Source organism: Ranitomeya variabilis, chromosome 5 (assembly GCF_051348905.1).
Source record: "Ranitomeya variabilis isolate aRanVar5 chromosome 5, aRanVar5.hap1, whole genome shotgun sequence".
Lineage (NCBI taxonomy): Eukaryota > Metazoa > Chordata > Amphibia > Anura > Dendrobatidae > Ranitomeya > Ranitomeya variabilis.
Genome location: NC_135236.1, coordinates 681577552 through 681649640, shown reverse-complemented (window position 1 = coordinate 681649640; position 72089 = coordinate 681577552). Strand labels below are relative to the sequence as shown.

The 72089-nt window shown below is 44.8% G+C and overlaps 4 protein-coding genes across 8 annotated transcripts; 3 read left to right on the top strand and 1 right to left on the bottom strand.

Moving 5' to 3' along the window:
- Positions 1-24782: 24782 nt before the first annotated feature.
- On the top strand, positions 24783-25562 carry LOC143774104 (histone H1.5-like). Its single transcript, XM_077261405.1, has one exon. The coding sequence runs from the start codon at positions 24862-24864 to the stop codon at positions 25510-25512; it is 651 nt and encodes a 216-aa protein (XP_077117520.1). The 5' UTR covers positions 24783-24861; the 3' UTR covers positions 25513-25562.
- Positions 25563-29043: 3481 nt separating this feature from the next.
- On the bottom strand, positions 29044-29454 carry LOC143775179 (histone H3). Its single transcript, XM_077263021.1, has one exon. The coding sequence runs from the start codon at positions 29452-29454 to the stop codon at positions 29044-29046; it is 411 nt and encodes a 136-aa protein (XP_077119136.1).
- Positions 29455-34540: 5086 nt separating this feature from the next.
- BORCS5 (BLOC-1 related complex subunit 5) lies at positions 34541-61409 on the top strand. Of its 5 annotated transcripts, none has more exons than XM_077267136.1 (6): positions 34541-34640; positions 53098-53251; positions 57279-57362; positions 57463-57606; positions 60841-60998; positions 61079-61409. In XM_077267136.1, the coding sequence occupies exons 3-6, from the start codon at positions 57305-57307 to the stop codon at positions 61295-61297; spliced, it is 579 nt and encodes a 192-aa protein (XP_077123251.1). In that variant the 5' UTR covers positions 34541-34640; positions 53098-53251; positions 57279-57304; the 3' UTR covers positions 61298-61409. The 5 variants fall into 5 exon arrangements, with proteins under 5 accessions (XP_077123251.1, XP_077123250.1, XP_077123252.1 ...); XM_077267135.1 differs by having other exon boundaries at positions 34545-34668; XM_077267137.1 differs by lacking the exons at positions 34541-34640; positions 53098-53251 and adding an exon at positions 34645-34668.
- On the top strand, positions 53258-54840 carry B3GALT6 (beta-1,3-galactosyltransferase 6). The gene has a single exon (XM_077267132.1). It carries the CDS (start codon positions 53293-53295, stop codon positions 54298-54300), a length of 1008 nt encoding a protein of 335 aa, XP_077123247.1. The 5' UTR covers positions 53258-53292; the 3' UTR covers positions 54301-54840.
- Positions 61410-72089: the final 10680 nt, after the last annotated feature.

The window sequence follows — 72089 nt, the reverse complement described above, 5'->3', positions numbered from 1 at the left end:
ACATCCAGAGCCACCGTGCACAGGCGTGTGCAGGAAATGGGCTACAGGTGCCGCATTCCCCAGGTAAACAGCGGCAGAAGCGCCTGACCTGGGCTACAGAGAAGCAGCACTGGACTGTTGCTAAGTGGTCCCAAGTACTTTTTTCTGATGAAAGCAAATTTTGCATGTCATTCGGAAATCAAGGTGCCAGAGTCTGGAGGAAGACTGGGGAGAAGGAAATGCCAAAATGCCTGAAGTCCAGTGTCAAGTACCCACAGTCAGTGATGGTGTGGGGTGCCATGTCAGCTGCTGGTGTTGGTCCACTGTGTTTCATCAAGGGCAGGGTCAATGCAGCTAGCTATCAGGAGATTTTGGAGCACTTCATGCTTCCATCGGCTGAAATGCTTTATGGAGATGAAGATTTCATTTTTCAGCACGACCTGGCACCTGCTCACAGTGCCAAAACCACTGGTAAATGGTTTACTGACCATGGTATTACTGTGCTCAATTGGCCTGCCAACTCTCCTGACCTGAACCCCATAGAGAATCTGTGGGATATTGTGAAGAGAAAGTTGAGAGACGCAAGACCCAACACTCTGGATGAGCTTAAGGCCGCTATTGAAGCATCCTGGGCCTCCATAACATCTCAGCAGTGTCACAGGCTGATTGCCTCCATGCCACGCCGCATTGAAGCAGTCATTTCTGCCAAAGGATTCCCGACCAAGTATTGAGTGCATAACTGAACATTATTATTTGATGGTTTTTTTGTTTGGTATTAAAAAACACTTTTATTTGATTGGACGGGTGAAATATGCTAATTTATTGAGACAGGTTTTTTGGGTTATCAGGAGTTGTATGCCAAAATCATCAGTATTAAAACAATAAAAGACCTGACAAATTTCAGTTGGTGGATAATGAATCTATAATATATGAAAGTTTAATTGTAATCATTACATTATGGTAAATAATGACATTTAACACTATATGCTAATTTTTTGAGAAGGACCTGTAGATCCAATCCATGGATCACTCCATTCCTCTTTCCACTCAGTTTGCTGCAAAGATCTGGGAACTGATGAGCGCACTGAACACTGCTTTCATAGGCGATAACACTTTGTGAATGTTTTTCCCAGCAATATGCGCTCCTGAAGGATGAGGATGGAACTCGATATTCTGATTCAAAGATGATTTTTATTTCGAACTAAGTTCTTAGTTCGAAATAAAAATCATCTTTGAATCAGAATATCGAGTTCCATCCTCATCCTTCAGGAGCGCATATTGCTGGGAAAAACATTCACAAAGTACTATATACAGATGTGATGCTGTGCACTATATATACTATATACAGATGTGATGTTGTGCACTATATATACTATATACAGATGTGATGCTGTGCACTATATATACTATATACAGATGTGATGTTGTGCACTATATATACTATATACAGATGTGGTGATGTGCACTATATATACTATATACAGATGTGATGTTGTGCACTATATATACTATACACAGATGTGATGTTGTGCACTATATATACTATATACAGGTGTGATGCTGTGCACTATATATACTATATACAGATGTGATGTTGTGCACTATATATACTATATACAGATGTGGTGATGTGCACTATATATACTATATACAGGTGTGATGTTGTGCACTATATATACTATATACAGATGTGATGCTGTGCACTATATATACTATATACAGATGTGATGTTGTGCACTATATATACTATATACAGATGTGGTGATGTGCACTATATATACTATATACAGGTGTGATGTTGTGCACTATATATACTATATACAGATGTGATGTTGTGCACTATATATACTATATACAGATGTGGTGATGTGCACTATATATACTATATACAGATGTGCTGCTGTGCACTATATATACTATATACAGATGTGATGTTGTGCACTATATATACTATATACAGATGTGATGTTGTGCACTATATATACTATATACAGGTGTGATGTTGTGCACTATATATACTATATATACAGATGTGATGTTGTGCACTATATATACTATATACAGATGTGATGTTGTGCACTATATATACTATATACAGATGTGATGTTGTGCACTATATATACTATATATACAGATGTGATGTTGTGCACTATATATACTATATACAGATGTGATGTTGTGCACTATATATACTATATACAGATGTGATGTTGTGCACTATATATACTATATATACAGATGTGATGTTGTGCACTATATATACTATATACAGGTGTGATGTTGTGCACTATATATACTATATACAGATGTGACGTTGTGCACTATATATACTATATACAGATGTGACGTTGTGCACTATATATACTATATACAGATGTGATGCTGTGCACTATATATACTATATACAGATGTGATGTGCACTATATATACTATATACAGATGTGATGTTCTGCACTATATATACTATATATACAGATGTGATATTGTGCACTATATATACTATATACAGATGTGATGCTGTGCACTATATATACTATATACAGATGTGATGTTGTGCACTATATATACTATATACAGATGTGATGTTGTGCACTATATATACTATATACAGATGTGATGTTGTGCACTATATATACTATATACAGATGTGATGTGCACTATATATACTATATACAGATGTGATGATGTGCACTATATATACTATATACAGATGTGATGTTGTGCACTATATATACTATATACAGATGTGATGTTGTGCACTATATATACTATATACAGATGTGATGTTGTGCACTATATATACTATATACAGATGTGATGCTGTGCACTATATATACTATATACAGATGTGGTGATGTGCACTATATATACTATATACAGATGTGACGCTGTGCACTATATATACTATATACAGATGTGATGTGCACTATATATACTATATACAGATGTGATGTTGTGCACTATATATACTATATACAGATGTGATGTTGTGCACTATATATACTATACACAGATGTGATGTTGTGCACTATATATACTATACACAGATGTGACGTTGTGCACTATATATACTATATACAGATGTGATGTTGTGCACTATATATACTATATACAGATGTGATGTTGTGCACTATATACTATATACAGATGTGATGTTGTGCACTATATATACTATATACAGATGTGATGTTGTGCACTATATATACTATATACAGATGTGATGCTGTGCACTATATATACTATATACAGATGTGATGTTGTGCACTATATATACTATATACAGATGTGATGCTGTGCACTATATATACTATATACAGATGTGATGTTGTGCACTATATATACTATATACAGATGTGGTGATGTGCACTATATATACTATATACAGATGTGATGTTGTGCACTATATATACTATACACAGATGTGATGTTGTGCACTATATATACTATATACAGGTGTGATGCTGTGCACTATATATACTATATACAGATGTGATGTTGTGCACTATATATACTATATACAGATGTGGTGATGTGCACTATATATACTATATACAGGTGTGATGTTGTGCACTATATATACTATATACAGATGTGATGCTGTGCACTATATATACTATATACAGATGTGATGTTGTGCACTATATATACTATATACAGATGTGGTGATGTGCACTATATATACTATATACAGGTGTGATGTTGTGCACTATATATACTATATACAGATGTGATGTTGTGCACTATATATACTATATACAGATGTGGTGATGTGCACTATATATACTATATACAGATGTGCTGCTGTGCACTATATATACTATATACAGATGTGATGTTGTGCACTATATATACTATATACAGATGTGATGTTGTGCACTATATATACTATATACAGGTGTGATGTTGTGCACTATATATACTATATATACAGATGTGATGTTGTGCACTATATATACTATATACAGATGTGATGTTGTGCACTATATATACTATATACAGATGTGATGTTGTGCACTATATATACTATATATACAGATGTGATGTTGTGCACTATATATACTATATACAGATGTGATGTTGTGCACTATATATACTATATACAGATGTGATGTTGTGCACTATATATACTATATATACAGATGTGATGTTGTGCACTATATATACTATATACAGGTGTGATGTTGTGCACTATATATACTATATACAGATGTGACGTTGTGCACTATATATACTATATACAGATGTGACGTTGTGCACTATATATACTATATACAGATGTGATGCTGTGCACTATATATACTATATACAGATGTGATGTGCACTATATATACTATATACAGATGTGATGTTCTGCACTATATATACTATATATACAGATGTGATATTGTGCACTATATATACTATATACAGATGTGATGCTGTGCACTATATATACTATATACAGATGTGATGTTGTGCACTATATATACTATATACAGATGTGATGTTGTGCACTATATATACTATATACAGATGTGATGTTGTGCACTATATATACTATATACAGATGTGATGTGCACTATATATACTATATACAGATGTGATGATGTGCACTATATATACTATATACAGATGTGATGTTGTGCACTATATATACTATATACAGATGTGATGTTGTGCACTATATATACTATATACAGATGTGATGTTGTGCACTATATATACTATATACAGATGTGATGCTGTGCACTATATATACTATATACAGATGTGGTGATGTGCACTATATATACTATATACAGATGTGACGCTGTGCACTATATATACTATATACAGATGTGATGTGCACTATATATACTATATACAGATGTGATGTTGTGCACTATATATACTATATACAGATGTGATGTTGTGCACTATATATACTATACACAGATGTGATGTTGTGCACTATATATACTATACACAGATGTGACGTTGTGCACTATATATACTATATACAGATGTGACGCTGTGCACTATATATACTATATACAGATGTGATGCTGTGCACTATATATACTATATACAGATGTGATGTTGTGCACTATATATACTATATACAGATGTGATGTTGTGCACTATATATACTATACACAGATGTGATGTTGTGCACTATATATACTATACACAGATGTGACGTTGTGCACTATATATACTATATACAGATGTGACGCTGTGCACTATATATACTATATACAGATGTGATGCTGTGCACTATATATACTATATACAGATGTGACGTTGTGCACTATATATACTATATACAGATGTGATGCTGTGCACTATATATACTATATACAGATGTGACGCTGTGCACTATATATACTATATACAGATGTGATGCTGTGCACTATATATACTATATATACAGATGTGATGTTGTGCACTATATATACTATATACAGATGTGATGTTGTGCACTATATATACTATATACAGATGTGATGTTGTGCACTATATATACTATATACAGATGTGATGTTGTGCACTATATATACTATATACAGATGTGATGTTGTGCACTATATATACTATATACAGATGTGATGTTGTGCACTATATATACTATATACAGATGTGACGTTGTGCACTATATATACTATATACAGATGTGATGTTGTGCACTATATATACTATATACAGATGTGGTGATGTGCACTATATATACTATATACAGGTGTGATGTTGTGCACTATATATACTATATACAGATGTGATGTTGTGCACTATATATACTATATACAGATGTGGTGATGTGCACTATATATACTATATACAGATGTGCTGCTGTGCACTATATATACTATATACAGATGTGATGTTGTGCACTATATATACTATATACAGATGTGATGTTGTGCACTATATATACTATATACAGGTGTGATGTTGTGCACTATATATACTATATATACAGATGTGATGTTGTGCACTATATATACTATATACAGATGTGATGTTGTGCACTATATATACTATATACAGATGTGATGTTGTGCACTATATATACTATATATACAGATGTGATGTTGTGCACTATATATACTATATACAGATGTGATGTTGTGCACTATATATACTATATACAGATGTGATGTTGTGCACTATATATACTATATATACAGATGTGATGTTGTGCACTATATATACTATATACAGGTGTGATGTTGTGCACTATATATACTATATACAGATGTGACGTTGTGCACTATATATACTATATACAGATGTGACGTTGTGCACTATATATACTATATACAGATGTGATGCTGTGCACTATATATACTATATACAGATGTGATGTGCACTATATATACTATATACAGATGTGATGTTCTGCACTATATATACTATATATACAGATGTGATATTGTGCACTATATATACTATATACAGATGTGATGCTGTGCACTATATATACTATATACAGATGTGATGTTGTGCACTATATATACTATATACAGATGTGATGTTGTGCACTATATATACTATATACAGATGTGGTGATGTGCACTATATATACTATATACAGATGTGCTGCTGTGCACTATATATACTATATACAGATGTGATGTTGTGCACTATATATACTATATACAGATGTGATGTTGTGCACTATATATACTATATACAGGTGTGATGTTGTGCACTATATATACTATATACAGATGTGATGTTGTGCACTATATATACTATATACAGATGTGGTGATGTGCACTATATATACTATATACAGATGTGCTGCTGTGCACTATATATACTATATACAGATGTGATGTTGTGCACTATATATACTATATACAGATGTGATGTTGTGCACTATATATACTATATACAGGTGTGATGTTGTGCACTATATATACTATATATACAGATGTGATGTTGTGCACTATATATACTATATACAGATGTGATGTTGTGCACTATATATACTATATACAGATGTGATGTTGTGCACTATATATACTATATACAGATGTGATGTTGTGCACTATATATACTATATACAGATGTGGTGATGTGCACTATATATACTATATACAGGTGTGATGTTGTGCACTATATATACTATATACAGATGTGATGTTGTGCACTATATATACTATATACAGATGTGGTGATGTGCACTATATATACTATATACAGATGTGCTGCTGTGCACTATATATACTATATACAGATGTGATGTTGTGCACTATATATACTATATACAGATGTGATGTTGTGCACTATATATACTATATACAGGTGTGATGTTGTGCACTATATATACTATATATACAGATGTGATGTTGTGCACTATATATACTATATACAGATGTGATGTTGTGCACTATATATACTATATACAGATGTGATGTTGTGCACTATATATACTATATATACAGATGTGATGTTGTGCACTATATATACTATATACAGATGTGATGTTGTGCACTATATATACTATATACAGATGTGATGTTGTGCACTATATATACTATATATACAGATGTGATGTTGTGCACTATATATACTATATACAGGTGTGATGTTGTGCACTATATATACTATATACAGATGTGACGTTGTGCACTATATATACTATATACAGATGTGACGTTGTGCACTATATATACTATATACAGATGTGATGCTGTGCACTATATATACTATATACAGATGTGATGTGCACTATATATACTATATACAGATGTGATGTTCTGCACTATATATACTATATATACAGATGTGATATTGTGCACTATATATACTATATACAGATGTGATGCTGTGCACTATATATACTATATACAGATGTGATGTTGTGCACTATATATACTATATACAGATGTGATGTTGTGCACTATATATACTATATACAGATGTGGTGATGTGCACTATATATACTATATACAGATGTGCTGCTGTGCACTATATATACTATATACAGATGTGATGTTGTGCACTATATATACTATATACAGATGTGCTGCTGTGCACTATATATACTATATACAGATGTGATGTTGTGCACTATATATACTATATACAGATGTGATGTTGTGCACTATATATACTATATACAGATGTGGTGATGTGCACTATATATACTATATACAGATGTGCTGCTGTGCACTATATATACTATATACAGATGTGATGTTGTGCACTATATATACTATATACAGATGTGATGTTGTGCACTATATATACTATATACAGGTGTGATGTTGTGCACTATATATACTATATATACAGATGTGATGTTGTGCACTATATATACTATATACAGATGTGATGTTGTGCACTATATATACTATATACAGATGTGATGTTGTGCACTATATATACTATATATACAGATGTGATGTTGTGCACTATATATACTATATACAGATGTGATGTTGTGCACTATATATACTATATACAGATGTGATGTTGTGCACTATATATACTATATATACAGATGTGATGTTGTGCACTATATATACTATATACAGGTGTGATGTTGTGCACTATATATACTATATACAGATGTGACGTTGTGCACTATATATACTATATACAGATGTGACGTTGTGCACTATATATACTATATACAGATGTGATGCTGTGCACTATATATACTATATACAGATGTGATGTGCACTATATATACTATATACAGATGTGATGTTCTGCACTATATATACTATATATACAGATGTGATATTGTGCACTATATATACTATATACAGATGTGATGCTGTGCACTATATATACTATATACAGATGTGATGTTGTGCACTATATATACTATATACAGATGTGATGTTGTGCACTATATATACTATATACAGATGTGATGTTGTGCACTATATATACTATATACAGATGTGATGTGCACTATATATACTATATACAGATGTGATGATGTGCACTATATATACTATATACAGATGTGATGTTGTGCACTATATATACTATATACAGATGTGATGTTGTGCACTATATATACTATATACAGATGTGATGTTGTGCACTATATATACTATATACAGATGTGATGCTGTGCACTATATATACTATATACAGATGTGGTGATGTGCACTATATATACTATATACAGATGTGACGCTGTGCACTATATATACTATATACAGATGTGATGTGCACTATATATACTATATACAGATGTGATGTTGTGCACTATATATACTATATACAGATGTGATGTTGTGCACTATATATACTATACACAGATGTGATGTTGTGCACTATATATACTATACACAGATGTGACGTTGTGCACTATATATACTATATACAGATGTGACGCTGTGCACTATATATACTATATACAGATGTGATGCTGTGCACTATATATACTATATACAGATGTGATGTTGTGCACTATATATACTATATACAGATGTGATGTTGTGCACTATATATACTATACACAGATGTGATGTTGTGCACTATATATACTATACACAGATGTGACGTTGTGCACTATATATACTATATACAGATGTGACGCTGTGCACTATATATACTATATACAGATGTGATGCTGTGCACTATATATACTATATACAGATGTGACGTTGTGCACTATATATACTATATACAGATGTGATGCTGTGCACTATATATACTATATACAGATGTGATGTTGTGCACTATATATACTATATACAGATGTGACGTTGTGCACTATATATACTATATACAGATGTGATGATGTGCACTATATATACTATATACAGATGTGATGTTGTGCACTATATATACTATATACAGATGTGATGTTGTGCACTATATATACTATATACAGGTGTGATGTTGTGCACTATATATACTATATACAGATGTGATGTTGTGCACTATATATACTATACACAGATGTGATGTGCATTATATATACTATATACAGATGTGATGATGTGCACTATATATACTATATACAGATGTGATGTTGTGCACTATATATACTATATACAGATGTGATGTGCACTATATATACTATATATACAGATGTGATGTTGTGCACTATATATACTATATACAGGTGTGATGTTGTGCACTATATATACTATATACAGATGTGACGTTGTGCACTATATATACTATATACAGATGTGACGCTGTGCACTATATATACTATATACAGATGTGATGTTGTGCACTATATATACTATATACAGATGTGGTGATGTGCACTATATATACTATATACAGATGTGATGCTGTGCACTATATATACTATATACAGATGTGATGTTGTGCACTATATATACTATATACAGATGTGATGTTGTGCACTATATATACTATATACAGATGTGATGTTGTGCACTATATATACTATATACAGATGTGATGTGCACTATATATACTATATACAGGTGTGATGTTGTGCACTATATATACTATATACAGATGTGATGTTGTGCACTATATATACTATATACAGGTTTGATGTTGTGCACTATATATACTATATACAGATGTGATGTTGTGCACTATATATACTATACACAGATGTGATGTTGTGCACTATATACAGATGTGATGTTGTGCACTATATATACTATATACAGATGTGATGATGTGCACTATATATACTATATACAGATGTGATGTTGTGCACTATATATACTATATACAGATGTGATGTGCACTATATATACTATATATACAGATGTGATGTTGTGCACTATATATACTATATACAGGTGTGATGTTGTGCACTATATATACTATATACAGATGTGACGTTGTGCACTATATATACTATATACATGACCTTGGCAAGGTTGACTACCCGTGACTTCCCCCACCTTCTTGAATAACCACACCACATCAGTAATTTGGATAATAACGGCCACAGCAGCCAATTTATTATTGATATTATTAAAAAACGGACCCTTGGTGCGGCCCTCGAAGCTAACCCGCTCCTGGTCTGGCGATTATTCCGTCGGCACTGCCTCTTCCCTCTCAGCCTTACTTCCAGCTGCGTTTTTACCCAAGCTCAGAAGCATCCTGAGTTGAGGGAAGAGGTTGCCTCCATCCGTTAACCTGTACCCGACTTCCCTCGTCGGGTACCCACCCATCGGTACCGCGCACCCGACCTCCAACATCAGGGTGGCCCTCCGGGTCCCCCGATAGCGTGACCCCGACCTACCTCGTCGGGTATCACGCAAGTATCACCAGACCACGAACTAAGTAACTATCCATGGCAGTGGGTGGGGGGTCCCGCAGTGCAAGAATCCCCCCTCTACCGTACTTTTTTGCCAGCTTCGAGGACCCACCAACGCTCAAATCATCATCCGATGATGTAACAGAACCTCGCGCTCACAAAGAGCTATCCGCCACCAGTCAGGAGAGGAAAAACCCCCTGTGGGGGAAACCTCCAGGGAACCATGGTGATGGACTGCCCTTCCCCTGGGCTTAAAGGTAACTGCCAAATAAGTAATTCTTGTATCAGTCTCGCTCTTGTCCGCGTCCGAATGGTTCATCTGGCTACTGCGACCCGGTCTTCCTTCTTTTCGTCAGGGATGGGTGGGTGGGGCTTGATGTCCGGCCGTCCAGAGAGGGAAAGAGGGCTACGGCTCCTCCCTGCATCCTTTTTATCCCCCCGTGTCCCCCCCCCTCTCCCTCTGTCCTAGGTCACTTCCCCTATGTCACTTCCCCTATGTCACTTCCCCTTTAATTAGTCCCCTAATACTTCCTCCCCCCCCCCCCCCCGGCTTACCCCCTTGCCGTCCCCCTGCCTTCTCCCAATCCCCCATTCATACGTCACTTGCAACCTGCCCGGTCATGGCCCCCTCCTTACGGACCCTCCGTGCCTTATCCGGGGGTTACTTGCCCTTGGCAAGGTTGACTACCCGTGACTTCCCCCACCTTCTTGAATAACCACACCACATCAGTAATTTGGATAATAACGGCCACAGCAGCCAATTTATTATTGATATTATTAAAAAACGGACCCTTGGTGCGGCCCTCGAAGCTAACCCGCTCCTGGTCTGGCGATTATTCCGTCGGCACTGCCTCTTCCCTCTCAGCCTTACTTCCAGCTGCGTTTTTACCCAAGCTCAGAAGCATCCTGAGTTGAGGGAAGAGGTTGCCTCCATCCGTTAACCTGTACCCGACTTCCCTCGTCGGGTACCCACCCATCGGTACCGCGCACCCGACCTCCAACATCAGGGTGGCCCTCCGGGTCCCCCGATAGCGTGACCCCGACCTACCTCGTCGGGTATCACGCAAGTATCACCAGACCACGAACTAAGTAACTATCCATGGCAGTGGGTGGGGGGTCCCGCAGTGCAAGAATCCCCCCTCTACCGTACTTTTTTGCCAGCTTCGAGGACCCACCAACGCCACACCGAGAGCCCTTGACCTTCAAGTGCTCGAGACCCCACCAACCAACCCTGCTGCGGCCTTCCGCATCCCCCCAAGCAAGCCTTCAATCCACAAGTCAGTTCCCGCGGTGTTCAAATGTACCCCGTCCCCTAGCCAGTAATCTCCCTCTGTAGAGTCCAAGCCTGCATGACGTATCGTCACCCCTCCGTTCCGTGACACGAACTTAGATACCTCCTTGTTCACTGTTATCCGGGCTTTGTTAATTTTTTTCACTGACCGTGCCCCTCGCCAGTTTTTTCTAGGTACCATGTCTGACCACACCAGCCTCAAGTTTGGAAATGCTAATCCCAGCTGTCTTATATCCGTTCTAATTTTTGCACTCAGCCCTTTTCCCGAGATAGCCCCCAAGTCGTTCCCCCCTGCGTGTAAAACTAATATATCTGGGACCCCATAGAGGTTTACCGCCCTGAAAAACTCGTGCAGTACCCGGCCCCATGTTAAACCCCGGTATCCCAACCACCTAATCACCGCCCCATTCCTTGCCATACCTAACTGTCTCCCGCCCGTCCGTCTGTCAGCCCGCTGTGCTCCCCAGTAAACGTATGAATGTCCTAGAATCCAAATCACGATCGGGACTTGTCCTGTAACAAACAGAAAGAAATCAGTGTGATGCGTTAATTCCGGGGGGGATCGCTGCCTCATATCCTTGAGGTCGTACGTAAGACCTGTACCGCCGCGACTCCCACCGGCCAATTCGCTTTACTGTTTCCGGGCTCAGCCCCCCCACCGCGGCCTCCGTTGCCGCCCCGATCCGGAAGGAATGGCCTGTGTATCTCCCAGGGTTCCCACCTGCCCTTACCATACATATCCGGAATACTTTAATGAATTGATACCTGGACAAATATGACCCATCCTCGTGACATAGCAGCGGTCCGTCCTGCTTAGGCCTGGCTGCCGAGAATATCCCGAAACACTTACATGGACACATCATAGAACCGCTTACTCTTCCCAATAACACCCTTTTTCCTTTTCCCCTTTGGTCAGTCTTTGACCTCCTAATCCAAAATTCCAATCCCCTTTTTGTCTTTATCACGTCTTCGGCTAGAATGCCTCCTGCTATGGCCTTGCCTGGCGCTACCAGCTCCCCTATCCTCATTGCTCCAAAGAATGCGAGTGAAAAGGCCAACCTAAACAAGCCAACCTCAAATTGTGTCCTGCACACCCCTTCCAACTGCTCTCCTAATACTTCTAACATGCCGAAAGACACGGGCCGCCTGTTGTCTTTGTTAACCTTTCCCTTCCGGTAACCTTTTAAGGCCTGTCTGACTAAGAAACTCTTTGTCAAATCGGTTCTGTTTCTAAGTTTAAACCCAAATGCTAATCCTGCAATTAGCTGACTCATTTTTGCCGCCGACCAACTATCGTCTGCGGCCTGCCTAATTCCCATCAATAACACCCCAATCTGCTCCTCTTCCGACATGTCCTCGTCCCCCCGGCCTAGCCATTGTTCCCACTGGCCCCACGACCGTCCGTACGCCGCCCACGTTCTACTTGTTACGGATGCCTTGATCAGCGGTTCAGCCGCCCGGATGCCACGTTCCATAATCCGGGAGGGCAGGGTAGGCCCTCTTCTTCCGCCTCGGGGGCCAACGCCCGAAACCGCTGCCACTGAAAACGAGAAAGCGCATCAGCGACAGAGTTAAATTCTCCCGGGACATGAGATGCTGTCACATGAGCATTGATAACTAAGCATTCCAACACCAGCTGCCTCAACACTCTAATAACTGGCGGCGAAGACGCGGTGATGTTATTTATGGCCATGACCACTCCCATGTTATCGCACTTAAACCGAACTTTCCGGTTCCTCAGCCGATGCCCCCATAGTGTTACCGCCACCAGGATTGGGAAAATTTCCAGTAGTGCAATGTTTTTTATCAGCCCTGAACGCACCCACTCCTCTGGCCATGCTGCCGCGCACCACTGCCCCTGACAGTAAGCTCCAAAACCATGACTGCCCGCTGCGTCCGTGTACAATTCAATATCCGAATTACAACATCCCCCATCCATAACCAGGGACAGCCCGTTGTACTTTTCTAAGAATGTGTCCCAAACCGCCAGATCTGCTTTGTTATCTGCTGTCAATCGCACATAATGCTGCGGTGATTTTACTCCGGCCGTTGTCGCCGCCAATCTCCTCGTGAATATCCTGCCCATCGGCATGACTCGACATGCGAAATTCAAGCTCCCCAGCAAGGACTGTACCTCCCGCAGCTTCAGCTTTTTAGCTCTCCTAGCCCTGCCTATTTCCAATTTCAGGGCTGCCACCTTCTCTCCCGGGAGACGACACTCCCACTTTACTGTGTCGATCATGATCCCCAGAAAGGAGATACATGACGTCGGGCCGACCGTTTTTTCAGGAGCCAATGGTATCCCGAACTCTTTAGCCACCCCTTGCAGATTTTTTAACATGGTATCGCACACCCCTGATTGTGCAGGACCTACGCACCAAAAATCATCAAGGTAGTGGATCAATGATCCCAATCCCGTGATATCCTTCACTACCCATTCCAGGAATGTGCTAAAGGCTTCGAACAACGAACATGACAACGAGCATCCCATAGGTAAACACCTGTCTATGAAATACTCTCCCTCCCAATAGCACCCGAGCAACCGCTGACTGTCCGGGTGAACCGGCAATAACCGAAAGGCAGACTCCACATCCGTTTTCGCCATCAGCGCCCCCTTTCCGCATTTTCTTACCCATTCTAATGCCAGGTCAAATGATGCGTATAGCACCGCACACAAATCCGGATCGATGCCGTCATTGACGGACTTACCACGGGGATATGACAGGTGATGTATCATTCGGAACTTGTTCGGCTCCTTCTTTGGTACAATGCCCAATGGAGAAACCACCAAGCCCGATATGGGTGGGAAACTAAACGGACCCGCCATTCGGCCCATCAGCACCTCTTTCTCAAGTTTCTGTTTGACAACAGTGGGGTGCTGATAGGCCGAACTGAGATTCTTCAGCTTCCCGGGCATTTGGCACGCCGGGGAAGGGATAGAAAATCCCTCCTTGAAGCCTTTGATCAACAAATCCGCTTTTTTCCTGTCCGGGTACCTACTTAGATAAGGGAGCATCGCGTGCAGCTTGACTGGTGTTTGCCCCTTGACCATGACCGGCTCCTCCCACCTTCCCACTGTACTTCCTCTGACACCTATTGACCCCGTGTGCCGATCCGCCACAATAGGAACATATGTGCCTAAATTTACAGCCTGTTCCGAATTTGCACTGACCCTCATTGAATTGCCAACAAAGCCCCTGTTTCTGGTTCCCACCACGGCCTGGAAAACTCCCCCTTGCCGGGCTTCCTGCGCTATATCCTGCATGGCCGGCGCCACCGGCCCCTCCCTGAAAGGGCATCCAATGTCTTTGATTCTGCGACATAACGTCCAACCACAGGCCAATATCTTTTTGATCCCATCTCATCGATGGTCGCATCGCCTTGCGCTGACGAAATTGTTCGTCATACCGCAGCCAAGCTTGTCCCCCATATGACTTGTAAGCCTCGCCAATGGCGTTCATGTAGCAAAACAACTGCGAGCAGTTTTCTGGCGCCTTTTCCCCAATGACGCTACCCAATATCGTAAAGGCATGCCACCAATTTGTGAACGTGTGTGCCACCGTAATTGTTCGCTCTTCTTCCTTCCTCCCTCCTTCCCTTCCTACCTTTGTGCTCCCCCTTTCTACCGGCAAAAGCGAGAAGATGTCCACATACTCGTCCCTCCATATTCTTTCCCTCATCTCTTTCTTAAGGTGGTTACCTAAGTTACCCGTAAAACAAAAATATATATCCCCCCGAGCCGTGTCATCCAGCTGCCCATTCTCCCCATCCCCCGGTCCAGCCGACTCATGGGCCCTGATCATGTCTCCCCCACCCCCAGCAAGCAAGTATGGGCTCGTCCAGGCTGATAGATGCCCCGGCCCGCGTCCCTCAAATCGATCCATCCTGTCTGCCAAGCTCGTTATCATTGCCCTCATTTCCCTAGCGGTGGCCTCCAAGGACCCTAAAATAGGAGCCACACTATTCCCTTGCGATCCCTGGCTCCCCCCGCCCGCTTGCAATGTGCCTGCATATGTATCTGTAGAAAGCATGTGTTCATAATTACCAGGCCGCGCGGGAGTCATCCTCCCCCCGGCCGCTGTGCTCCGGGAATCCTCCTCGCCGCCGCTGTCCGCATCCCGGAATGAGGGCCCTCTTGTTCCTTGCGACCATCGTCCGTCCTCCGCGTGCTCGTCTCCCGTCTCTTCTTGGCTCCCGTGGCTATGCTGTGAGATGGCCCTCCTATCCCTAGTTCTATTTGCCTGCCTGGCTCTGCCCTGGGTGTCTTGCTGGTGGCTCTGGCCCTGCAATCCGCTGCGGGTCCCTGGCTGTCTGGGGGTACTCACGGCCATGGGCCGTCGCCTTCTGCTACCGCCTGGCCCCTGCTCCCTCGAAGGGCTCCTTGCCCTGCGCTGTTGCCCTCTTACCGGCAACTCCATGGACAGCCTTTCGGGGGGTCTGGTCCTGCGTGTTGGCCTCCTCCCCCCTTCTTCCCCCACAGGCATCTGGCTGGACGACCCCGGGTTCTGCGTTTTTCCCACAGGCGCCTCGCTGGGCATCCCGCTTCCCGGGGGCCTTTGAGAAGGACCCCGGAAACAAGATGGCGCCGCCCATGTGTTCTGGCTCTCTTGCATGGCCGCGGGGACAATGCTCACACACCCGGCCGCCTCGGCTGCTGGGGTTGCCCCCGGAACCCTCCCCGGTGATCCCAGCCCCTGTCCCTGCTGCTGGGCTGCCGTGGGTCCCGCGGTGTCCCTCCACCGCCCCCCCGTCTGCTCAGCTTCTCCTGCTCCTTGCCTTTCCTGATCAGCGGAGCGTGCAGCATCCGTCGCCCGGGGCCTGCTTCTCCTGCGGCTACTACTGGTGGAACCCCCTGCCCTCCTCCTGCGGGATCCTGAGCTGCCCTCACTCCTGCGCCCCGGACCTGCCCCCCCAGCCGGCACCGAGGATTCCCTGTTAATACCACCACCGCCCACCCCCAGGATACCAGGATACCTTCTGCAATGCTTTCTAACCATCCTGGGGGGTGAGCGCTGGCAGCCGCCTGGAGCCTGGAGACAACGTCCATGCCTGGTAAGGTGTGCTTGTGAAATGGGAGAGCCCGGTGCGGGGTGGGAGCTGCTTGATGTCCGGCCGTCCAGAGAGGGAAAGAGGGCTACGGCTCCTCCCTGCATCCTTTTTATCCCCCCGTGTCCCCCCCCCTCTCCCTCTGTCCTAGGTCACTTCCCCTATGTCACTTCCCCTATGTCACTTCCCCTTTAATTAGTCCCCTAATACTTCCTCCCCCCCCCCCCCCCCGGCTTACCCCCTTGCCGTCCCCCTGCCTTCTCCCAATCCCCCATTCATACGTCACTTGCAACCTGCCCGGTCATGGCCCCCTCCTTACGGACCCTCCGTGCCTTATCCGGGGGTTACTGATGTGATGCTGTGCACTATATATACTATATACAGATGTGATGTTGTGCACTATATATACTATATACAGATGTGACGTTGTGCACTATATATACTATATACAGATGTGATGATGTGCACTATATATACTATATACAGATGTGATGTTGTGCACTATATATACTATATACAGATGTGATGTGCACTATATATACTATATATACAGATGTGATGTTGTGCACTATATATACTATATACAGGTGTGATGTTGTGCACTATATATACTATATACAGATGTGATGTTGTGCACTATATATACTATATACAGATGTGACGTTGTGCACTATATATACTACATACAGATGTGATGCTGTGCACTATATATACTATATACAGATGTGATGTTGTGCACTATATATACTATATATACAGATGTGATATTGTGCACTATATATACTATATACAGATGTGATGCTGTGCACTATATACAGATGTGATGTTGTGCACTATATATACTATATACAGATGTGATGTTGTGCACTATATATACTATATACAGATGTGATGTTGTGCACTATATATACTATATACAGATGTGATGTGCACTATATATACTATATACAGATGTGATGATGTGCACTATATATACTATACACAGATGTGATGTTGTGCACTATATATACTATATACAGATGTGATGTTGTGCACTATATATACTATATACAGATGTGATGTGCACTATATATACTATATACAGATGTGATGATGTGCACTATATATACTATATACAGATGTGATGTTGTGCACTATATATACTATATACAGATGTGATGATGTGCACTATATATACTATATACAGATGTGATGTTGTGCACTATATATACTATATACAGATGTGATGTTGTGCACTATATATACTATATACAGATGTGACGCTGTGCACTATATATACTATATACAGATGTGATGTGCACTATATATACTATATACAGATGTGATGTGCACTATATATACTATATACAGATGTGATGATGTGCACTATATATACTATATACAGATGTGATGTTGTGCACTATATATACTATACACAGATGTGATGTTGTGCACTATATATACTATATACAGATGTGATGATGTGCACTATATATACTATATACAGGTTTGATGTTGTGCACTATATATACTATATACAGATGTGATGTTGTGCACTATATATACTATATACAGATGTGATGTTGTGCACTATATATACTATATACAGATGTGACGCTGTGCACTATATATACTATATACAGATGTGATGTGCACTATATATACTATATACAGATGTGATGTTGTGCACTATATATACTATATACAGATGTGATGTGCACTATATATACTATATACAGATGTGATGATGTGCACTATATATACTATATACAGATGTGATGTGCACTATATATACTATATACAGATGTGATGTTGTGCACTATATATACTATATACAGATGTGATGTTGTGCACTATATATACTATACACAGATGTGATGTTGTGCACTATATATACTATACACAGATGTGATGTTGTGCACTATATATACTATATACAGATGTGATGCTGTGCACTATATATACTATATACAGATGTGATGCTGTGCACTATATATACTATATACAGATGTGATGTTGTGCACTATATATACTATATACAGATGTGATGTTGTGCACTATATATACTATATACAGATGTGATGTTGTGCACTATATATACTATATACAGATGTGATGTGCACTATATATACTATATACAGATGTGATGTTGTGCACTATATATACTATATACAGATGTGATGTTGTGCACTATATATACTATACACAGATGTGATGTACACTATATATACTATATACAGATGTGATGATGTGCACTATATATACTATATACAGATGTGATGTTGTGCACTATATATACTATATACAGATGTGATGTGCACTATATATACTATATATACAGATGTGATGTTGTGCACTATATATACTATATACAGGTGTGATGTTGTGCACTATATATACTATATACAGATGTGACGTTGTGCACTATATATACTATATACAGATGTGACGCTGTGCACTATATATACTATATACAGATGTGATGTTGTGCACTATATATACTATATACAGATGTGATGTTGTGCACTATATATACTATATACAGGTGTGATGTTGTGCACTATATATACTATACACAGATGTGATGTACACTATATACAGATGTGATGATGTGCACTATATATACTATATACAGATGTGATGTTGTGCACTATATATACTATATACAGATGTGATGTTGTGCACTATATATACTATACACAGATGTGATGTACACTATATATACTATATACAGATGTGATGATGTGCACTATATATACTATATACAGATGTGATGTTGTGCACTATATATACTATATACAGATGTGATGTGCACTATATATACTATATATACAGATGTGATGTTGTGCACTATATATACTATATACAGGTGTGATGTTGTGCACTATATACAGATGTGACGTTGTGCACTATATATACTATATACAGATGTGACGCTGTGCACTATATATACTATATACAGATGTGATGTTGTGCACTATATATACTATATACAGATGTGATGTTGTGCACTATATATACTATATACAGATGTGATGTTGTGCACTATATATACTATATACAGATGTGATGATGTGCACTATATATACTATATATACAGATGTGATGTTGTGCACTATATATACTATATACAGATGTGATGCTGTGCACTATATATACTATATACAGATGTGATGTTGTGCACTATATATACTATATACAGGTGTGATGTTGTGCACTATATATACTATATACAGATGTGACGTTGTGCACTATATATACTATATACAGATGTGATGCTGTGCACTATATATACTATATACAGATGTGATGTTGTGCACTATATATACTATATACAGATGTGACGTTGTGCACTATATATACTATATACAGATGTGACGCTGTGCACTATATATACTATATACAGATGTGATGTTGTGCACTATATATACTATATACAGATGTGATGTTGTGCACTATATATACTATATACAGATGTGATGTTGTGCACTATATATACCATACACAGATGTGATGCTGTGCACTACATATACTATATACAGATGTGATGTTGTGCACTATATATACTATATACAGGTGTGATGTTGTGCACTATATATACTATATACAGATGTGATGTTGTGCACTATATATACTATATATACAGATGTGATGTTGTGCACTATATATACTATATACAGATGTGATGTTGTGCACTATATATACTATATACAGATGTGATGTTGTGCACTATATATACTATATACAGATGTGATGTGCACTATATATACTATATACAGATGTGATGATGTGCACTATATATACTATATACAGATGTGATGTTGTGCACTATATATACTATATACAGATGTGATGTGCACTATATATACTATATACAGATGTGATGTTGTGCACTATATATACACTATATACAGGTGTGATGTTGTGCACTATATATACTATATACAGATGTGACGTTGTGCACTATATATACTATATACAGATGTGACGCTGTGCACTATATATACTATATACAGATGTGACGTTGTGCACTATATATACTATATACAGATGTGATGATGTGCACTATATATACTATACACAGATGTGATGTTGTGCACTATATATACTATACACAGATGTGATGTTGTGCACTATATATACTATACACAGATGTGATGCTGTGCACTATATATACTATATACAGATGTGATGTTGTGCACTATATATACTATACACAGATGTGATGTTGTGCACTATATATACTATACACAGATGTGATGTTGTGCACTATATATACTATACACAGATGTGATGCTGTGCACTATATATACTATATACAGATGTGACGTTGTGCACTATATATACTATATACAGATGTGATGATGTGCACTATATATACTATATACAGATGTGATGTTGTGCACTATATATACTATATACAGGTGTGATGTTGTGCACTATATATACTATATACAGATGTGATGTTGTGCACTATATATACTATACACAGATGTGATGTGCATTATATATACTATATACAGATGTGATGATGTGCACTATATATGCTATATACAGATGTGATGTTGTGCACTATATATACTATACACAGGTGTGATGTGCACTATATATACTATATACAGATGTGATGCTGTGCACTATATATACTATATACAGATGTGATGTTGTGCACTATATATACTATATACAGATGTGATGTTGTGCACTATATATACTATATACAGATGTGATGTTGTGCACTATATATACTATATACAGATGTGATGTTGTGCACTATATATACTATATACAGATGTGATGTGCACTATATATACTATATACAGATGTGATGCTGTGCACTATATATACTATATACAGATGTGATGTTGTGCACTATATATACTATATACAGATGTGATGTTGTGCACTATATATACTATACACAGATGTGATGTTGTGCACTATATATACTATATACAGATGTGATGTTGTGCACTATATATACTATACACAGATGTGATGTGCATTATATATACTATATACAGATGTGATGCTGTGCACTATATATACTATATACAGATGTGATGTTGTGCACTATATATACTATATACAGGTGTGATGTTGTGCACTATATATACTATATACAGATGTGATGTTGTGCACTATATATACTATACACAGATGTGATGTGCATTATATATACTATATACAGATGTGATGATGTGCACTATATATACTATATACAGATGTGATGTTGTGCACTATATATACTATACACAGATGTGATGTGCACTATATATACTATATACAGATGTGATGCTGTGCACTATATATACTATATACAGATGTGATGTTGTGCACTATATATACTATATACAGATGTGATGTTGTGCACTATATATACTATATACAGATGTGATGTTGTGCACTATATATACTATATACAGATGTGATGTTGTGCACTATATATACTATATACAGATGTGATGTTGTGCACTATATATACTATACACAGATGTGGTGATGTGCACTATATATACTATATACAGATGTGATGTGCACTATATATACTATATACAGATGTGATGTTGTGCACTATATATACTATACACAGATGTGATGTTGTGCACTATATATACTATATACAGATGTGATGTGCACTATATATACTATATACAGATGTGATGTGCACTATATACAGATGTGATGTTGTGCACTATATATACTATATACAGATGTGACGCTGTGCACTATATATACTATATACAGATGTGATGTTGTGCACTATATATACCATACACAGATGTGATGTTGTGCACTATATATACTATATACAGATGTGATGTGCACTATATATACTATATACAGATGTGATGTTGTGCACTATATATACTATATACAGGTGTGATGTTGTGCACTATATATACTATATACAGATGTGATGTTGTGCACTATATACAGATGTGATGTTGTGCACTATATATACTATATACAGATGTGATGTTGTGCACTATATATACCATACACAGATGTGATGTTAGTGCACTATATATACTATATACAGATGTGACGTTGTGCACTATATATACTATATACAGATGTGATGTTGTGCACTATATATACTATATACAGATGTGATGTGCACTATATATACTATATACAGATGTGATGTTGTGCACTATATATACTATATACAGCTGTGATGTTGTGCACTATATATACTATATACAGCTGTGATGTTGTGCACTATATATACTATATACAGATGTGATGTTGTGCACTATATATACTATATACAGATGTGATGTTGTGCACTATATATACCATACACAGATGTGATGTTGTGCACTATATATACTATATACAGAGGTGATGTTGTGCACTATATATACTATATACAGAGGTGATGTTGTGCACTATATATACAGATGTGATGTTGTGCACTATATATACTATATACAGAGGTGATGTTGTGCACTATATATACTATATACAGCGCTGCTCTCTGTGTAGACGCTGGACTTTGTGTCTCCCCTTTTCTCCCAGTATTCCCCTGTTGCACAATAGTGGGGGTCACATAGATCCGTTAATATTTCGCAGTTTCCCCCCGGAGATGTTCCTGTGTTCGGTTGGGGGTCGCACTGTGCCGCTGTCCCTTATTCTCAGGCTCTTCCCTCCATCACCGGCCGCAGCGGTCACAGCTCCGCACCGGGGGGACACGATATCAGGTGATTGCACTCAGCCCCCGATGTGGATCCCCCACTGATGCGGACACGTGTGCCCCCAGTACTCTGCACACACGGGGTACAGTGATATCACAGGTCGGGGAGGTGCAGTCAGCGGAGCCGCCGCCTGTGTTTCCCTTCCGGCCTCTCGGCAGCTCCAGCTCGTCCCCACATCGGACAATCCGCTTCCTGTACGACAGACATTGGAGTAGAGATCCCTGCCGTGGTGACCGGGGCCGGGAATGGGAGGAACGAGCTCCCGCAGCGGATTTATCTCCCCGGATACACAGTGATGCGCAGATCGGGAGGACGGCGGCGATGATCTCGGGATTTCCTCTCCGCGATTTCCCGGCTTCTCTGCTAGTGACGGCTACACACGGTCGGTGGACATGTTGGAGAAGAAGAAGGGACGGAGGAAGCGCGCTCTGCTGTCCGGTCCTGGCCGGTAATGGGCTTTTCTCCCGGGCAGGGAAGCACAAGGGGAGAGCGGAGCTGCATCCGGGCTCAGCTGGGAGGAGGCGGGGCCTGTGTCCAGTGTCAGCCAATAGGTGCTCAGGACGGGACAGCTCAGCAGCCAATCAGTGCGCAGTAAGCCTGTACATATAAGAGGCGCCTCCAGCTCCGGCCTCAGTGTTTTCCCAGCAGGAGAGATTTCCGTTTTGTTTCCGCAGCACATGATGGCAGAGACCGCGCCAGCCGCCGCGCCTCCTCCCGCAGAACCGGCCGCCAAATCCAAGAAGCAGCCGAAGAAAACTGCCGCCAAGAAGAGCACTAAACCCTCCGGCCCCAGCGTCTCCGAGCTGATCGTGAAAGCCGTGTCCGCCTCCAAGGAGCGCAGCGGGGTGTCTCTGGCCGCCCTGAAGAAGGCTCTGTCTGCCGGAGGGTACGATGTGGAGAAGAATAACAGCCGCCTGAAGCTGGCCGTCCGGGGTCTGGTCACCAGGGGCGCCCTCCTCCAGGTGAAGGGCAGCGGCGCCTCCGGCTCCTTCAAGCTGAACAGGAAGCAGGAGACGAAGGACAAAGTGGCCAAGAAGAAGTCAGCAGCTGCGGCCAAGCCCAAGAGGCCCGCTGCTGCCAAGAAAGCCGCCAAATCTCTGAAGAAGCCCAAGAAGGCTCCGACCGCGGCAAAGAAGAGCCCGAAGAAGGCCAAGAAGCCCGCAGCAGCTGCGGCAAAGAAAGCGGCCAAGAGCCCCAAGAAGCCGAAGGCCGCTCCGAAGCCCAAGAAGGTGGCGAAGAGTCCGGCTAAGAAGGCGGCCAAGCCCAAAGCTGCCAAGAGTCCGGCTAAGAAGGCGGCGAAAGCCAAGAAGTCCGCGGCCAAGAAATAAGCCGCAGCCCCTGTTCTGTCACCACAAAGGCTCTTTTCAGAGCCACCAAATCCTCCGGACGAGCTGATTCCTCCCATCTGCTTCTTCTGCCCGGAGCGATCATTTGTGCTGTGACCTCCGTTCTCTGACCCGTTAGTGGATGGGGAGGGCTCAGTACCTGTCCGCCCTTCTGCCGGTCGCTGCTCTCATCTTTATTAACCCTTTGCGTCACAGAATGAATTGGATGGACTCGCTCGTTTCTGCTTTCTACAGCGTGATTCCCTGCCCCCTCTTCATTAGATGGAGATAATGGTGTTTGCAGCCATTCCCACAGCACCGAGGGAGGCTCCGGGCTAATAACGGGGGCATCACCCTCCATGGGGTGTAAAGGGCGATCTGTAGCTAATTATCGGGGGGCGCTCAGGGTCACTCACCAGTGAATACTAATGAGCCGCCGAGTCCTGTCCTCAGTGGGGACAGAATCATAAACCCGCGGACTTGTTGCCCCCACAGGGATTTTCTTCTTATAACACTTGTATTGCAAATGACAGGCAGCGTAAAACTCCGGTATAATCGGTTTCTTCATAGGAAGATTGACATTCACAGAACATTTATTGTTCTCTTCTTGTAGAAGATAATGATGACAGCTAAGATGGATCAAACAAAAAGGAAAAGACCAGAGAAAGAAAACCCGGAGCTGCGACTCCTCAGGGGCTGGAGCTGCAGAATGACGGCTGATGGGGCCCAGATGTCAGAGAGTCGCCTCCACAGGTAATGGCGGAGTCACCGGCACATTGGGAGACATGTCAGGAGAGAGAATGAGGCGCAGACTGGGGGGCACTATAATGGGGGGGCACTATAATGGGGGCACTGACCTGCAGAGAAGAGGTTTAGTAACAGCAGATACATTGTATATACACAGCACGATCTCCTGTATCTGCTGCACACGGAAGTCAGACTGTAAGTTCACCCGGTGAATGACCTCCAAGGAAGGAGAAATGGAAGAAACATATTTTCCAATTTCTTCAACAAAATCATTTTCTAGCCCAGATGTTACTTTACACATAGAAAAAACAAACATTCACTAATGATAGAATTGAGAAGACTCTGACGGATCCTCTGTGGAAGTTACATGTGGAAACACTCTCAGAAATGACCCAATGTTACTGACACTTTCCATGTTACTGACTGACACTTTCCATGTTACTGACTGACACTTTCCATGTTACTGACACTTTCCATGTTACTGACACTTTCCATGTTACTGACACTTTCCATGTTACTGACTGACACTTTCCATGTTACTGACTGACACTTTCCATGTTACTGACTGACACTTTCCATGTTACTGACTGACACTTTCCATGTTACTGACTGACACTTTCCATGTTACTGACTGACACTTTCCATGTTACTGACACTTTCCATGTTACTGACTGACACTTTCCATGTTACTGACACTTTCCATGTTACTGACACTTTCCATGTTACTGACTGACACTTTCCATGTTACTGACTGACACTTTCCATGTTACTGACTGACACTTTCCATGTTACTGACTGACACTTTCCATGTTACTGACACTTTCCATGTTACTGACACTTTCCATGTTACTGACACTTTCCATGTTACTGACACTTTCCATGTTACTGACACTTTCCATGTTACTGACACTTTCCATGTTATCAGGATCCCCCTCCAGCTATTCTCTGCGGCTCTTACCGCGGATTTCCCCTCTTGGATCGTGTTGTCCATCAAGGTCACCTGCAGAGTGCGGAGGATTCCGATCTTGTCTGCTGGATCTCACCGACATGGTTTTCTGTTCCCTCATTATCTGGTTCTTCCATCTTAGGGCCCCTGTTACTGACCTGCTCGCACCCTCGTCTTTTCCGACACTTTCCTCATGTTTGATTCTTTTTCTTACCTTCCCTCTTTTCCGCTCTATGTTTGAGAGATAAAACTGTTTGTGTGTATTGTATATTCTCCTTACAAAAAAATATAAAAACAAATTGCGCTGCGTCCAGCGGCTTTTTATTCCAGCTCTTGCTCCGTGGATCGTCCGATACTTTGTGGTCTCCTATTAACTGAAGCTCATGATTCTCCAAAGAGAAACATTTATTGATGAAATGGCTCCAGGGCGCTGCGGGAGGTGATCCCAGGAGATCGCGGCTGCTGGACTTTATATCTTCATATCACAGGAAGCGGCGGAAACTACAACAAGCGGGAAATTCAAAATCCCTCCCCGCCCCGTGTGCAGCCAATCAGCAGAGGGAGGGGAGGAGCTAATGTTCATCGTTCCCGCTCAGCGGCCGAGGACTTTTCCGTTCTTTGTCTTTCTGCAGTTTCAGGACGGACTAGTGATGGGTAGCTCCTGAATGAGCCGGCTCTTTATAGTGAACCATATGAGTCGGCTCCTGGCAAGGAGCCATATAAATTTTAAACGGCTCCTTGCCAGTTCCACAGACAGTCACTGATCCTATTTAGCCACAACCCCAAAGCGGAGACTGACAATGCATCCTCCTGCCCGTTGCGGCCACCTGCTGCATGCATGCAGTACTCACAGCCTAGCCTCCCCCATTGCCCTCAAGCCTGCCTGCCCATTCACATTAAAGTTCACAAAAACAAACTGTACTCTATGTGGCAGACTGTTGGAATTAGTGTATGTGTCAATTCTTAAAGTTGCTATCACATCTTGAGACCATCAATTCCGCCCAGTGTGAACATGGCCTAAAATGTGTCACTGTAAGGCTACGTGCAAAGTCGTATTCTGTTGCTGATTTGCAGGTTGATTTTGTGTTTGTTACTTTTTACAGCAAATAATATAAAATCTGGTTATTCTGGAAATTATACTCTTTTATGTCATAAATGGCCATGTGTGAAGATTTTTGCTAAAATGATGGATTAAAACATTCCAGAATTTGGCTGTAAATTAAAATGCAAAGGTAAAAAATGAAGAGCCATTTTGGGAGCCAAAAGAACCGGTTCTTTTTGGTGAGCCGATCCAAAAGAGTCGGCTCACCCAAAAATCGCATTTTACCCATCACTAGGACGGACAGATGTCGGGAAATGTGTTCGTGTCCCGCGATCACCGGTCACTCACGGAACGGAGAGGAGTTTATACATCTTCAGTGTCCGCTTTCTATAATAGAAGGTGCAGAACTTGCAATATTCCGAGGGCCGGGAATCTACAGACACGAGGTACTGATGGGGCGTGTAAAATGCCGGTTATCATTACCTAGTGAAACTACTGTACAGTGAGAGGAATATTCCCAGGATCAGACCCTTGTGGCCGATAGGAGTCCGCGAGTGTTCACAGGAAACCTCGTACATGTGCACGATCCAGTCACTACACACCAGGCCCATCGCTGATCATTAGTAATCAGCCTGTGCTGGGATTGGGGAGAACAGAAGGGATCACATCTCCCCCCCCCACTGCAGACTGAGCACCAGGGATCACTCCGGGCAGGATCAGATGGGAGGACTCAGCTCGTCTGTGGGAGGATTTGGTGGCTCTGAAAAGAGCCGTTGTGTTGTGGTCGGTGCCGGCAGATCTAGGCCCTCTCCCCGCGGATCCGGCGGGCCAGCTGGATGTCTTTGGGCATGATGGTGACCCTCTTGGCGTGGATGGCGCACAGGTTGGTGTCCTCGAACAGCCCCACCAGATAAGCCTCGCTGGCCTCCTGCAGCGCCATCACCGCCGAGCTCTGGAAGCGCAGATCGGTCTTGAAGTCCTGGGCGATCTCCCTCACCAGGCGCTGGAAGGGAAGCTTACGGATCAGCAGCTCGGTGGACTTCTGGTAGCGGCGGATCTCACGGAGAGCGACTGTCCCCGGGCGGTAACGATGCGGCTTCTTCACTCCACCGGTGGCGGGAGCGCTCTTCCTGGCGGCCTTCGTGGCCAGCTGCTTGCGGGGAGCTTTCCCTCCGGTGGATTTGCGGGCGGTCTGCTTGGTTCTGGCCATAGCTCTGGATAGAACAGAAGTGATGAGCGGAGCGGCGGGAGCAGGGTATTTATCCCCGTGTGCGCGTCCTCATTGGTCTCCGGTAGGCACGCCCCCTGCACGCCATTGGTTGTTATATACAACATGAGCTGCCAATAACGTGTGATGTCCGCGACCAATCACTGTTCACCTGATCATTCCCAGTAATCCCGCCCCCTCCCCGAGGAGGCGTGGTCTCCGCAGGTCACATTTTAACCCAACACAAAGAAGAAAGTTTCCCTCTGTCACAGAATCCCGGCGGAGTTCACAGAGCAGAGTGTTCAGTTAGGAACCGATTGTAAAATATTACTAATATGTGGATTTTCACACTTTTTATATAGAGAGTGAGCGGACCGGAGAGAGAACCGCGGAGATGACGTGTTTCCTGGGCGAGATTTCCAGCAGTTAGCTCCTCCCTTCTTCTCTGATTGGCTGATCACAGAACAGTTGGTGATTTTGAATTTCCCGCTTCTCTTTGTGTAACAGAAGAGTCAACAAAACTCCTCATCTCAGCGCGGCTGCTGCTCGGAGACACAAATTATTGGATCCTCCAGTCTGCTCCACCTGTAATGTGGGAATATAAGACACCGCAGTCTGCTCCACCTGTAATGTGGGAATATGAGACACCGCAGTCTGCTCCACCTGTAATGTGGGAATATAAGACACCGCAGTCTGCTCCACCTGTAATGTGGGAATATAAGACACCGCAGTCTGCTCCACCTGTAATGTGGGAACATGAGACACCGCAGTCTGCTCCACCTGTAATGTGGGAATATAAGACACCGCAGTCTGCTCCACCTGTAATGTGGGAATATAAGACACCGCAGTCTGCTCCACCTGTAATGTGGGAACATGAGACACCGCAGTCTGCTCCACCTGTAATGTGGGAATATAAGACACCGCAGTCTGCTCCACCTGTAATGTGGGAACATGAGACACCGCAGTCTGCTCCACCTGTAATGTGGGAACATGAGACACCGCAGTCTGCTCCACCTGTAATGTGGGAATATAAGACACCGCAGTCTGCTCCACCTGTAATGTGGGAACATGAGACACCGCAGTCTGCTCCACCTGTAATGTGGGAACATGAGACACCGCAGTCTGCTCCACCTGTAATGTGGGAATATAAGACACCGCAGTCTGCTCCACCTGTAATGTGGGAATATAAGACACCGCAGTCTGCTCCACCTGTAATGTGGGAACATGAGACACCGCAGTCTGCTCCACCTGTAATGTGGGAACATAAGACACCACAGTCTGCTCCATCTGTAATGTGGGAATATAAGACACCGCAGTCTGCTCCACCTGTAATGTGGGAATATAAGACACCGCAGTCTGCTCCACCTGTAATGTGGGAATATAAGACACCACAGTCTGCTCCACCTGTAATGTGGGAATATAAGACACCGCAGTCTGCTCCACCTGTAATGTGGGAATATAAGACACCGCAGTCTGCTCCACCTGTAATGTGGGAACATGAGACACCGCAGTCTGCTCCACCTGTAATGTGGGAACATAAGACACCGCAGTCTGCTCCACCTGTAATGTGGGAATATAAGACACCGCAGTCTGCTCCACCTGTAATGTGGGACTATAAGACACCGCAGTCTGCTCCACCTGTAATGTGGGAACATGAGACACCGCAGTCTGCTCCACCTGTAATATGGGAACATGAGACACCGCAGGCTGCTCCACCTGTAATGTGGGAAAATAAGACACCGCAGGCTGCTCCACCTGTAATGTGGGAACATAAGACACCACAGTCTGCTCCATCTGTAATGTGGGACTATAAGACACCGCAGTCTGCTCCACCTGTAATGTGGGAACATGAGACACCGCAATCTGCTCCACCTGTAATGTGGGAACATGAGACACCGCAGTCTGCTCCACCTGTAATGTGGGAACATAAGACACCGCAGTCTGCTCCACCTGTAATGTGGGACTATAAGACACCACAGTCTGCTCCACCTGTAATGTGGGAACATAAGACACCGCAGTCTGCTCCACCTGCAATGTGGGAACATAAGACACCGCAGTCTGCTCCATCTGTAATGTGGGAACATGAGACACCGCAGTCTGCTCCACCTGTAATGTGGGAACATAAGACACCGCAGTCTGCTCCACCTGTAATGTGGGAACATAAGACACCGCAGTCTGCTCCATCTGTAATGTGGGAACATGAGACACCGCAGTCTGCTCCACCTGTAATGTGGGAACATAAGACACCGCAGTCTGCTCCACCTGTAATGTGGAAACATAAGACACCGCAGTCTGCTCCACCTGTAATGTGGAAACATAAGACACCGCAGTCTGCTCCACCTGTAATGTGGGAACATAAGACACCGCAGTCTGCTCCACCTGTAATGTGGAAACATAAGACACCGCAGTCTGCTCCACCTGTAATGTGGGACTATAAGACACCGCAGTCTGCTCCACCTGTAATGTGGGACTATAAGACACCGCAGTCTGCTCCATCTGTAATGTGGGAACATAAGACACCACAGTCTGCTCCACCTGTAATGTGGGAATATAAGACACCGCAGTCTGCTCCACCTGTACTGTGGGAATATAAGACACCGCAGTCTGCTCCACCTGTAATGTGGGAATATAAGACACCGCAGTCTGCTCCACCTGTACTGTGGAAATATAAGACACCGCAGTCTGCTCCACCTGTAATGTGGGAACATGAGACACCACAGTCTGCTCCACCTGTAATGTGGGAACATAAGACACCGCAGTCTGCTCCACCTGTAATGTGGGACTATAAGACACCGCAGTCTGCTCCACCTGTAATGTGGGAACATAAGACACCGCAGTCTGCTCCATCTGTAATGTGGAAACATAAGACACCGCAGTCTGCTCCACCTGTAATGTGGGACTATAAGACACCGCAGTCTGCTCCACCTGTAATGTGGGACTATAAGACACCGCAGTCTGCTCCACCTGTAATGTGAGAATATAAGACACCGCAGTCTGCTCCACCTGTAATGTGGGAACATGAGACACCGCAGTCTGCTCCACCTGTAATGTGGGAACATAAGACACCGCAGTCTGCTCCACCTGTAATGTGGGAATATAAGACACCACAGTCTGCTCCACCTGTAATGTGGGAACATGAGACACCGCAGTCTGCTGCACCTGTAATGTGGGAACATAAGACACCGCAGTCTGCTCCACCTGTACTGTGGGACTATAAGACACCGCAGTCTGCTCCACCTGTAATGTGGGAACATAAGACACCGCAGTCTGCTCCATCTGTAATGTGGAAACATAAGACACCGCAGTCTGCTCCACCTGTAATGTGGGAACATAAGACACCGCAGTCTGCTCCATCTGTAATGAGGGACTATAAGACACCGCAGTCTGCTCCATCTGTAATGTGGGACTATAAGACACCGCAGTCTGCTCCACCTGTAATGAGGGACTATAAGACACCGCAGTCTGCTCCATCTGTAATGTGGGACTATAAGACACCGCAGTCTGCTCCATCTGTAATGTGGGAACATAAGACACCGCAGTCTGCTCCATCTGTAATGTGGGAACATAAGACACCGCAGTCTGCTCCACCTGTAATGTGGGACTATAAGACACCGCAGTCTGCTCCACCTGTAATGTGGAAACATAAGACACCGCAGTCTGCTCCACCTGTAATGTGGAAACATAAGACACCGCAGTCTGCTCCACCTGTAATGTGGGACTATAAGACACCACAGTCTGCTCCATCTGTAATATGGGAACATAAGACACCGCAGTCTGCTCCACCTGTAATGTGGGACTATAAGACACCGCAGTCTGCTCCATCTGTAATATGGGAACATAAGACACCGCAGTCTGCTCCATCTGTAATGTGGGAACATGAGACACCACAGTCTGCTCCATCTGTAATGTGGGAACATAAGACACCGCAGTCTGCTCCACCTGTAATGTGGGAACATGAGACACCGCAGTCTGCTCCACCTGTAATATGGGGACATGAGACACCGCAGGCTGCTCCACCTGTAATGTGGGAACATAAGACACCGCAGGCTGCTCCACCTGTAATGTGGGAACATAAGACACCACAGTCTGCTCCATCTGTAATGTGAGACTATAAGACACCGCAGTCTGCTCCACCTGTAATGTGGGACTATAAGACACCGCAGTCTGCTCCACCTGTAATGTGGGAACATGAGACACCGCAGTCTGCTCCACCTGTAATATGGGGACATGAGACACCGCAGTCTGCTCCATCTGTAATATGGGAACATAAGACACCGCAGTCTGCTCCACCTGCAATGTGGGAACATGAGACACCACAGTCTGCTCCATCTGTAATGTGGGAACATAAGACACCGCAGTCTGCTCCACCTGTAATGTGGGAACATGAGACACCGCAGTCTGCTCCATCTGTAATATGGGGACATGAGACACCGCAGGCTGCTCCACCTGTAATGTGGGAACATAAGACACCGCAGTCTGCTCCACCTGTAATGTGGGAACATAAGACACCACAGTCTGCTCCACCTGTAATATGGGGACATGAGACACCGCAGGCTGCTCCACCTGTAATGTGGGAACATAAGACACCACAGTCTGCTCCATCTGTAATGTGAGACTATAAGACACCGCAGTCTGCTCCACCTGTAATGTGGGACTATAAGACACCGCAGTCTGCTCCACCTGTAATGTGGGAACATAAGACACCGCAGTCTGCTCCACCTGTAATGTGGGAACATAAGACACCGCAGTCTGCTCCACCTGTAATGTGGGAACATAAGACACCGCAGTCTGCTCCACCTGTAATGTGGGAACATAAGACACCGCAGTCTGCTCCACCTGTAATGTGGGAACATAAGACACCGCAGTCTGCTGCACCTGTAATGTGGGAACATAAGACACCGCAGTCTGCTGCACCTGTAATGTGGGAACATAAGACACCGCAGTCTGCTCCACCTGCAGTTTTCTCTCCAGCTCATGGCTACTCCAAGATGGCCGCCTTTATTTACACCTTGGGCTCCATAATCATGGTCTCCGCCTATCACAGAACGCATGCGCACACTTTCCTGCCTGCCCGCCCTTTACAGGATAGCCCTGCCCCTTATTAGCGCATGCGCACGGAGATGTAGGACGCTGTGACGTGGGCGGCCGTTGCAGGTTTCGGCGCTCTATTCCTTCTGTACAGATCCTCGGTAAGAGCCGCCGCGTCCGCCCCGGAGGGTGAGTGTGACCGTAGTGCCGGGTGCTGGGACATGTCTGTCGTTACCGCCCTCCCTATAGCGCTGCTCTGCCGTATAGCGGGGGAGGGGGGATTTCAGGCTCCGGTGTTCTGAAAATTGTCGGCATGTCGTAGATAGTAGGGATGGGCGAGGCTACGGAGTCACGTGCCGCAATCTATTTTTAGGTAGATGCATGTCTGTAGTTTATTTTTTGATATGATAGCCCTTACATATACGTAGCTTATTAACCCCTTCAGCCCTAGGCCTATTTGTACCCAAGTGCCTAAGCCAATCTGACCTGTGCCACTTCATGGGCTAATAACTTTGGAACGCTTTCACCTATCCAAGCCATTCTGAGATTGTTTTCTCGTGACATATTGTACTTCACGTCAGTGCTAAATGGGAGTCAATATATTTTACCTTTCTATATAAAAAAATGCTAAATATTCGGAAATTTTGGAAAAATCGGCAATTTTTTAACTTTGAAATTCTCTGCTTTTTACAAAAATACTGATACCCCCCATAATAGTTATTAATTTACACTCCCCACATGTTTACTTCATATTGGCATCATTTTGAAAATGAAACCTTATTGTTTTACGACGTAATAGGGCTTATAGTTTTATGCGCAATTTTTCACATTTACAGCAAAACCCACTTTTCAAAGGACCAAGTCACTTCTGAAGTCACTTTAAGGGGCTTACATAACAGAAACCACCCATAAATTACCCCATTTTGCAAACTACACCCCTCAAGCTGTTCAAAACTCATTTTTAAAAACTGTTAACCCTTTAGGTGTTCCACAGGAATTTTAGCAGAATGAAGGCGAAATTTCAAAATTTCATTTTTTTTCCAGATATTACATTGTAATCCAATTTTACCTGCAACCTAGCAAGGGTTAACGGCAAACCCAAACTTGGTTACCCTAATTCTGCAGTTTATAGAAACACCCCACATGTACTCGTAAACTAAAGTATGGGCACACAGCACAGCTCAACACGGAAGGAGCGCTATGTGGTTTTTGGGTGGCGGATTCACTGGAAGAAATCTAGGGGGCCATGTCACATTTGAAGGCTGCCTGAGGTACCCCCACAGTGGAAACCCCAAAAAGTGACCCTATTTTGGAAACTACACCCCCAAGGAATCTTTTAGGGGGTATAGTGACCACTTTGACCCAACCAGTGTTTCACAGTAGTTGGAAACACTTGGTTGAGAAAATGGAAAAAGTGCATTTTTTACATGAAGGTGTCATTTTAGGCTCATTTTTTTATTTTTAAGAGGTGTACCAGCAAAAAATGCACCCCACTATTTGTTCACCAATCTCTCCCGAACACAACAACACCCGATATGTTGTCGTACACTGCAGTATTGGGGAACGGCAGGCCTCGGAAGGGAAGGAGCGCCAAATGACTTTTGGAGTGCAAATTTTACTGGAAGAAATCTAGGGGGCTATGTCACATTTGAAGACACCCTGAGGTGCCCCAACACACGCACACACACTGACACATACACGTTCTGTGCTGAACAGGACTCTCCGGTCTTCTCTGCAGAGCTCCTATCTCCCTCTGTAGAGGCTGACACCTCCCAGGCTTGTGACTGATCACATGGCCGTGACATCACCACAGGTCCTGTAGTCCTGTACTGTGTGCTGCTGCTGGTAAGGAACTTGTGGAGAGAGGGGGAACAGTCACCTAGCACCAGCGCTCCCAGCTCTAAGAACGAGCGCCTCATGAAGGTGGGCCCCTGCCTCCTCCTTCCCTGCGCGGCGGCCTTTCCCCCCGGCGGCTGTATTCGGCGTATAAGACAACCGCCCTCTTGGAGCCATGTTTTTCATGGCTAAAAAGTCGTCTTATACGCCAGGAAATACGGTAAATAAAATTTTAATGTTTTTCTTTGTGTTTGCAGGTGTTTACTGACTATCTAACGGCATGATGGAAGTACCAGCAAGGAAGAAATCACGGATCGACTGTATCATACACTGCTCTAATGATGACAGCGATGATCTGGCGTCCCTTAAGGATTTGGACTCCTGGAAAACATTGCTTAGGGCTGCAGAGATCAGGCAGCATGAATCAGTCCTGGTAGCAGCTAAGGGCCTTGAAGAAGGAGAAATACCACACATACAATATCACCGTAAATGTCGTAGTATCTTTACAATGAAGAAGTCACTGGATTCTATCCTTGGCAAGGGTGTCAATGTCGAAACAGCAAGCAAAATCTCCATGAGGAAGCTACCGAGGGGTGCCCCCAGTGATAGCAGGGTGTATGCCAAAGTATGTATCTTCTGTGAGAAGTCAAGCAAGTACCTAAAAGGAAAACAAACAAGGGAGCCAATTGTCCAGTGTGTTGAGCTACGAGCAGATGAGACGATCCGCAGAGCAGCGATAAGGAAAGGCACACAGAGAATACTTGGTTTACTTAGCAGAGACCTTGTTGCTGCAGAGGGGCACTACCACAAGTCGTGCTACAAACTATTCACAAAAGATGATTCCCAAGTGGCCTGTAGGTCTAGTGCAGCTGAAAATCAGGTCGAAAGCGAGGAAGTACGCTACGAAGAGGCAGAGAAAGAGGCCCTTGAAGAACTCTTCTTGTATATAAGGACTAAATTGTTCCCAAACCCAGAAGTACTGCCTATGATAAACCTCACATCTAGGCTTGAGAGATTAATGATATCCCGTGGTATCATCCAACTGAAACCATCGACAAAGAAACATGTTCGACGAAAACTTGAAACAGAGATTGGGGAATCACTCCGCTTTCTCTCAGATGAGAAAGGTAAGCTTCTAGTCTATCCATGTAGCCTATCAATGGACGACCTTGTCCGGCAAGTACACAGCATGACAAAAGATCTGCAAGAAGCAAGAGCTGCTAACTCTGGAGATATCGTAACCAAAGCAGCAATGCAGCTAAGGAATGAGATCAAGAAGCAAGATGTGAGTCAGCCATGGCCTCCCAATACAGATCAGAATGTCGTTCCTGCATTAGTCACTCAATTCCTGCAAACCCTGCTTACAGGAGATTGTGAGTGCCAAACTACCTGTGAAAGAGCTCAACGTCTTGCCACATCCTTCGGCAGTGACTTGGTTTTTGCTGTTACCAATGGAAAGACAAAGCCACCAAAGCACGTACTGCTATCCTTTGCAGTTAAGTCTTTGACCGGCAATACAGAACTGATTCGAACTCTGAATCGTCTTGGCCACTGTGTGTCATATTCAATGGCTGAGGAGATCGATACAGCCCTTTGTATCCAGAAGTTGGAATGTTCAAAGGATGACATCCCAATGCCAGCAAGTATCTACCCAGGTGTGTTCACAACCCTGGCCTGGGATAACATTGACAGACTTGAGGAGACACTAAGTGGAGCAGGTACATCTCATAGAGTCAATGGCATTGCTGTTCAGTCCAATGTTGCATGCTCTGTGACAAAGAAAGTCCTGCCAGATGTAACCAAGTCGAAGAAAAGAAGCATAACTCTGACAGAATTAATGCTACCGATATACAATGTTGGGCAGCGGGGAGAGCCACCCAGGATTGAGACTTCGAATGTTAACACTACCAAGGAGGTCCAGGATTCAAAAACCAAAAACCATATCTGGCTTCTGGCTAGAATGTCAGACCATGAGGATCAGACCACCAGCAGTTGGACTGGGTTCAACATAAAAATCCGCAGCGACATTGTAGTGGCCCAGGACACTGTAAGCTACCTGCCCACTATCAATGCTCCTGCAACAGCCATGTCCACTGTGAATGAAGTCTTGGAGCAAACACATGCCATCATGCAGACCCTGAAGCTTAACAGAATTGTGTGTGTGTTTGATCAAGCACTCTATGCCAAAGCTGCCGAGGTTATCTGGAAACAGGAGAAGTTCAAGAACATTATAATTAGAATGGGTGTCTTCCACACAATCTGTAATCTCCTCTCTATCATAGGGAACAGATTTCAGGATGCAGGCCTTAGAGATCTGTGTGTTGAATCCGGTGTAATCGCTGAAGGATCAGTGTCTGGAGTGATGGACGGCCGGAGGTACAACAGAGCAGTGAGACTACACAAGCTGGTCTATGAAGCACTTATGAGGCTTGCATGGAAAAACTTCCTTCCATGGCTAGAAGAAAACCATGCAAGGGACCTTCACCATCTGGATGAAACACTGAAGAACATCACAAACTTTCGCATCAGTGTGTCGCAGGGATCCTTCGAAAAGCTCTTGGATAATGAATCTTGCACACTTACCCTGAGGCTCTTTCAAGTTTATCTTGAGACCCTCAGAAATGAACAACTCTCAGCATTCTGGATGTCATACTTGGACATGGTCGAGACCATGCTGGCCCTGGTTCGAGCTTCAAGAGAAGGCAACTGGATGCTTCACCTAGGAGCAATCCGACAGATGATACCATGGTGTTTTGCCTATGACAAGGTCAACTATGCCCAATACCTAACCTATTACTATGCCACAATGTCTCGGCTGCCCATAGAACACCCAGAGGTCCATGAATACTTCATGCAAGGTGGCTTTTCGGTCCAGATCGGTAGCAAGAATCCTTTTGGACGAATTCCTGTGGACCAGACCATTGAAGAGACAATCAACAAAGACACCCAGACACCAGGGGGCACAAAAGGCTTCAGCCTCAAAGTTGGAGCTGTTTCCAGGTTCTACCTGACATCAGAGTACCGCAGTATGTACTTGAGGCAGCTGAGGGCCCTGGTAGGCCAACAATATACTGACTTCAGCCATTCAGACCTACAGGTGTCTAGGATTAGAAGAGATGAAGCCGATGTCCAATCTTTCGTTCAACTGCTGGAGACAGGTTGGGTGAACCCCTTCAACAAAGAGCATAATGGTGAACTTATCAGTTTGTCAACAGCGACTGTAGCACCACCAGATGTAGCCAAAGACCTTCAAGGGGCATACAGTATAGGAGAGGATGCATATCAAACATTCAAGGATGAGCGTTTGGGTACCGATAAGCCAACTACATTGTTTCATGACAAGATGACGAAGAACAAACTTAAAACGTTCTCTAACATCCAAATGAAGACACGCAGACAAGGTCTTGGCAAGGAGGTAATTTTGAAGGCTGACAGAAACCTATTTGGCCAGATGATACTTGTAGCTGAGAACAGAAAGCTACAAATGAGTGATGTCTTGACTCATCCCCTGGGTCCATTGCCATGGGCACTTGCCAATGGTGATGGGTCTATCCGCAAGACCAACAAGGCTGCCCTCGCAAGGGAGTTGGAGAGGAATGCTCGTCCTGCAGAAGTGATCCCCGAGCCCTCTGCAACCATCATTGATGGGATGAGCCTGGTTCAGAAACTGAAGGGAAACAATGCAACATTTGGCCAGCTAGCAGGCACAGCAATGAGTCGCGCTATCCATGAGGGTGCTAAGAGCAAGCGCATTGATATTGTCTTTGACGTCTACAAGGAGACATCCATCAAAGATACAGAAAGAGTCAACAGATATGAAGGCACAGGGATCCATTTCAAGAACATTCAACATGGGCACAACATCCAGCAGTGGAAAAAGCTTCTAAGTAGTTCCTCCAACAAGGCAAGTCTCATAAAGTTTCTGGTAGAAGAATGGAAGGCGAAACACCACAGGGAGAAGCTTGAGGAGAAGGAGCTGTATGTCACATGTGAGCAGCTCTGCTTTAAGATCACCAAAGAACAGTGGGAAGAGGCTGCTGACCTTAAGTCAAATCAAGAAGAAGCAGACACACGCCTCCTTCTCCATGCTCTTCATGCAGCAGAATCTGGTTACAAGTCGGTCATCATCACTTCGGAGGATACTGATGTCATGGTCCTGTGTCTGGGCATGTGCCACAAAATCCCATCCCACCTGTTCCAGAAATGCGGTACACAGAACCGGACAAGATTCCTGGATATCACCACTCTGAGCCGAACATTGGGAGGCAGCGTATGTGATTCATTGATTGGTATGCATGCATTTACAGGCTGTGACACCGTCAGTGCATTCGCTGGCCGTGGGAAGATGACGACACTCAAGCAGTTGAAGATGAACAAGACATACCAGGATGCCTTTCAGGAAGTTGGTCGTTCATGGGAAGTGTCTACCGAACTTTTTGAGAAGTTACAGGAAATCACCTGCCACATGTACCTGCCAACTACCCAAACAACTGAGGTAAACAGGCTCCGTTATCAGCTGTTCTGTGCCAGACGTGGAGTGGTAGAGTCAAGTCAACTCCCTCCTTGCCAGGACTGCCTTTTCATGCATGCACTGCGTGCAAACTACCAGGCTGCGATCTGGAGGAGAAGTCTGCAGAGCCAGCCATGGGTTGCAAACCCAACAGACTGCGGTTGGATGATAGATAACGACGGAAAGCTTGTTGTCAAGTGGATGCAAGGGGCACCAGCACCAGAAGCTATTATACAGCTACTGTCCTGCAAGTGTGTGCGGTCATGTGAACTTCCTCAGTGTACTTGCCTCAGCAATGGCCTGAAGTGCACAGACATGTGCAGATTACAGACATGCCAGAACAAGGGTACTGAAGACGAGCCAGTAGAACAACAGTCAGATTCAGAGTCCGATGTTGAAGATATTATGGAGTAACATATATATATATATATATATATATATATATATATATATATATATATATATATATATGCACATGACATGTTCAGTGTGTATTTACATAACTTGGATTAAATTTTGTTACAAATACTACATCTAGTCACTCCGGGTGGTACCGATATCGTCATATTTGGTTCTTGGCTCATGCTAAAATTCCTGTGGAACACCTAAAGGGTTAACAGTTTTTAAAAATGAGTTTTGAACAGCTTGAGGGGTGTAGTTTGCAAAATGGGGTAATTTATGGGTGGTTTCTGTTATGTAAGCCCCTTAAAGTGACTTCAGAAGTGACTTGGTCCTTTGAAAAGTGGGTTTTGCTGTAAATGTGAAAAATTGCGCATAAAACTATAAGCCCTATTACGTCGTAAAACAATAAGGTTTCATTTTCAAAATGATGCCAATATGAAGTAAACATGTGGGGAGTGTAAATTAATAACTATTATGGGGGGTATCAGTATTTTTGTAAAAAGCAGAGAATTTCAAAGTTAAAAAATTGCCGATTTTTCCAAAATTTCCGAATATTTAGCATTTTTTTATATAGAAAGGTAAAATATATTGACTCCCATTTAGCACTGACGTGAAGTACAATATGTCACGAGAAAACAATCTCAGAATGGCTTGGATAGGTGAAAGCGTTCCAAAGTTATTAGCCCATGAAGTGGCACAGGTCAGATTGGCTTAGGCACTTGGGTACAAATAGGCCTAGGGCTGAAGGGGTTAATAAGCTACGTATATGTAAGGGCTATCATATCAAAAAATAAACTACAGACATGCATCTACCTAAAAATACCAAAGAGAATTAGTCACTCCGCTTGGTACCGATATCGTCAAATTTGGTTCTTGGCTCATGGACTAAAGTTGGTTTCTTATTCGTTCAGTTTCTTATTCGGCTATTTTTTATTTTCTGTTTTTTTTCAGGTTTTTCAATAAAAATAAACCATTGTAAGTATATAATATTATGCGGTCATGTGCCCTCTTGTGAATACACTTAAAAACAGATAAAAATATTAGAAGGCTGGCACAAAAATGGGCATCAAAGTGGGCACTGAGGTATGGTATTAAAGGTGTTAAATGGCTTTGTGCCACTGATCTGACACCTGACTTGCATACCTTGTGATGCCACACAGCAAGTTCCTGTCAATCCAGCCTGGCACAAATGGGTTCTGGGCATCAGAACTGGCATCAAAGTGGGCAGAGAACCAATTTTCACACATGCGAATAAGTAACAGCTATTTTTAAGGGGTTAAATGCCTTTGTGCTACTTATTAAACACCTGATTTACATATTTACTGATGCCCCACATGAAATCCATGTCACTCCAGCCTGGCACAAATGGGTTCGGGGCATCAGAACTGGCATCAAAGTGGGCAAATTGCACATTTTCACAGATTTGAATAAGTAACAGCTATTTTTAAGGGGTTAAATGCCTTTGTGCCACTGATCTAACACCTGATTTACATACCTACTGATGCCCCACATGAAATACATGTCACTCCAGCCTGGCACAAATGGGTTCTGGGCATCAGAACTGGCATCAAAGTGGGCAAATCGCCCATTTTCACAGATTTGAATAAGTAACAGCTATTTTTGAGAGGTTAAATGCCTTTGTGCCACTAATCTAACACCTGATTAACATACCTAATGATGCCCCACATGAAATCCATGTCACTCCAGCCTGGCACAAATGGGTTCTGGGCATCAGAACTGGCATCAAATGGGGCAAACAGCCCATTTTCACAGATTTGAATAAGTAACTGATGTTTTTAAGGGGTTAAATGCCTTTGGGCCACTGATCTGACACTTAAAATACACAGACAGTGATGCCCTGCATCAAACCCAGGTCCCTTCAGCCTGGCCCAAATGGGTTCTGGGCACCAGAACTGGCATCAAAGTGGGCAAACAGCCCATTTTCACAGATTTGAATAAGTAACTGATGTTTTTAAGGGGTTAAATGCCTTTGGTCCACTGATCTGACACTTAAAATACACAGGAAGTAATGCCCTGCATCAAACCCAGGTCTCTCCAGCCTGGCCCAAATGGGTTCTGGGCACCAGAACTGGCATCAAAGTGGGCAAACAGCCCATTTTCACAGATTTGAATAAGTAAGTGGTGTTTTTAAGGGGTTAAATTCCTTTGTGCCACTGATACCAGAGTGCATACATATAGAACAGGAAGCCCCACAATAAAACCAGGTCTTTTCAGCCTGGCCCTAATTAGTTCTGGGCATCAGAACTGTCATCAAACTGGGCAAACAGCCAATTTTAACAGATTTTAATAGGGACCTGCTGTTTTTAAGGGGTTAAATGGCTTTGGGCCACTGATCTGACACTTAAAATACACAAATAGCGATGCCCTGCATCAAACCCAGGTCCCTCCAGCCTAGCCCAAATGGGTTCTGGGCACCAGAATTAGCATAAAAGTGGGCAAATATAGTGGGTTGGTGTCGGGAATGCCTTGGTTACAGCATCAAAACCCTGTTATTAACTGGGTTACTGAGGAAATTGTTCAATGGTCCTTATCTAAGTCCTTGAAGTGTGTATCTGTGTTGTCTGTCGGTCTGGAAGCTATTCCGGAGTATCTGAAGGTCTTTGAAGACGTGTTCTCTGAAAGCGAGGCTGAGGTTCTACCGCCACATCCATCTTTTAATTGTGCCATCAATTTAATCTGTCTTGTCCTGAGCGGCTGGCCATGAAGGAGTATATTGCCGAGAGTCTTCGTAAGGGGCATATCTGCCCTTATGTTTCTCCTATGGCAGCTGGCTTTTTCTTTGTAAAGAAAAAAGATGGTGGTTTGAGTCCTTGCCTCGACTTTCGAGAACTCAACAAAATCACTGTGAGAAACACTTACCCACTTCCTCTCATTCCTGACTTGTGTAACCAGTTGTCTGGGGCCAAATGATTTTCAAAGTTGGATTTGTGGGGAGCCTATAATTGGATAAGTGTTTGAGAGGGAGACGAGTGGAAGACGGCGTTTCTCACGTGAGAAGTTCTTTTTGAGAATCTTTTTACGTCCTTCGGGCTAACAAACACCCCTGGCCATTTTTCAAAATTTTATTAATATTGTGTTTGCTGATCTGATCGGTCACTTTGCGATTATTTACCTTGATGACATCTTGGTTTACTCCCCTGACAGTGAAACCCATTTTCACTATTTGCGTACTGTCCTTCATAGACTCAGGGAAAAACTACTTTTTTCAAAATTTGAAATGTTAATTTTTTGTACAGGAGTTATCATTTTTGGGTTTGATTGTTTCCAATGAGGGGTTTCACATGGATCCCAAGAAGGTGCAGGCTATTAGTGATTGGGTTCAGCCCCGTGACTTGAAGGGTTTGCAACTAGTGATGAGCGAGTATACTCGTTACTTGGGTTTTCCCGAGCACACTCGGGTGGTCTCCAAGTATTTATGTCTGATCAGAGATTTAGTTTTCCTTGCCGCAGCTGCATGATTTACAGCTACTAGACAGCTTGATTACATGTGGGGATTCCCTGGCAAACAGGCAACCCCCACATGTACTCAGGCTGGCTAGCAGCCATACATTATGCAGCTGCATCAACAAAAACTAAATCTCTGAGCAGTCACAAATACTCGGGAGACCACCCGAGCGTGCTCGGGAAAGCCCGAGCAACGAGTATACTCGCTCATCACTATTTGCAACGCTTCTTGGGGTTTGCAAACTACTATCGAAAGTTCATCAAGTGTTTTTTGCAGGTAGTTAATAGTGATGAGCGAATATACTTGTTGCTCGGGAAATCTCCGAGTATTTGTGACTGCTCAGAGATTTAGTTTTTGTTGACGCAGCTGCATGATTTATGGCAATTATGGCACTTAGCCTCTCTCTTCCCACTGCCCTGTAGCGGTGGCAATGGGGTAATAGTTGGGTGGTTGATGTGACCTTTGAATTGTAAGGTCACATCAAGCCCGGCTTAGTAATGGAGAGGTGTCAATAAGACAGCTATCCATTACTAATCCTATAGATCTCCTGTAATGAATAAAAAAAAAAACAACAATATACCTGTCCGTTGTTCTGTCCCACGCAGTAATCCATATCTGGGGAAAATACAGTTTGCAACCAGGACTGTACTAAGATGCTACCAGCCCAGCTGCAAACTACTGGGGAATGAGGAGATGCTGCCAGCGCAGCCTCAGTGACTAGCGGTGAAGTCACTGCGTCTACCCTCCCTGCTTGCCTGACCCGCGCTGAACTCTGGAGCGTGGGAAAATGCCAGTTCATTTTCCCACGCTGCAGAGTTCATTGCAGTTCAAGCCGGAAGGGAGGGCAGACTATGTGACATCAGCACTAGTCTCTGTAGCTGCACTGGCAGCATCTCCTCATTCCCCAGTAGTTTGCAGCCATGGCGGTTGCATTTCAGCACCGCTCCTAGTTGCAAACTGTATTTTCCCCAGATATTGATTACTGCGTGGGACAGAACGACTGACAGGTATGGTATATTGTTGGGTTTTTGTTTTTGTTTTTTTTAATTACAGGAGAACAAGGGCGTTGTATGTATTAGCTGGATAATAAGGATGAAAAACTGTGTTTAGTGTTTTATTTCATTAAAAGACTTTATCCTGGCTGCGTCTTTATTGAACCTGTAACAACTATAGGATTAGCAATGGATAGGTGTCTTCTTGACACTTCTCCATTACTAAGCCGGGCTTGATGTGACCTTACAATATAAAGGTCACATCAACCCCCAAACTATTACCCCATATACCACCGATACAGGGCAGCGGGAAGAGAGAGGCTAAGTGCTGAAATTGGTGAATCTTAAAAATGTGACATTTCTGGGGAGGCTGAGAGCTAGTGTTTGTAGCCATGAGGGGTCAATATCCATGGCCCCTTCCTAGGCTATGAATATCAGCCCGCAGCTGTCTGCATAGCTTTTTCTGGAATTTAATTATAAGGGTACCCCATGTCATTTTTGGGGGCTACCCTATTTTAATAGCCAGTAAACACTAAAAATACAGCTGTGGGCTCATATTCATAGCCTGGGGAGATCCATGGGTATTAACCCCTTCTTAGGCTATAAACATTGGCCTCCAGTCGCTGGCTTTCCCTCTCTGGATTGGAAAATTATGCGGGAGCCCGCAACATTTTTTCCCCCCAAAATAATCTTTTATTAATTACATACATGTCCTCTAATTTGCACACACACTATACTAATTGTATTGATCACTGACATATACAGTACATATCTAACTATTCTGCATCTACTTAGTGTATGTAAACCATGTCTTCTATCCTGTCGGCTCCAGCAGTGATTTTAGAGAGGCTGACAAATGAATTACCGGCTATTCTTCTATGTATCTCTCTCTGCAATATAAAGACTATATATATACAGTGTGTATATATATATATATATATATATATATATATATATATATATATATATATATATATATATATATATATATATATATATATATATAACCATATGCAAGAAGAAAGAGAAGGCACTCACCGATCTAAATTTCCCAACTTTATTTCATCTTAATGTTAAAAAAATTCCATGGCCGGGGGAGTGAGGAGCGGAGTTCTTGTGAGCAGGGATAGACGACGGCCGTTTGTGCTTGCGCTTCCACGGGTCAGTATTTTGTTAACATGAAGATGAAATAAAGTTGGGAATTTTAGATCGGTGAGTGCCTTCTCTTTCTTCTTGCATATGGTCATGGATTTTCGTGTATTTTCAGAAGAGCACCTATGATCTTGATGCATGGCTGATGCTAGGACTATTATTCATTAATACCTGAACCCGAAATTTTTGGATAACCTCGTTTCACAGACAGTGCCGTTCGTTTTTGGTCTTCTTGGCGTTATATATATATATATATACACACACCCACTAGCTATTGAACCTGTTCTACGCCCGGGTGGCGAGCATTTGTATTGGTATATGGTCTCCATCCTGGTATGCGCCTCTTCCATCCTGCCCCCTAATCTTGTCATGTGCTGCTACCATCTTGCACCCCCATCCTGTCATACGCTGCTCCCATCCTGCGCCCCCTTCCTGTCATGTGCAGCCCCATCCTGTGCCCTCATCCTGTTTTGTGCGCCTCCATCTTGTCATGTGCTACTCTTTTCCTGTGCCCTCATCCTGTCATGTGCTGCTCCCATCCTGCGCCCCCATCCTGTCATGTGCTGCTTTCATCCTGCGCCCCATCCTGTCATGTGCTGCTCCCATTCTGCGCCCCCATTCTGTAATGTGCTGCTCCCATCCTGCGCCCCCATTCTGTCATGTGCTGCAACCATTCTGCGCCCCCATTCTGTCATGTGCTGCTCCCATCCTGTGCCCCCATTCTGTCATGTGCTGCTCCCATCCTGCGCCCCATTCTGTAATGTGCTGCTCCCATCCTGCGCCCCCATTCTGTCATGTGCTGCAACCATTCTGCGCCCCCATTCTGTCATGTGCTGCTCCCATCCTGTGCCCCCATTCTGTCATGTGCTGCTCCCATCCTGTGCCCCCATTCTGTCATGTGCTGCACCCATTCTGCGCCCCCATTCTGTCATGTGCTGCTCCCATCGTTGATGGCCCCCATAAGATGCTCCATAGCATAATATGCCCCGTATGCTGATGCTGCGATTTCAAAAAAAAAAATGACAGACTCACCTCTCGTCGCTGGGCGCCGAGTGCCTAAGCAGGCGGGAACACCAGCGCACTATGGGGGTCAGGTGCTGGAGTCGCCGCTGGCTAAGGCCCCCGGTGTAACAGCGTGTCCCTCCCCCGGCCTGTGTCCCTGGACTGCTATGTAATCAGGCTTGAGTCAACAACCAGAAGGGGGAGCTTTCCCTCATGGAGGGATGGATCCCAGGACACAGAACAATAGACTCATGTGTTGGCTGATTCAATTGTGTGGTGACTTGCGAAGGGCTGGGATCGTATGCTGAGGCGAGATCCTGGTGCCCGTGTGTGGAGGATTAAAAGCTGCCACGTGGAATGGTGTTGTGTCCCTCATCTGCTGGATCCAGTAAACCCATCCCAGGATTATTTTTCTTTTCCCTGGCTTCGGATTGCCAGGTGGCGCCCCCGGATCTGCTCCCTTTGTGTGGACTCATTGTAGACTAATTACGGACGCTGCAGAATTACTTTGATTTGTGTTGTCCCAGTTCCCTGTTCCGATAAATTTTATTGGATTGATTACTGGCGTGGTGTCTCTTCCTGCTCTGTCGCATGCCCCGTCACACCCGGCACTTGCGATATTCACCTGTCCCTGTTCCACCGCCGCGCGCCACTCTGTCATCCGTGTCCTCTGGCTGTGACTGTTGAGGCAGGGGGCGCGCACTGACCACGTCATCGCGCCCTATGACCTGAACGTCACAGCCAGAGGATGCGGAAGACCCGGCGGTGGAACGGGGACAGGTGAATATAGCATGGCTCACCCTCCCCCTTCATACTCACCCTCCTGGTGCGTCTCTGCTTCTCCGTTGGAGATAGCGGTATGCGTTCAGTGCTTACTCATACCGCGATCTCCTGGGCCACAATCCTCGTCCCCGGATGCGTCACACTGTGGGATCCAGACTGTGCAGACGCGTCGCGCTTGCGCAGTCTATAAAGGCTTTGGACAGAGTGACGCTATCAGCGTTATAATATATATATATATATATATATATATATATATATATATATATATATATACAGTATATATATACTGTATATATGTATACACACACACACTCCACACATTTATTCTATGTGTATATCTCTATTCTATCGTAATCTAACCTGTCACTCTGATTAAAATGTACGTGGCTGATCATTTGCCGGCTTTTAATCTATCTTTCTAGAATATATACGGTATATACATTTTGAAGAATATTACGTTTTAAAACTATGTGTAAATGATTAATAACATTTCTGTATGTAAAATCTCATGTTAAAATCGCACTGCAGTCGGATGTAGATCGGATGCTAGGTGTGAGAAGTCAGATTGTACTCGCACAAAAACCGCCTGACACTCACATGACACTTGCATTGCACTCGTCAGACTTTCCTAGTGTGTAAATCGCTCGTGTGTCTCCAGCCTGTGTATGTCATAGTGGTGTGAGATCAGTGGCCAAGGTCATTTAACCCCTTAAAATTCAGTTACTTATTCAAATCATTCAAATCAATGCCAACTTTGATGCCAATTCTCACGGCCAGAACCCATTTGGGAAAAGCTAAAGTGACATGAATTTCATGCAGGGCATCAAAATGCATGTAATAATGGTGTCAGATCAGTGGCCCAAAGGCATTTAACCTCTTAAAAAATCACTTACTTATGCAAATATGTGAAAATGGGCTGTTTGCCCACTTTGATGCCAGTTCTGATGCCCAGTACCCATTTGGGCCAGGCTGAAGGGACCTGGGTTTGATGCAGGGCATCACTGTCTGTGTATTTTAAGTGTCAGATCAGTGGCCCAAAGTCATTTAACCCCTTGAAAACACCAGTTGCTTATTCAAATCTGTGAAAATGGGCTGTTTGCCGACTTTGATGCCAATTCTGGTGCCCAAAACCCATTTGGGCCAGGCTGAAGGGACCTGGGTTTGATGCAGGGCATCACTTTCTGTGTATTTTAAGTGTCAGATCAGTGGCCCAAAGGCAATTAACCCCTTAAAAACATCAGTTACTTATTCAAATCTGTGAAAATGGGCGATTTGCCCACTTTGATGCCAGTTTTGATGCCCCGAACCGATTTGTGCCAGGCTGCAGTGACTTGGATTTCATGTGGGGCATCAGTAGTTATGTAAATCAGGTGTTAGATCAGTGGCACAAAGCTATTTAACCCCTTAAAAATAGCTGTTACTTATTCAAATCTGTGAAAATGGGCGATTTGCCCCCTTTGATGCCAGTTTTGATGCCCAGAACCCATTTGTGCCAGGCTGAAGTGATTTGACTTTGATGTGGGGCATCAGTAGGTATGTAAATCAGGTGTTAGATTAGTGGCACAAAGGCATTTAACCCCTTAAAAATAGCTGTTACTTATTCAAATCAGTGAAAATGGGCGATTTGCCCCATTTGATGCCAGTTTTGATGCCCAGAACACATTTGTGCCAGGCTGGAGTGACATGGATTTCATGTGGGGCATCATTAGGTATGTTAATCAGGTGTTAGATTAGTGGCACAAAGGCATTTAACCCCTTAAAAATAGCTGTTACTTATTCAAATCAGTGAAAATGGGCGATTTGCCCCATTTGATGCCAGTTTTGATGCCCAGAACACATTTGTGCCAGGCTGGAGTGACATGCATTTCATGTGGGGCATCAGTAGGTATGTTAATCAGGTGTTTAATAAGTAGCACAAAGGCATTTAACCCCTTAAAAATAGCTGTTACTTATTCGCATGTGTGAAAATTGGTTCTCTGCCCACTTTGATGCCAGTTCTGATGCCCAGAACCCATTTGTGCCAGGCTGGATTGACAGGAACTTGCTGTGTGGCATCACAAGGTATGCAAGTCAGGTGTCAGATCAGTGGCACAAAGCCATTTAACACCTTTAATACCATACCTCAGTGCCCACTTTGATGCCCATTTTTGTGCCAGCCTTCTAATATTTTTATCTGTTTTTAAGTGTATTCACAAGAGGGCACATGACCGCATAATATTATATACTTAGAATGGTTTATTTTTATTGAAAAACCTGAAAAAAAACAGAAAATAAAAAATAGCCGAATAAGAAACTGAACGAATAAGAAACCAACTTCAGCATCGTCCCTCTGGTGAAATTTCTGGGCATGGATACACTCCCCTTCTCGGCATGTAGTCACTCCCCTTCTCGGCATGTAGTCACTCCCCGCTGCTTTAATCACCCCCCTTTGCAGAAATGAAGACGCCCTGAAATTTCTGAGCATAGTAACGCCCCCCTCCCTTTGTCACGCCCCCTCCCTCACTATTGTGGTTTTAACCAGGCCCCCAGGTGCCATAATCACGCCCGTCCCTGAAATTTTCAGGCATGTTGCCGCCCAGAGCCCCGCCCAGAGCTCCTCTTCTCTCCACCCTGCATCTTCAGCTGTTGCTTGGCCGTGATTGGTCAGTTTGCGCCACGTGACTCCGTAGCCTCGCCCATCCCTACTATCTACGACATGCCGACAAATTTCAGAACACCTGCCCAGTGAGGAGCCGCCCATGCGGACCGGTGATCGCTGCGGCGGAGGGGAGGAGCTCAGTGATTGGCTGCAGGGGTCACCTGTGCTCACCGACGTCTCCTCACTGAGGACGGGCGACTGGAGCTTTAGAATGGTTATTTTTAACCCTTCATTTCTGGGACCCACCGGCCATCAGTCACCTTTTTTTGTTACTATTTTAGCAGTATAAATATTTATTTTTGTTACTGAGCGATTTCCAGGCCGCGGTCACAGCGGAGACTATAAATCCCGGAGATTGGCTGCAGCATTAAGGGGTTGAGGAGCTGCTTTCAGAGCCGCTGTCACTTCCCGTTAATGCTGCTGTTGTCCCGTTATCACCGCCATCCCGTAAATGCTGCTGTTATCACCACCGTCCCGTTATCGCCGCCATTCCCTTTATCGCCGCCGTCCCGTTATCGCCACCGTCCCGTTATCGCCGCCGTCCCGTTATCGCCGTTGTCCCGTTATTGCCGCCATCCCGTCCCGTTATCGCCACCGTCCCGTTATCGCCACCGTCCCGTTATCGCCGTCGTCCCGTTATTGCCGCCATCCCATCCCGTTATCGCCGCCGTCCCGTTATCGCCGTCGTCCCGTTATTGCCGCCATCCCGTCCCGTTATCGCCACCGTCCCGTTATCGCCACCGTCCCGTTATTGCCGCCATCCCGTCCCGTTATCGCCGTCGTCCCGTTATTGCCGCCATCCCGTCCCGTTATCGCCGCCGTCCCGTTATCGCCGTCGTCCCGTTATTGCCGCCATCCCGTCCCGTTATCGCCGTCGTCCCGTTATTGCCGCCATCCCGTCCCGTTATCGCCGCCGTCCCGTTATCGCCGTCGTCCCGTTATTGCCGCCATCCCGTCCCGTTATCGCCGTCGTCCCGTTATTGCCGCCATCCCGTCCCGTTATCGCCGCCGTCCCGTTATCGCCGTCGTCCCGTTATTGCCGCCATCCCGTCCCGTTATCGCCACCGTCCCGTTATCGCCACCGTCCCGTTATCGCCACCGTCCCGTTATCGCCGCCGTCCCGTTATTGCCGCCGTCCCGTCCCGTAATTGCTGCCGTCCCGTTATTGCCGCCATCCCGTCCCGTAATTGCTGCCGTCCCGTTATCGCTGCCATCCCGTTATTGCCGCCATCCCGTCCCGTAATTGCTGCCGTCCCGTTATTGCCGCCATCCCGTCCCGTTATCGCCGCCGTCCCGTTATCGCCGCCGTCCCGTTATCGCCGCCATCCCGTCCCGTTATCGCCACCGTCCCGTTATCGCCACCGTCCCGTTATCGCCACCGTCCCGTTATCGCCGCCGTCCCGTTATTGCCGCCGTCCCGTTATTGCCGCCGTCCCGTCCCGTAATTGCTGCCGTCCCGTTATTGCCGCCGTCCCGTCCCGTAATTGCTGCCGTCCCGTTATCGCCGCCATCCCGTTATTGCCGCCATCCCGTCCCGTAATTGCTGCCGTCCCGTTATTGCCGCCATCCCGTCCCGTTATCGCCGCCGTCCCGTTATTGCCGCCATCCCGTCCCGTTATCGCCGCCGTCCCGTTATCGCCGCCGTCCCGTTATTGCCGCCATCCCGTCCCGTAATTGCTGCCGTCCCGTTATTGCCGCCATCCCGTCCCGTTATCGCCGCCGTCCCGTTATTGCCGCCATCCCGTCCCGTTATCGCCGCCGTCCCGTTATCGCCGGTGTTTCCCGTCTTGTTCCTGGATGTTGCTCCTTTGCCCACAATCGTGTCTTTGCTTTGCAGGGTGGCGCTGTGACGTCCGCCCGCCGCTCCTAACACCTGCAGATGAAGATCGGCATCGAGGGTCCCGTCCACAAAGTGACGTCTGACTGAGACGCGGCGGCTCCTTCATTCATGGACACTGGCGGATTGTGCCAAACTGAAGCTCCGCCCACTTGTACGTTGAACATGTGACCTGCTGTACTGAGGAGTGCAGCCATGAACCTTCTGCGGCTGCTGTGCCGCCATAAGACGGCGCTGGGTTTCACCGCCTTGTCCTGTTTCGCCATCGTACTCCTGTACCTCGCTAAGTGTACGTCCGAGAGCCTGAGACCTCCGCAGGGTCTCCCGCAGCAGCAGGGACCCCCTTTCCGCCATCATGTACCCCAAGTTCTGGAGAAGAGCGTCTCCACGTTCCTGGCAGTCCTAATCGCCAGCGGGCCCAAGTACACGGAGCGGCGCAGCATCATCCGCAGCACCTGGCTGTCCGCGGTCTCCTCGCACCGGGGGGCGCTGTGGTGCCGCTTCGTTATCGGGAGCGCGGGGCTCAGTGAGGAAGAGGCGGCGTCGGTGGAGATGGAGCAGCGGAGATACGGCGACCTGCTGCTCCTCCCCGACCTCCGGGACTCGTACGAGAACCTGACGGCCAAGCTGCTGCTCATGTACTCGTGGCTGGACCGCCACGTGGACTACAAGTTCGTGATGAAGGCCGATGACGACACGTTCGCCCGCCTGGACGTCCTACTGGAGGAGCTGAAGGCTCAGGAGCCCCGGCGCTATTACTGGGGCTTCTTCTCGGGCCGCGGCCGGGTCAAGTCTCTGGGGAAATGGAGGGAAAGCTCGTGGGTGCTGTGCGACTACTACCTGCCCTACGCCCTGGGCGGAGGCTACGTCCTCTCCTGGGACCTGGTCCGATACCTGAGCCTCACCAAGGACTACCTGGCGCACTGGCAGAGCGAGGACGTGTCTCTGGGGGCCTGGCTGGCCCCGCTGGACGTCCGGAGGGTCCACGACCCCCGGTTTGATACTGAGTACAAGTCCAGGGGCTGCAATAATAAGTACGTGGTCACCCACAAGCAGAGCATCGAGGACATGCTGGAGAAGCACCAGAGCCTGGCCGCCGACGGGAGGCTGTGCCGCCAGGAGCTCAAGCTGCGGCTGTCCTACATCTACGACTGGGGCGTGCCGCCATCACAGTGCTGCCAGAGGAAGGACGGCATCCCCTGAGCCCCCGCCGGACGTGGACGGCCCCCATTACATAAGACGAGGGTCCCGGAGGAGGTCTTCCAGGATCCTCCTTTGTGGAAATGTCCGAGGCGAGGACCCCCCATAGTCTGTATATACAGAGAGACTGCCCGTGTCCCACATTGATCCTGCCTCTGCCGTTGTCGCGCATGCTCAGAGCACAGGAGCGCGCATGCTCAGAGCACAGGAGCGCGCATGCTCAGAGCACAGGAGCGCGCATGCTCAGAGCACAGGAGCGCGCATGCTCAGAGCACAGGAGCGCGCATGCTCAGAGCACAGGAGCGCGCATGCTCAGAGCACAGGAGCGCGCATGCTCAGCACAGGGATGTACAAGCTGTTGTTTGGGGGGTTTAGGTCACATTTCACCCCATAAAATAGAACATCATGGACCTCAAGTGTTACCCTGAAAACGTCACCCCCTGAAGGGGTTAGTCGGCGTCACCCAGGAGCTCGCTGACCGTCTCTTCTCCTCCCTCGTGTTTTACTATGTGATGAAATAAAGTGTTCAGTGTAAATAGAGAAGTTCCCGTTGTGATGTCCTCGTCCTCCGCCCCACAGTCGCCCTCTGACACATTACATATAACTGCTATTTAGGTGATGGGGGAAATAAGTGGGTGTGGCTACCTTGTCCCCGCCCCTGAGGAACAAGAAGCTGGAGTCCGGGGACATTGTACCTCAGTATATGCCTTATGTTCCTCTCTCGGGGTCCTTCTCTGGGGGATGAGCGGAGCCTATGTGCGAGGGGAAGGACAAGAAGCCGTGCGGAGCTCCATCTGTCCAGGGTGAGGAGCATGGGGGGCCGATATTACCCGGGGGCAAAAGACAATGAGCGACCAAACATCAGGATACAGGAACTATAGGGGGGCCATGCCATTATAGTGTTGTTATAGGGGGGCAGTGACTTTATAGTGTTATAGGGGAGACAGTGACATAGTGTTATAGGGGGCAGTGACCTTATAGGGGCAGTGTCAGTGTTATTATAGGGGGCAACGACAGTTATTATGGGGGCAGTGACTTTATAGTGTTATTATAGGGGGCAGTGACATTATCTACTATATAATTGTCTAAGGGTCACTTCCGTCTGTCTTGGATATTCATTGGTCGCGGCCTCTGTCTTTCATGGAAATCCTACATGGCTGGGCAATATACTACGTGTCTGTGCAATATACTACGTCACTGGGCAATATACTACGTCACTGGGCAATATACTACGTGACTGGGCAATATACTACGTCACTGGGCAATATACTACGTGGCTGGGCAATATACTACGTCACTGGGCAATATACTACGTGACTGGGCAACATACTACGTGTCTGTGCAATATACTACGTCACTGGGCAATATACTACGTAACTGGGCAATATACTACGTGGCTGGGCAATATACTACGTCACTGGGCAATATACTACGTGGCTGGGCAATATACTACGTGGCTGGGCAATATACTACGTGGCTGGGCAATATACTACGTGGCTGTGCAATATACTACGTCACTGGGCAATATACTACGTGTCTGTGCAATATACTACGTCACTGGGCAATATACTACGTAACTGGGCAATATACTACGTGGCTGGGCAATATACTACGTCACTGGGCAATATACTACGTCACTGGGCAATATACTACGTGTCTGTGCAATATACTACGTGACTGGGCAATATACTATGGGCAATATACTACGTGTCTGTGCAATATACTACGTGGCTGGGCAATATACTACGTGACTGGGCAATATACTATGGGCAATATACTACGTGGCTGGGCAATATACAACGTGACTGGGCAATATACTACGTGGACATGCATATTCTAGAATACCCGATGCGTTAGAATCGGGCCACCATCTAGTAGTGTTATAGGGGAGCAGTGACATTATATTGTCATGGGGGTAGTGACTTTATAGTGTTATTATAGGGGGGCAGTGTCAGTGTTATTATAGGGGGCAACGAGTTATTATGGGGGGGGCAGTGACATTATAGTGTAATTATAGGGGGGCAGTGACAGCGTTATAGGGGGCGGTGACATAGCGTTATAGGGGGCGGTGACAGTGTTATAAGGGGGCGGTGATGTTATAGGGGGCGGTGACGTTATAGCGTTATTATAGGGGAGACAGTGACATAGTGTTATAGGGGGCACTGACCTTATAGGGGCAGTGTCAGTGTTATAGGGGGCAACGACAGTTATTATGGGGGGGCAGTGACATAGTGTTATTATAGGGGGCAGTGACGTTATAGCATTATTATAGGGGGCAGTGTCAGTGTTATTATAGGGGGCGGTGACATTATAGTGTTATAGGGGGCGATGACATAGCGTTATTATAGGGGGCGGTGACGTTATAGCGCTATTATAGGGGGCGGTGACGTTATAGCGCTATTATAGGGGGCGGTGACATTATAGTGTTATAGGGGGCGATGACATAGCGTTATTATAGGGGGCGGTGACGTTATAGCGCTATTATAGGGGGCGGTGACGTTATAGCGCTATTATAGGGGGCAGTGACGTTATAGGGGGCGGTGACATAGCGTTATTATAGGGGGCAGTGACATTATAGTGTTATTATAGGGGGCAGTGACATTATAGTGTTATTATAGGGGGCAGTGACATTATAGCGTTATTATAGGGGGCAGTGACATTATAGTGTTATTATAGGGGGCGGTGACATTATAGACGCTGATATCTCGGTTCTCTCCAGCACACACAGGGTTACTCTGGCGTCACTAGTGGGCGGAGTTTACCCCGGATGTATACATAGAGGCCGCCCGGAAGGCGGAAGTGACGGCTGTTACTGTGGCAACATGTCCGGTGATGATGGGATGTCAGTGTGATGTCGGGGAGCGGGAATAGAAGAGACCGGAGAGTGTGAGACCCCCCCACAGTGCGTCACCCGCAGATCCCCTTCACCAGCACTTTCTGATCTAGTTGATCCCTCCATATTCTCCCTCCTTATGTTGCAGTCTGAGGCCTCTCACCGTCAGGAGTCATGGGGGCGGAGCAGAGCTCTGAGGCGGACGGGAGGCATGGAGACGGCGGCTCCTCCGGTGAGTGGGTTCTCCGTGTTCCGCTGTCCGTCAGCAGGCAGGGCGTCCGTGCGGAGCCCCGTGTGTCCGCAGAGCTTCACGTCTCCTCTTCTCCTCACAGCGAATCCTTCCCCGGCCAAACACCGAGCCAGAATGGACGACATCGTGGTGGTGGCCGCCGGCACCCAGACCCCCCGCAACGTGAGCAAAGACCCCGAGGTCATCAAGCTGCAGGAGATCCCCACGTTCCAGCCCCTCCTGAAAGGTCAGTGCTGCGCCGCCATACCGTGCGCCCAGAGCCGCCATACCGTGCGCCCAGAGCCGCCATACCGTGCGCCCAGAGCCGCCATACCGTGCGCCCAGAGCCGCCATACCGTGCGCCCAGAGCCGCCATACCGTGCGCCCAGAGCCGCCATACCGTGCGCCCAGAGCCGCCATACCGTGCGCCCAGAGCCGCCATACCGTGCGCCCAGAGCCGCCATACCGTGCGCCCAGAGCCGCCATACCGTGCGCCCAGAGCCGCCATACCGTGCACCCAGAGCCGCCATACCGTGCGCCCAGAGCCGCCATACCGTGCACCCAGAGCCGCCATACCGTGCACACAGCCGAAGGAGAAAGAAGCTGCTCTGCCCCCTCCTCCGCTGCTTCTCCTCTACCTCTGCCCCCCTCCTCCGCTGCTTCTCCTCTACCTCTGCCCCCCTCCTCCGCTGCTTCTCCTCTACCTCTGCCCCCCCTCCTCCGCTGCTTCTCCTCTACCTCTGTCCCCCTCCTCCGCTGCTTCTCCTCTACCTCTGCCCCCCTCCTCCGCTGCTTCTCCTCTACCTCTGCCCCCCCTCCTCCGCTGCTTCTCCTCTACCTCTGCCCCCCCTCCTCCGCTGCTTCTCCTCTACCTCTGCCCCCCTCCTCCGCTGCTTCTCCTCTACCTCTGCCCCCCTCCTCCGCTGCTTCTCCTCTACCTCTGCCCCCTCCTCCGCTGCTTCTCCTCTACCTCTGTCCCCCCTCGTCCGCTGCTTCTCCTCTACCTCTGTCCCCCCTCGTCCGCTGCTTCTCCTCTACCTCTGTCCCCCCTCGTCCTCTGCTTCTCCTCTACCTCTGCCCCCCTCCTCTGCTGCTTCTCCTCTACCTCTGTCCCCCCTCGTCCGCTGCTTCTCCTCTACCTCTGTCCCCCTTCGTCCGCTGCTTCTCCTCTACCTCTGTCCCCCCTCGTCCTCTGCTTCTCCTCTACCTCTGCCCCCCTCCTCTGCTGCTTCTCCTCTACCTCTGTCCCCCCTCGTCCTCTGCTTCTCCTCTACCTCTGTCCCCCCTCGTCCTCTGCTTCTCCTCTACCTCTGCCCCCTCCTCCGCTGCTTCTCCTCTACCTCTGTCCCCCCTCGTCCGCTGCTTCTCCTCTACCTCTGCCCCCCTCCTCCGCTGCTTCTCCTCTACCTCTGCCCCCTCGTCCGCTGCTTCTCCTCTACCTCTGTCCCCCCTCGTCCGCTGCTTCTCCTCTACCTCTGTCCCCCCTCGTCCGCTGCTTCTCCTCTACCTCTGTCCCCCCTCGTCCGCTGCTTCTCCTCTACCTCTGTCCCCCCTCGTCCGCTGCTTCTCCTCTACCTCTGTCCCCCCTCGTCCGCTGCTTCTCCTCTACCTCTGTCCCCCCTCGTCCGCTGCTTCTCCTCTACCTCTGCCCCCTCGTCCGCTGCTTCTCCTCTACCTCTGTCCCCCCTCGTCCTCTGCTTCTCCTCTACCTTTGCCCCCCTCGCCCGCTGCTTCTCCTCTACCTCTGTCCCCCCTCCTCCGCTGCTTCCATCTAGTCCTCGCTGCCCCCTGCAGGGCTATATTTTTTATTTTTTTCCCCCGGATGTCGTCCATGTACAGCAGATGTGGCCCTATCACTGCGTCTCTTGCACGGGGCCCGATCACACCTCTGTGTGCTGTACTCTCGCAGACAGAGGATCTGAGCTTTCTATACTGGCCCTGGTGAACATAAATTCCCTTAAAAAACCAAATTTTATTAAATAACTATTTAAAATTGCACCATCCCAGTGTTCTCCTAGCAGAAAAAAGACTCTGCCAAAAATAGCTAAAAGTGACCCCGACTAGCACATACCCTGCAATATCCTGTCTGTCACCTGCCGTGCTGTGGAGGTTGGCACCCTAGATAACACTTTTTTGTCGCCCCCCACTCAACGTGGACTCCCCCTCACTGCCCTATCTCACCCTCATATAAAGGTGGGAAAACAATGATAAAAGAACAGAAATGAAAAAAGCAAAAAGATGTTCACAAAAAAATCAGAAAAACTGAATATAATCAAAATTAGCAAAAAGACCAAAGCAGGACAAATAATGCAATCATGTATGGTTACAATCCTGGCATCAACATGATTGCCAATTGCTATTCAGTAACAATGGGTATGCTGCCAGATTCGCCATATACAGGTATCAATATGGCATCAACCAGTATCAATAAACAAAGAGAGAGAAAGAAAGTGCCCATAAAATACTATACTATCCAAAACCTGGCTGAACAGATTCTCTAACAGTCTAGATTATGCCCATAGATGGGGCCCGCAACGTCAGTAATCATACAAGAGGCGCCCGTAATACATATAGTAAAGATGGAAGACACTTAGCCAGATATTGTGCGGTTCATCAGGAGCCCCGTCATATATGTCAGATACCAGATGCCATAGATAAAAAGCAATAAAATTTGGTTTTTTAAGGGAATTTATGTTCACCACTGTTTTTTCAAGTTCCCATTATGATCTAATTAAATTAAATTATTTTCTACACTGGCCCTGCCTGATAAATATCTTTGGGGTCCTCATGCGTTTTGTGTAATGTGTCACTTTGTTGCGGATAATCCCTTTATTTTCCCTGGTAAAGGGGGAGTCAGAGACCAGAATGACTTATTCCTGCCGGGGTCCAGCCTCTGCTTTACTGCTTTAGGATTCCCTGGGTTTTCCATCCGCTGTAATGCCAGCCTGTGAGCACCAGGGGGCAGCAGAGCTCTACAAATTGCCACTAGCTATAAAGTCTGCAGCTTATAATAGTCCTGGAGCGTAATAAGAGCAGCAGCTACTATCGGCCCGTATAGAAGGCTTCACGCCATCCAGAAATGGCTGATAACAGAGAGCAATAGCACATGCTAACCTACACAGCTGATAATATCTCTGTATTGCCTCGGCTTGTCCCTACCCTTGAAAGCTCTGCCCATGATTTACACTGCAGTTCTTCTCTATTAATCAAAGCTATGGTGACTGCATTGTTATTGGAGGCAGAATCTACACTAGAGGCCCAAGGTCGGCTGTCTCTCCCCCATGCTTTCCACTGCAGCTCTCCTCTATCTGGCCACGATCAGCAGCTCCAGAGAATGTGCTGATGTGAAATCTGCGTTCTCATCGCAGGCTGCTGCTCCGTCTCCGCCATGCTTTACACTGCAGACCTCCCGCTATCTGGAATGGCTGATAACAGGGAGCAGTAGATTGCTGTGCTCTCATGTTCTCTCTGCTCCCTCCAGGTCTCTTGAGCGGTCAGACCTCCCCCACCAATGTCCGGCTGGAAAGACTGGACTCCCCCCAGGTCCTGCAGCTGTGCGTCCGGTACCAGGACCACCTGCACCAGTGCGCTGAGGCCGTGGCTTTTGACCAGAACGCCCTGGTGAAGCGAATCAAGGAGGTAAGAGGTGCGCAGCAGCTGGGCCCATGTGCCCCCTGTGCTGCGCCCACCACCCCGACTGTGGCCTTCTGTCCCTGCAGACGGACGCCTCGGTGGACGCGCTGTACAGCTACATGCAGGAGCGGCAGAAACGCTTCGCCAAGTACGCCGAGCAGATCCAGAAGGTGAACGAGATGTCGGCCATCCTACGGCGCGTGCAGATGGGCATCGACCAGACCGTGCCGCTGATGGAGAAGCTCAACGCCATGCTGCCGGAGAGCGAGCGGCTGGAGCCCTTCTGTATGACGCCGGAGCACTGACGGCCTGTGCCGCCATCCCCCGCTGAGACCACCGGCTCCAACCCATGGACTTCACATACAGCGCAGAGCTGGCAGCCGGCATCAAACCGCAAATACAATATTTATTATAGAACACCCATGTGTCGTCTCCTCACTGTCCAGTGCACCAGGAGGCGGCATTATAAGATAAGGACTTGTACATAGGGGCAGTATTATAGTAGTTATATTATTGTACATAGGGGCAGTATTATAGTAGTTATATTCTTGTACATAGGGGGCAGTATTATAGTAGTTATATTCTTGTACATAGGAGCAGTATTATAGTAGTTATATTCTTGTATATAGGAGCAGTATTATAGTAGTTATATTCTTGTACATAGGGGCATTATTATAGTAGTTATATTCTTGTACATAGGGGCAGTATTATAGTAGTTATATTCTTGTACATAGGAGCAGTATTATAGTAGTTATATTCTTGTATATAGGAGCAGTATTATAGTAGTTATATTCTTGTACATAGGGACAGTATTATAGTAGTTATATTCTTGTACATAGGAGCAGTATTATAGTAGTTATATTCTTGTACATAGGGACAGTATTATAGTAGTTATATTCTTGTACATAGGGGGCAGTATTATAGTAGTTATATTCTTGTACATAGGAGCAGTATTATAGTAGTTATATTCTTGTATATAGGAGCAGTATTATAGTAGTTATATTCTTGTACATAGGGGCAGTATTATAGTAGTTATATTCTTGTACATAGGGGGCAGTATTATAGTAGTTATATTCTTGTACATAGGGGCAGTATTATAGTAGTTATATTCTTGTACATAGGGGCAGTATTATAGTAGTTATATTCCTGTACATAGGGGCAGTATTATAGTAGTTCTATTCCTGTACATAGGAGCAGTATTATAGTAGTTATATTCTTGTACATAGGGGCAGTATTATAGTAGTTATATTCTTGTACATAGGAGCAGTATTATAGTAGTTATATTCTTGTACATAGGGACAGTATTATAGTAGTTATATTCTTGTACATAGGGGGCAGTATTATAGTAGTTATATTCTTGTACATAGGGACAGTATTATAGTAGTTATATTCTTGTACATAGGGGCAGTATTATAGTAGTTCTATTCCTGTACATAGGAGCAGTATTATAGTAGTTATATTCTTGTACATAGGGGCAGTATTATAGTAGTTATATTCTTGTACATAGGAGCAGTATTATAGTAGTTATATTCTTGTACATAGGGACAGTATTATAGTAGTTATATTCTTGTACATAGGGGCAGTATTATAGTAGTTATATTCTTGTATATAGGAGCAGTATTATAGTAGTTATATTCTTGTACATAGGGGCAGTATTATAGTAGTTATATTCTTGTACATAGGGGGCAGTATTATAGTAGTTATATTCTTGTACATAGGGGCAGTATTATAGTAGTTATATTCTTGTATATAGGGAGCAGTATTATAGTAGTTATATTCTTGTACATAGGGGCAGTATTATAGTAGTTATATTCTTGTACATAGGGGCAGTATTATAGTAGTTACAGGTCCTTCTCAAAAAATTAGCATATAGTGTTAAATTTCATTATTTACCATAATGTAATGATTACAATTAAACTTTCATATATTATAGATTCATTATCCACCAACTGAAATTTGTCAGGTCTTTTATTGTTTTAATACTGATGATTTTGGCCTACAACTCCTGATAACCCAAAAAACCTGTCTCAATAAATTAGCATATTTCACCCGTCCAATCAAATAAAAGTGTTTTTTAATACCAAACAAAAAAAACATCAAATAATAATGTTCAGTTATGCACTCAATACTTGGTCGGGAATCCTTTGGCAGAAATGACTGCTTCAGTGCGGCGTGGCATGGAGGCAATCAGCCTGTGGCACTGCTGAGATGTTATGGAGGCCCAGGATGCTTCAATAGCGGCCTTAAGCTCATCCAGAGTGTTGGGTCTTGCGTCTCTCAACTTTCTCTTCACAATATCCCCCAGATTCTCTATGGGGTTCAGGTCAGGAGAGTTGGCAGGCCAATTGAGCACAGTAATACCATGGTCAGTAAACCATTTACCAGTGGTTTTGGCACTGTGAGCAGGTGCCAGGTCGTGCTGAAAAATGAAATCTTCATCTCCATAAAGCATTTCAGCCGATGGAAGCATGAAGTGCTCCAAAATCTCCTGATAGCTAGCTGCATTGACCCTGCCCTTGATGAAACACAGTGGACCAACACCAGCAGCTGACATGGCACCCCACACCATCACTGACTGTGGGTACTTGACACTGGACTTCAGGCATTTTGGCATTTCCTTCTCCCCAGTCTTCCTCCAGACTCTGGCACCTTGATTTCCGAATGACATGCAAAATTTGCTTTCATCAGAAAAAAGTACTTGGGACCACTTAGCAACAGTCCAGTGCTGCTTCTCTGTAGCCCAGGTCAGGCGCTTCTGCCGCTGTTTACCTGGGGAATGCGGCACCTGTAGCCCATTTCCTGCACACGCCTGTGCACGGTGGCTCTGGATGTTTCCACACCAGACCCAGTCCACTGCTTCCTCAGGTTCCCCAAGGTCTGGAATCGGTCCTTCTCCACAATCTTCCTCAGGGTCCGGTCACCTCTTCTCGTTGTACAGCGTTTTCTGCCACATTGTTTCCTTCCAACAGACTTACCATTGAGGTGCCTTGATACAGCACTCTGGGAACAGCCTATTTGTTGAGAAATTTCTTTCTGGGTCTTACCCTCTTGCTTGAGGGTGTCAATGATGGCCTTCTTGACATCTGTCAGGTCGCTAGTCTTACCCATGATGGGGGTTTTGAGTAATGAACCAGGCAGGGAGTTTTTAAAAGCCTCAGGTATCTTTTGCATGTGTTTAGAGTTAATTAGTTGATTCAGAAGATTAGGGTAATAGGTCGTTTAGAGAACCTTTTCTTGATATGCTAATTTTTTGAGAAGGACCTGTATATTCTTGTCCATAGGAGCAGTATTATAGTAGTTATATTCTTGTCCATAGGAGCAGTATTATAGTAGTTATATTCTTGTCCATAGGAGCAGTATTATAGTGGTTATATTCTTGTACATAGGGGGCAGTATTATAGTAGTTATATTCTTGTCCATAGGAGCAGTATTATAGTGGTTATATTCTTGTACATAGGAGCAGTATTATAGTGGTTATATTCTTGTACATAGGGGGCAGTATTATAGTAGTTATAATACTGCCCCTATATACAAGAATATAACTACTATAATACTGCCCCTATATACAAGAATATAGTAGTTATATTCTTGTACATAGGGGCAATATTATAGTAGTTATATTCTTGTCCATAGCAGCAGTATTATAGTAGTTATATTCTTGTACGTAGGGGCAGTATTATAGTAGTTATATTCTTGTATATAGGGGCAGTATTATAGTAGTTATATTCTTGTATATAGGGGCAGTATTATAGTAGTTATATTCTTGTACATAGGGAGCAGTATTATAGTAGTTATATTCTTGCACATATGAGCAGTATTATAGTTATATTCTTGTACTAGGGAGCAGTATTATAGTAGTTATATTCTTGTACGTAGGGGCAGTATTATAGTAGTTATATTCTTGTATATAGGGGCAGTATTATAGTAGTTATATTCTTGTATATAGGGGCAGTATTATAGTAGTTATATTCTTGTATATAGGGGCAGTATTATAGTAGTTATATTCTTGTATATAGGGGCAGTATTATAGTAGTTAGATTCTTGTACATAGGAGCAGTATTATAGTAGTTATATTCTTGTACATAGGGGCAGTATTATAGTAGTTATATTCTACATAGGGGCAGTATTATAGTAGTTATATTCTTGTACATAGGAGGAGTATTATAGTAGTTATATTCTTGTACATAGGGGCAGTATTATAGTAGTTATATTCTTGTACATAGGAGGAGTATTATAGTAGTTATATTCTTGTACATAGGGGCAGTATTATAGTAGTTATATTCTTGTACATAGGAGGAGTATTATAGTAGTGATATTCTTGTACATAGGGGGCAGTATTATAGTAGTTATATTCTTGTACTAGGGAGCAGTATTATAGTAGTTATATTCTTGTATATAGGAGCAGTATTATAGTAGTTATATTCTTATACATAGGGGGCAGTATTATAGTAGTTATATTCCTGTACATAGGAGCAGTATTATAGTAGTTATATTCTTGTATATAGGGGCAGTATTATAGTAGTTATATTCTTATACATAGGGGGCAGTATTATAGTAGTTATATTCCTGTACATAGGAGCAGTATTATAGTAGTTATATTCTTATACATAGGGGGCAGTATTATAGTAGTTATATTCGTGTACATAGGAGCAGTATTATAGTAGTTATATTCTTGTATATAGGAGCAGTATTATAGTAGTTATATTCTTGTACATAGGGGCAGTATTATAGTAGTTATATTCTTGTACATAGGGGCAGTATTATAGTAGTTATATTCTTGTACATAGGAGCAGTATTATAGTAGTTATATTCTTGCACATATGAGCAGTATTATAGTTATATTCTTGTACTAGGGAGCAGTATTATAGTAGTTATATTCTTGTACATAGGGGCAGTATTATAGTAGTTATATTCTTGTACATATGGAGCAGTATTATAGTAGTTATATTCTTGTACATAGGAGCAGTATTATAGTAGTTATATTCTTGTCCATAGGAGCAGTATTATAGTAGTTATATTCTTGTACATAAGGGCAGTATTATAGTAGTTATATTCTTGTCCATAGGAGCAGTATTAGGGTCCCTTTCCACTTGCGAGGAAAACGGACGCGTGCAATCCGATAAAAAATCGGATTGCACTCGGACCAATGTTAGTTAATAGGTGTCTTTTGATTTGCGATTTTTTTCTCAGCCGAAATCGGACTGAGAAAAATCTGGATCGGCTGAGAAAAAAATCGCAGCCTGCTGCGTATTGCTGCGATTCTCGGACGAGACTCGCCAATGCAAGTCAATGGGTGCGAGAAAAAAATCGCACAGCACTCGCACCATGCGAGTTCTGTCCGATTTTTACGCACCGGTGTCCTTTGAAAAGCCGGTAATTCAGTGCGGTGTACAGTAAAATCACACTGACAGGTTAGAATAGAGTAGATATATACACATAGAATAGGTATATATACATATATATATGTCAGTGAGACACCTATATATGTATATTTATATTTAATGCAGCGCTAGATAGCTTAAAAGCCTCTAATTCAATTGCCGGCTTTTTCCTTCTCCTTCACAAACCCGACATGATATGAGACATGGTTTACATACAGTAAACCATCTCATATCCCTTTTTTTATTACATATTCCTCTTCACTAATGTAACAAGTGTCTGTGTGCACAATTTGGGGGCTCTAGCTGTTAAATTAAAGGGTTAAATTGCGGAAAAAATTGGCGTGGGCTCCCGCGCAATTTTCTCTGCCAGAATGGTAAAGCCAGTGACTGAGGGCAGATATTAATAGCCAGGAGAGGGTCCATGGTTATTGGCCCCCCGTGGCTAAAAACATCTGCCCCCAGCCACCCCAGAAAAGGCACATCTGGAAGATGCGCCTATTCTGGCACTTGGCCACTCTCTTCCCACTCCCTGTAGCGGTGGGATATGGGGTAATGAAGGGTTAATGCCACCTTGCTATTGTAAGGTGACATTAAGCCAGATTAATAATGGAGAGGCGTCAATTATGACACCTATCTATTATTAATCCAATTGTTGGAAAGGGTTAAAAAACACACACACACACATGATTTAAAAGTATTTTAATGAAATAAACACAGCGATTGTTGTAATAATTTATTGTTCTCGCAATCCATCAGGAACACCCTCGCTTGGAAAAAATAATAAACGCACAAGATACATACCCTCAGCTGAACCGTCACGTCCCACGAAGTAATCCATCTGAAGGGGTTAACTAATATTACAGGCAGGAGCCCTGCAAATGCAGCTGTGCTCCGTGCTTGTAATTCCCCAGCGAATGAATGAAATGTAGGTCATTGACCTACATTTCCTTCAGTCGCGGTGAGGCGCCCTCTGCTGGATGTTCTCATGAACTGCAGCCTGGGAACTTTTTCCCACGCTCCAGGTCATATGAGGACATCCACCAGGGGGCGCATCACCGCGACTGAAGGTAACTATAGGTCAATGACCTACATTTCATTCATTCGCTGGGGAATTACAAGCACGGAGCACAGCTGCATTTGCAGGGCTCCTGCCTGTAATATTAGTTAACCCCTTCAGATGGATTACTTCGTGGGACGTGACGGTTCAGCTGAGGGTATGTATCTTGTGCGTTTATTATTTTTTCCAAGCGAGGGTGTTCCTGATGGATTGCGAGAACAATAAATTATTACAACAATCGCTGTGTTTATTTCATTAAAATACTTTTAAATCATGTGTGTGTGTGTGTTTTTTAACCCTTTCCAACAATTGGATTAATAATGGATAGGTGTCATAATTGACGCCTCTCCATTATTAATCTGGCTTAATGTCACCTTACAATAGCAAGGTGGCATTAACCCTTCATTACCCCATATCCCACCGCTACAGGGAGTGGGAAGAGAGTGGCCAAGTGCCAGAATAGGCGCATCTTCCAGATGTGCCTTTTCTGGGGTGGCTGGGGGCAAATGTTTTTAGCCACGGGGGGGGCCAATAACCATGGACCCTCTCCTGGCTATTAATATCTGCCCTCAGTCACTGGCTTTACCACTCTGGCGGAGAAAATTGCGCGGGAGCCCACGCCAATTTTTTCCGCCATTTAACCCTTTATTTCAGCAGCTACAGCGGCCAAATTTTGCACATACACACTACTAACATTAGTAGTGTGGAATATGCAAAAAAATTGGGGGTATGAGAAGGTTTACTGTATGTAATCATGTCTCATATCCTGTCGGGTTTGTGCAGAAGGAAAAAGCCGGCAATTGAATTAGCGGCTTTTATGCTATCTAGCGCTGCATTAAATATAAATATACATATATAGGTGTCTCACTGACATATATATATATGTATATATACCTATTCTATGTGTATATATCTACTCTATTCTAACCTGTCAGTGTGATTTTACTGTACATGGCGCTGAATTGCCGGCTTTTCAAAGGACACTGGTGCGTAAAAATCGGACAGCAATACGGATGTCATACTGATGTCATACGGATGGTGCGATTAAAAAATCGCATGGCACTCGCATGGCACTCGCATACGTTCCATCCGTTTTTTCGGTCCAGATTACGGACCGTTTTTTATCTCGCAAGTGGAAAGGGACCCTAATAGTAGTTATATTCTTGTACATAAGGGCAGTATTATAGTAGTTATATTCTTGTCCATAGGAGCAGTATTATAGTAGTTATATTCTTGTACATAGGGGCAGTATTATAGTAGTTATATTCTTGTACATAGGGGCAGTATTATAGTAGTTATATTCTTGTATATAGGAGCAGTATTATAGTAGTTATATTCTTGTACATAGGGGGCAGTATTATAGTAGTTATATTCTTGTCCATAGGAGCAGTATTATAGTAGTTATATTCTTGTACATAGGGGGCAGTATTATAGTAGTTGTATTCTTGTATATAGGAGCAGTATTATAGTAGTTATATTCTTGTACATAGGGGCAGTATTATAGTAGTTATATTCTTGTCCATAGGAGCAGTATTATAGTAGTTATATTCTTGTCGATAGGGGCAGTATTATAGTGGTTATATTCTTGTACATATGGGCAGTATTATAGTAGTTATATTCTTGTACATAGGGGGCAGTATTATAGTAGTTATATTCTTGTACGTAGGGGCAGTATTATAGTAGTTATATTCTTGTACATAGGGGCAGTATTATAGCAGTTATATTCTGTACATAGGGGGCAGTATTATAGTAGTTATATTCTTGTACATAAGGGCAGTATTATTGTAGTTATATTCCTGCACATAGGGGCAGTATTATAGTAGTTATGTTCTTGTACATAGGGGCAGTATTATAGTAGTTATATTCTTGTACATTGGGCAGTATTATAGTAGTTATATTATTGTACATAGGGGCAGTATTATAGTAGTTATATTCTTGTACACAGGGGCAATATTATAGTAGTTATATTCTTGTACACAGGAGCTGTATTATAGTAGTTATATTCTTGTACATAGGGGGCAGTATTATAGTAGTTATATTCTTGTACATAGTGGCAGTATTATAGTAGTTATATTCTTGTACATAGGGGGCAGTATTATAGTAGTTATATTCTTGTACATAGGGGCAGTATTATAGTAGTTATATTCTTGTACATAGGGGCAGTATTATAGTAGTTATATTCTTGTACATAGGGGCAGTATTATAGTAGTTATATTCTTGTATATAGGAGCAGTATTATAGTAGTTATATTCTTGTACATAGAGGCAGTATTATAGTAGTTATATTCTTGTACTAGGGAGCAGTATTATAGCAGTTATATTCTTGTACATAGGAGCAGTATTATTCTATAGTTACAGATTATTTCTAGGTGATATGATTGAACTCTATATGATGTCAGTGTCCGGCCTGTGGTCAGGGTGCTTTCGTTGGTTACCTAGAGGTGAATGTGGGGCTATAATTCCTGTTGGTGAGGTGCATCATGACCTCAGTAGTTGTGTGGGGGGTGCTGGGGTCCCCATTCTATGAAGGTAACCAGTCCATCCTCCTACGACTAGTAGAATTTTCTAACTACAAGCTGCCGAGTGTCGCTGTTGTAGAGTGGTGCAGCCTTGTTGACACGGCACTTTGGTGAGGATTTCGCCCCTCGCACACACAGTACACAGCGATATGACGCCGATCTTGTGCTCATCTTCTATTTTATGTCATTTCTTTCAATCTCTTCAGAATTTTGACTGAATGCTTCTCACAGCTGGAGGGTTGTTACAGTTGCATCCTGCCTGTGATTTAATCTGCCAGGATGCAGCTTGTTACAATGTATCAGATGGTATAATGGGCTGTTTTGCCTGCAGAAAGGGATTTTCAGACTGGATGCAACTGTAACAAACCCTCAGCTGTGTAGTATCCAGTCTTGACCTTTTGCTCCTTTGATGTGAAATAAGATCCGGACACCAAGAAATTCACTTGAATTTTTAATGCGCGATTCAAGGTCTGAGATTTATGGAAACCCAGATGATCACCGGCCGGGCGCGGAGCGTCATCCTGCAGCGTCACTGCGGAGCGTCATCGTATGGCACCGAGCCGTGACATTTGCTGTTTCCTTGTCTGAATAACAAATTACATTTTCTATCCAAGTCTCTGAAGATTCGCGAGGATGAGGCTTGGGATTGGTCAAAGGCACTGAGTGGAGGAGTCAGACAGTAGGCCCCACCCCCAACTCCATATTATTTCAGCTCCTGTCAATAACAGAGTGGGAAAAATCTATACATCTCCCCGTTACAGCTGTTGCCCCTCCAGGTACGTGGGTGGACGGAGGAGCCCACCTTCCCTGGGGAAAGAGCTCACACAGCGACAACAGGATACATGCTCCAATCACAGCCAGGGCTGCACTCGCTGTTCTGTCATCACTCCGTATCTGCACCAATCACAGCCAGGGCTGCACTCGCTGTTCTGTCATTACTCCGTATCTGCACCAATCACAGCCAGGGCTGCACTCGCTGTTCTGTCATTACTCCGTATCTGCACCAATCACAGCCAGGGCTGCACTCGCTGTTCTGTCATTACTCCGTATCTGCACCAATCACAGCCAGGGCTGCACTCGCTGTTCTGTCATTACTCCGTATCTGCTCCAATCACAGCCAGGGCTGCACTCGCTGTTCTGTCATTACTCCGTATCTGCTCCAATCACAGCCAGGGCTGCACTCGCTGTTCTGTCATTACTCCGTATCTGCACCAATCACAGCCAGGGCTGCACTCGCTGTTCTGTCATTACTCCGTATCTGCTCCAATCACAGCCAGGGCTGCACTCGCTGTTCTGTCATTACTCCGTATCTGCTCCAATCACAGCCAGGGCTGCACTCGCTGTTCTGTCATTACTCCGTATCTGCACCAATCACAGCCAGGGCTGCACTCGCTGTTCTGTCATTACTCCGTATCTGCACCAATCACAGCCAGGGCTGCACTCACTGTTCTGTCATTACTCCGTATCTGCTGAAGTCACTATTGTCTTTACTCCATACCTTACCCATGATGCAGTGCAGGAAGTGCCTTGTACAACACACTGACAGCTGCTCCAGATGTGGCTAGAGTACAAGGCGGTGCATCAGTGTGAGACCGGGATCACACATACGCGAGATACGGCCGAGTCTTGCAGGTGAAAACCCTCCTCTGGTGCCGGCACTCCAGAGCGGAGCGTGCAGCTCCATATATTGCTGTGCGGCCGCACGCTCCGCTCCGGAGTGCCGGCACCAGAGAAGGGTTTTCACCTGCGAGACTCGGCCGTATCTCGCGTATGTGTGATCCCGGCCTTAGGTGTAGTTTAACCTGTGAAATGCCGATGAGGAGGGGGCCAAATTTAAGGTACTTAATACTAATCAACACAAATGACATAATCCGATCATGACGATGAGCAGCAGAGATCTTGGATCTCTCCATCCCCGTCACCAGAGGCCCTGGACCCCCTCCTCCACCCAATCACCAGAGGCCCTGGACCCCGTCCTCCACCCGTCCCCAGAGGCCATGGACCCCGTCCTCCACCCGATCACCAGAGGCCCTCGAGCCCGTCCTCCACCCGTCACCACAGGTCCTGGACCCCGTCCTCCACCCGTCACCAGAGGCCCTGGACCCCCTCCTCCACCCGATCACCAAAGATCCTGGACCCCG

Bases quoted from the DNA above. Each gene is read 5' to 3' on its own strand.
- LOC143774104 (XM_077261405.1), top strand. From the start codon at position 24,862: ATGATGGCAGAGACCGCGCCAGCCGCCGCGCCTCCTCCCGCAGAACCG.
- LOC143775179 (XM_077263021.1), bottom strand. From the start codon at position 29,454: ATGGCCAGAACCAAGCAGACCGCCCGCAAATCCACCGGAGGGAAAGCT.
- B3GALT6 (XM_077267132.1), top strand. From the start codon at position 53,293: ATGAACCTTCTGCGGCTGCTGTGCCGCCATAAGACGGCGCTGGGTTTC.
- BORCS5 (XM_077267136.1), top strand. From the start codon at position 57,305: ATGGGGGCGGAGCAGAGCTCTGAGGCGGACGGGAGGCATGGAGACGGC. The intron at 57,607-60,840 runs GTCAGTGCTGCG...TGCTCCCTCCAG, and splicing joins GTTCCAGCCCCTCCTGAAAG to GTCTCTTGAGCGGTCAGACC. The intron at 60,999-61,078 runs GTAAGAGGTGCG...CTGTCCCTGCAG, and splicing joins TGGTGAAGCGAATCAAGGAG to ACGGACGCCTCGGTGGACGC.